Source organism: Coregonus lavaretus (genome assembly GCF_964263955.1).
Source record: "Coregonus lavaretus genome assembly, chromosome: 24".
In the NCBI taxonomy this organism is placed as follows: domain Eukaryota; kingdom Metazoa; phylum Chordata; class Actinopteri; order Salmoniformes; family Salmonidae; genus Coregonus; species Coregonus lavaretus.
The window spans coordinates 23,289,842-23,361,930 of record NC_140011.1 but is presented as its reverse complement, the minus strand read 5'-3'; the positions used below and the strand labels follow the sequence as shown (position 1 = coordinate 23,361,930).

The 72,089-nt window shown below is 44.8% G+C and overlaps 1 protein-coding gene across 1 annotated transcript; it reads right to left on the bottom strand.

Annotated features, from left to right (window-relative positions):
- Nucleotides 1-48,548: 48,548 nt before the first annotated feature.
- LOC311099485 (ATP-dependent RNA helicase DDX54-like) lies at nt 48,549-59,312 on the bottom strand. The gene is made up of 19 exons (XM_084140180.1): nt 59,038-59,312; nt 57,882-58,011; nt 55,476-55,546; nt 55,216-55,404; nt 55,036-55,085; nt 53,344-53,385; nt 53,004-53,221; nt 52,805-52,866; nt 52,530-52,661; nt 52,210-52,420; nt 51,896-52,027; nt 51,192-51,413; nt 50,919-50,992; nt 50,612-50,818; nt 50,338-50,489; nt 50,083-50,196; nt 49,889-49,999; nt 49,628-49,722; nt 48,549-49,344 (listed from the first exon to the last, which is right to left on the bottom strand). The coding sequence occupies exons 1-19, from the start codon at nt 59,152-59,154 to the stop codon at nt 49,049-49,051; spliced, it is 2,625 nt and encodes an 874-aa protein (XP_083996306.1). The 5' UTR covers nt 59,155-59,312; the 3' UTR covers nt 48,549-49,048.
- Between the last annotated feature and the right edge of the window lie 12,777 nt (nt 59,313-72,089).

Below are 72,089 nucleotides of genomic sequence, written 5' to 3'. Positions count from 1 at the left end.
GAGAGTTAGCTTTAGCAGTGCGGAGAGCCTCCGTGACACAGAGAAGAGCAGTCTCAGTTGAATGACCAGTCCTGAAACCTGACTGGTTTGGATCAAGAAGGTCATTCTGAGAGAGATAGCAAGAGAGTTGGCTAAAGACGGCACGCTCAATAGTTTTGGAAAGAAAAGAAAGAAGGGATACTGGTCTGTAGTTGTTGACATCAGTGGGATCGAGTGTTGGTTTTTTGAGAAGGGGTGCAACTCTCGCTCTCTTGAAGACGGAAGGGACATGGCCAGCGGTCAAGGATGAGTTGATCAGCGAGGTGAGGTAGGGGAGAAGGTCACCGGAGATGGTCTGGAGAAGAGAGGAGGAGATGGGGTCAAGCGGGCAGGTTGTTGGGCGGCCTGCAGTCACAAGTCGCAGGATATTATCTGGAGAGAGAGGGGAGAAAGAAGTCAGAGCATAGGGTAGGGCAGTGTGAGTAGGACCAGCAGTGTCATTAGACTTAACAAACGAGGATCGGATGTCGTCAACCTTCTTTTCAAAGTGGTTGACGAAGTCATCCACAGAGAGAGAGGGGGAGGATTCAGCAGGGAGGAAAATGTGGCAAAGAGCTTCCTAGGGTTAGAGGCAGATGCTTGGAATTTAGAGTGGTAGAAAGTGGCCTTAGCAGCAGAAACAGATGAAGAAAATGTAGAGAGGAGGGAGTGAAAAGATGCCAGGTCGGCAGGGAGTTTAGTTTTCTTCCATTTCCGCTCCGCTGCCCGGAGCTCTGTTCTGTGAGCTCGCAATGAGTCATCAAGCCACGGAGCTGGAGGGGAGGACCGAGCCGGCCGGGAGGATAGGGGACACAGAGAGTCAAAGGTTGCAGAAAGGGAGGAGAGGAGGGTTGAGGAGGCAGAATCAGGAGATTGGAGGGAGAAGGATTGAGCAGAGGGAAGAGATGATAGGATGGAAGAGGAGAGAGTAGTGGGAGAGAGAGAGCGAAGGTTGCGGCGGCGCATTACCATCTGTGTAGGGGCAGAGTGAGTAGTGTTGGAGGAGAGCGAGAGAGAAAAGGAAACCAAGTAGTGGTCGGAGACATGGAGGGGAGTTGCAGTGAGATTAGTAGAAGAGCAGCATCTAGTAAAGATGAGGTCAAGCGTATTGCCTGCCTTGTGAGTAGGGGGGGACGGTGAGAGGGTGAGGTCAAAAGAGGAGAGGAGTGGAAAGAAGGAGGCAGAGAGAAATGAGTCAAATGTGGACGTAGGGAGGTTGAAATCCCCCAAAACTGTGAGGGGTGAGCCATCCTCAGGAAAGGAACTTATCAAGGCGTCAAGCTCATTGATGAACTCTCCAAGGGAACCTGGAGGGCGATAGATGACAAGGATATTAAGCTTAAATGGGCTAGTGACTGTGACAGCATGGAATTCAAATGAGGAGATAGACAGATGGGTTAGGGGAAAAATTGAGAATGTCCACTTGGGAGAGATGAGGATTCCTGTGCCACCACCCCTCTGACCAGATGCTCTCGGGGTATGCGAGAACACATGGTCAGACGAGGAGAGAGCAGTAGGAGTAGCAGTGTTTTCAGTGGTAATCCATGTTTCCGTCAGCGCCAGGAAGTCGAGGGACTGGAGGTTAGCATAGGCTGGGATGAAGTCAGCTTTGTTGGCAGCAGAACGGCAGTTCCAGAGGCTGCCTGAGACCTGGAACTCCAGGTGTGGGGTGCGTGCAGGGACCACCAGGTTAGAGAGGCAGCAGCCACGCGGTGTGAGGCGTTTGTGTAGCCTGTGCAGAGAGGAGAGAACAGGGATAGGCAGAGGCATAGTTGACAGGCTGTAGCAAATGGCTACAATAATGCAGAGGAGATCGGAATTAAATGAACTAAACATCTGGGAGAGGAGAGAGCAGGGCCTCCCTCACCAAAACTTCCACCTCAGAAACTATAATTGTTTCACTGAACCACCCGAACAAAAACTCTCCCAACTTCCACCTTTAGAAATCAGAATTGTTGTGAACCACAGCGGTTCAATGTTTCAAGGAATAGACTCAACCCACTTTATTCAGCTAGCTAACTATGACACCATAGCTAACTAGCATGCTAGCATCCAATAACACACAGTTTAGCACCAACACTTGGTCACAACAAACCACCAATAGTGTGTTAACACACTAAACAGATAATTCGTGTCCGTGTCTAGTTCCTTTCATAACGCAGCAATAATTAAACGTTGGCTAGCTAGCACAAATATATTGTTTTTAGCTGCCACAGTACAGCACACAATGGCTACTGTGTTGACTCTGTTCGAAAAACGGCTAGCTAGCTAGCTTCGTGCTACACCCGGCACCGCCGAAAACAATGCTAACCTACAATAACTACCCACAGCAGCCCACGATGCCTAACTATGACACCATAGCTAACTAGCATGCTAGCATCCAATAACACACAGTTTAGCACCAATACTTGGTTACAACAAACTACCAATAGTGTGTTAACACACTAAACAGATAATTCGTGTCCGTGTCTAGTTCCTTTCATAACGCAGCAATAATTAAACGTTGGCTAGCTAGCACAAGTATATTGTATTTAGCTACTACAGTACAGTTAGCTGGTCGTGTTGGCTAGCTAGCAATGGCTACTGTGTTGACTTTGTTTGAAAAACGGCTAGCTAGCTAGCTTCGTGCTACACCCGGCCCCGCCGAAAACAATGCTAACCTACAATAACTACCCACAACAGCCCACGATGCCTAACTATGACGCCATAGCTAACTAGCATGCTAGCATCCAATAAAACACAGTTTAGCACCAATACTTGGTTACAACAAACTACCAATAGTGTGTTAACACACTAAACAGATAATTCGTGTCCGTGTCTAGTTCCTTTCATAACGCAGCAAAAATTAAACGTTGGCTAGCTAGCACAAATATATTGTATTTAGCTACTGCAGTACAGTTAGCTGGTCGTGTTGGCTAGCTAGCAATGGCTACTGTGTTGACTTTGTTTGAAAAACGGCTAGCTAGCTAGCTTCGTGCTGCGGGCCTATCTACAATACCTAACTACAATCTAAATACATAATTAATAATAACATAATAATAACATGCCATTTAGCAGACGCTTTTATCCAAAGCGACTTACAGTCATGCGTGCATACATTTTTTTGTGTATGGGTGGTCCCGGGGATCGAACCCACTACCTTGGCGTTACAAGCGCCGTGCTCTACCAGCTGAGCTACAGAGGACCACAATTAAGCCTTACTCGACAAAGCCCAAGCTATGTATAAAGCCAAACTTACCCGACGCCAGCTAACATTTGTCTTCTGCAATCAGTAGGTGTAATTAAGTACAGTAGCTACTAACTACCTAACGTTGATGGCTCAGATAATGAGGTTAGAAAAACGGCTGAATGGTCGGTAGCTAGCTGGCTTAATTACAGGTACTCTTAAGCGTGAAATAACATTGGAAACAACTCTCCACCGTTGCTAAACGTTACCAGTAGCTACCCGCTAGCTAGCTAGCCTCGTGCTTCGCCGGGCTCCGCCGTAAACAATACTTACCTACAATAATTACCTACGGAAACCTACAATAACTACCTAAATAACTACCTAAATAAACCACCTACAATACCTAACTACAACTACCTACCTACGATCTAAATACATGGTTTAAGCTTTACTCAACACCATATAAGAAGCCAAGCTTACCTCCTGCTAGAGAAAACACAACCTCTCCCGACCACAGCCAATACTCTCGCACTACCCAATCCATCTCTGGGAAATACTGGTGGCCCACCTTAGCGCAGGATGTCACTCGCTATGTCAACTCCTGTTCCACATGTGCTCAAACAAAGTCCCCCCTGGTCACATCTATCCATTGACTTTGTAACCGATCTCCCCTCCTCTGATGGATTCACCACCATTTTGGTGGTAGTGTATCGATTTTCTAAGTCCTGTCATTTAATCCCTCTTCCTGGTCTCCCCACTGCTCTCTATGTCGCTGAGGCACTCTTCCAGCAGGTCTTCCGGCATTATGGCCTTCCGGAGGACATCATCTCCGACCATGGCCCCCAATTCACATCACGAGTATGGAGGGCCTTCATGGTCACGGTCAGCCTCACTTCCGGGTACCAGCCTCAGTCCAACGGGCAGGTGGAGAGGATGAACCAGGAGCTGGGGAGGTTCCTGAGGAGTCACTGTCAGGACCGGCAGGGTGAGTGGGCATGATTCCTTCCATGGGCAGAGTACGCCCAGAACTCGCTACGCCACTCCTCCACTGGGTTGACCCCCTTTCAGTGTGTTCTGGGTGGACCCCGGGCCAGACCAACGCTTCTGCGGTTGAGTGGTTCCGGCGCGCAGAAGAAGTGTGGAGCAAAGCTCACGTGATACTCCAGCGCGCCGTCCATCGTCAAAAGGAATAGGCAGACCGCCACCACAGTGAGACCCCTGTGTTCCACCCTAGGGATCGCGTCTGGCTTTCTACCAGGAACCTACCATTCCACCTGCCCTGCAAGAAACTGAGCCCCCAGTTTGTGGGGTCGTTCAAGGTTCTCAGGAGGGTCAACGAGGTGATGTATAATGTTACAGCTGCCTGTCACTATAGTATCTCACCCTCTTTTCATGTCTCTCTTCTTAGGCCGGTGGTTCCTGGTTCCCTAGCTGACGCTGTCCCCCACCCCTGCTGGACATCGAGGGGTCTGGTGTATGCTGTCAGATCCCTACTGGACTCCCGGCGGACTGGGAGGGGTATGGCCCAGAGGAGCGGTGTTGGGTTCTGGTGAAGGACATTCTGGATCCCCAACATCATCCGTGATTTCCACCTTTGCCGCCCGGACCGACCCGCTCCTCGTCCTCGGGGTCGTCCCTCTGGTCAGCATCGTCCTGCGGCAGCAGCCGCGCGTCAGGGGGGGATACTGTCACGTCTACTCCTGCTCCTCCCCTCCGGTGTGCGACGTCGCCAGAATACTAACCACCGGTCCTGGGATTTATCATTACCCACACCTGGCATCCATCATTACGCGCACCTGCAGATCATTATGATTCACACCTGGACTCCATTACCTTCCTCATTACCTCCCCTTTATCTGTCCCTCCCTTACATTCATTCCTCAGTCAGTATTGTTCATGCTATATCGGCACTGTTACGCTGTCTCATTTCATGTTTGTTGTTCTATTAAACTTTTCACCTGCACCTGCTTCTCGACTCACAGCGTCATTGTTATATTGGTAAATATGGCTCTATACTCCAGCATTTCAGATTTGAGATCAAATGTTTCATATGAGGCGACAGTACAAGATGTCACTGTTATTTGAGGGTATATTGATATGGGGGGACTAGATACATAAAGTGCTTTCATTTCTAAACGGTAAAACAGATATGTATGAAAATACCCTCAAATAAAAGGTGACATTCTGTACTGTCGCCTCATATGAAACATTTTATCTCAAATCCAAAATGCTGGAGTATAGAACCAAATTAAAAGTTTTAGCTTCACTTGCCAAATGTAATTACGTAGGGGAGTGTTTATTTCAAGATATTAGCTCTACACTCCACAGATAAAGGTGTTTGCTACGGTGTGCTTCATAATATCACAAAGATCATTAGTGGGATTCTCCAAAGCAGGGCAGTGAATCAGCTGCTCCTTTTATCTCATCTGTGACAGGTTGTTTGACTTTTCTAACGGCTTAGCTATCGCCTCGAACAGAATAGTCCTTTTCTTCTCAGCCTCTGTGTATAGACTACGTGTGCATTTGGACGTGTGTGTGTGTGTGTGTGTGTGTGTGTGTGTGTGTGTGTGTGTGTGTGTGTGTGTGTGTGTGTGTGTTTGTGTGCGAGCGCATGTGTGTATATAACATTCTCTGGAGAGGGGTTGAAGGGTCTATTTTATCTTGTTAGTGGTCTGAATATTCCACTCACTTCGAAAACAAATGGGCTGTGAGTCAAGATAAATGATTGTTCTGTGTAAAACAAATGATCATCGTAACAATAGCTTTTGTAACCTATTCATTTGACTTTTTCTTTCTAATAAAATATAGCGGTTTAAGAGGCCCCATTTGTCTCACTGACAGTTAACTCACATCTTGTTCTCTCACTTTACTGTAGTATGTCTAGATTGATCCTACTTCTATAATCCTATTAGTTAGCAGCATTGACTGATAGTTAGCATTATTAAACTAACACTTGACAGGTGACAATAACAATGTGGAACAGAGCCCACAGCCCCATATCTTAACTGAGAGCCCTAGATAGGCTTGGCTGGACAGTGGATAGCTAGAATGTGATTGATAGGAAAACAGACAGACAACAGCAATGATAGGCAGGACTCTGGATGCCACCCATACACACATCACTGTTATGCCAATCATATTGTCTCAATGTGTACATCTTCAAGATCCTACCAAGAGTAGGTCCTATTCCTCATTATGGCAAAGGTGCCTTTTAAGGGAAACAGTACGTTCATCTTCTTCCCTCCAATCTCACTATCATTGAAGGGTCAACAGAGTAAATTCCTACACCTTATCATTTAATTTATTTTACGTACAGCTGTTAGAGTTATATTGTAACAAAATGTCAGCTATAACATGATCACAAAGAAAAAAGTGTCTGTTCAAACATCTCCACTTGCATGTAGACAACACATCCACTTGCTAGAGTTTATACAGGCCTTCTAGCTCAGCTCCCAGCTCTTCCAGCCTCTAGACTCCAGGTAACCTACTTCTGCAGTGTTTGAGTTTGGGAGAAGGCCGCTCCGCTCTGCTCTGCTCGGCCCGGTGCTGCTGGCCCAGAATGCAGATGGATGAGTGTGTGACAGCCCTCTCCCCTCGCTTTCCCAGGGAGGCTCCATCTGCGGCTGGCCCGGCCGGCAGTGTGTTCGTTATGTAAACTCACCCAGAGGGACCCCAGGCCCAGGGGAGATAAAGACTTCTCCCAGAATGTAAACACTGTGTAAAGTGGTGAGGGGGGCAGCTGTAGTCACACACAGACACGTTGGAGAAGCCCTCCCCCCAGCTGGGTCAAGGTTAAGCAGTGCTCTCTTTCAGGGCCCCCTTTCCCTCTTTACCCTTCTATCCGCGGTGCATGCATCTGCTGGGGAGTTATGGTGATGACGTGAGGGGTGCCCATCTGCTGGGGAGTTATGGTGATGACGTGAGGGGTGCCCATCTGCTGGGGAGTTATTGTGATGACGTGAGGGGTGCCGAGATCATGGAAAGAAAAGTGGAATGTTCAAAGTGTGGTTTGTCTTTTGTGTCTATGGAAGAGCAGTTATGGGGGGGAAGACTTCTTAAGGAACTTGTTATCAGATCAAAGTGTGGGGGCGATGATCTTCGTCATAGTCATCATCATCAGCAGCAGCTTTATTGTCTCTACATCATCATCTTTGGTGGCAAATGTTTGCTGTCTTCTGGATAGGTAGATATCTGAGGAGATACATTCCCATCTGACCCCATTCTTGTGTACAGAAGAAGGTTCTCAGCACAGCTTGTACAAAGATCTTCCACCATCAGTCTGGTTCAAGCAGCCTTTGAAGATTGACTTCAGTGACATGTTTACAATGAAAGAAGTAAACAAGCTACATATGTTATTAGAACTGAAAGAGTTCCCATCCAGTTGTGTGGAGTCATTACAAAAGATGAATCCTGAGTGAAAACATTGCAGTAGACATGTTCAAATGGGTTTATAGTCATATCCCAAGACAAGCGAATTTGTTTCATTCATCATGTATTCATATGCACACATCCGTTCCAGCTAGAGTACATGACTAAACTGAGACCATCATCTTAACTACACATCACACTGAGAAGTGTCTCTGGCTGTTCGCACTTGTCCTAAGTGAAGTGTTGGCACGTCGAGGGTTAAATTAGTCATAATCATATAGATATGTTCATAATGAGAACACCAGCTCTCGTTGTAATATACACAAGGCCTCTTGAGGGAAGGTTAATGTTCCCTTGTGATCAAAGTGCCTAAGTGGTGAATTATGTTGTCTGGTCTGGTCTGGTCTGGTCTCCTCCCACACGTTCTCCTTCAGTCCTCCTCCACCGGACATGACAGGCACGCTTAGAATGGACCATCACCAGGGCGATGTTTGTGTGTACATAACACACTTAACAAGTACTTAACCAAGTAGCTTCTGCCCGAATAAAGTGCTGTGAAAAATGAGGGGGGCTGGCATGGATGGGTGGTAATCTTTGCTCTGGGACCATCTTTATTATCTGAGCCCGTGGACAGAAGTGGATCCTTGTGTAAAAATACACAGGCCTGCTTCTCGTCTCCGTGAAGGGCTTATCTCAGCATTTGAAAATCAGTTAGAGAGCGAGACATCAGAGACAATAATGGATGGCTCCCATGCTGCCATTGTGTTTCAGCATCTCTCTGTTTGATAGTGTGTTTAGTATTGTGAACTCACTTCCAAAATTCTTGCCACCATTGATAAAGATGAGCAAAAGAGCCTATATGTGGGCGGCAGGTAGCTTAGTGGTTAAGAGCATTGTGCCAGTAACCGAAAGGTCGCTGGTTCTAATCCCCGAGCCAACTAGGTGAAAAATCTGTCAATGTGCCCTTGAGCAAGGCACTTAACCCTAATTGCTCCTGTAAGTCGCTCTGGATAAGCGCGTCTGCTAAATGACGTAAAATAAATAATGCAAATACTGAGCTACAGTATATTGTAGGCTTAAAAAATTGGGAAATTGTATAGTTTTATACTAATACAATTGCTCACAGAAAAATATTTAGTTTAACAAGTAATACAAACAAATGTAAAAAAGATTGGTGTCAAAATTATTGGTACCCCTGTTTTCAATACTTTGTGCACCCTCCCCTTGCAAGGATAACGTCACTTAGCCTTTTTCTATAATGTTTTAAGAAATTGGAGAACACATTGGGAGAGATCTTAGACTATTCCTCCATACAGAATCTATCTAGATCCTTGATATTCTTTGGTCTACTCCGCGCTTATGGACTCCCCTCTTCAATTCAAACCACGTTTTCAATGTTGTTCTAGTCCGGAGACTGAGATGGCCATTGCAACATTTTGATTTTGTGGTCAATTAACCATTTCTTTGTGGATTTTGATGTGTGCTTGGGGTCATTGTCTTGCTGGAATAGCCACTTGCAGCCAAGTTTCAGCCTCCTAGCAGAGGCAACCAGGTTTTTGTCAAAAATGTCCTGGTACTTGGTCAAGTTCATGATGCCGTTGACCTTAACAAGGGCCCCATTTTACATTTTAGCAGATACTCTTATCCAGAGCGACTTACAGTAGTGAGTGCCTACATTTTCTTACTTGTCCCCTGTGGGAATCAAACACACAACCCTGGCATTGCAAGCACCATGCTCTACCAACTGAGCCACACGGGACTGTATAACATCAAAGATCCACCACCATATTTTACAGTTGGTATGAGGTTATTTTCTGCATATGCATCCTTCTTTCAAGGCTAAACCCACCACTGGTGTGTGTAGCCAAAGAGCTTTATTTTCATGTCATCTGACCATAGCACTGGTTCCAATCCAAGTGCCAATGTTGTTTAGCAAACTCCAGGCATTTACATTTGTTGGTTGCTCTCAATAAAGGCTTTTTTCTGGAAACCCTTCCAAATAGTCTATTGGCATGGAGGTGGTGTCTAATTGAAGATTTGGAGATCAAGTTCTGTAATTCTCCAACTGTGACCATTGGATTTTTCTTTGCCTCCTGAACCATCTTCTTCACTGTGAGTGGGGACAAGATACACATACAGTGAGGGAAAAAAGTATTTGATCCCCTGCTGATTTTGTACATTTTCCCACTGACAAAGACATGATCAGTCTATAATTTTAATGGTAGGTTTATTTGAACAGTGAGAGACAGAATAACAACCAAAAATGGTTATAAATTGATTTGCATTTTAATGAGGGAAATAAGTATTTGACCCCTCTGCAAAACATGACTTAGTACTTGGTGGCAAAACCCTTGTTGGCAATCACAGAGGTCAGACGTTTCTTGTGGTTGGCCACCAGGTTTGCACACATCTCAGGAGGGATTTTGTCCCACTCCTCTTTGCAGATCTTCTCCAAGTCATTAAGGTTTCAAGGCTGACGTTTGGCAACTCGAACCTTCAGCTCCCTCCACAGATGTTCTATGGGATTAAGGTCTGGAGACTGGCTAGGCCACTCCAGGACCTTAATGTGCTTCTTCTTGAGCCACTCCTTTGTTGCCTTGGCCGTGTGTTTTGGGTCATTGTCATGCTGGAATACCCATCCACAACCCATTTTCAATGCCCTGGCTGAGGGAAGGAGGTTCTCACCCAAGATTTGACGGCACATGGCCCCGTCCATCGTCCCTTTGATGCGGTGAAGTTGTCCTGTCCCCTTAGCAGAAAAACACCCCCAAAGCATAATGTTTCCACCTCCATGTTTGACGGTGGGGATGGTGTTCTTGGGGTCATAGGCAGCATTCCTCCTCCTCCAAACACGGCGAGTTGAGTTGATGGCAAAGAGCTCGATTTTGGTCTCATCTGACCACAACACCTTCACCCAGTTCTCCTCTGAATCATTCAGATGTTCATTGGCAAACTTCAGACGGGCCTGTATATGTGCTTTCTTGAGCAGGGGGACCTTGCGGGCCCTGCAGGATTTCAGTCCTTCACCAATTGTTTTCTTGGTGACTATGGTCCCAGCTGCCTTGAGATCATTGACAAGATGCTCCCGTATAGTTCTGGGCTGATTCCTCACCGTTCTCATGATCATTGCAACTCCACGAGGTGAGATCTTGCATGGAGCCCCCAGGCTGTTTCTGTTGTCACCTTCTCACCAAGCTGCTTGGCGTTGTTCTTGTAGCCCATTCCAGCCTTGTGTAGGTCTACAATCTTGTCCCTGACAACCTTGGAGAGCTCTTTGGTCTTGGCCATGGTGGAGAGTTTGGAATCTGATTGATTGATTTCTTCTGTGGACAAGAGTGTGCTCCTAATCTCAGCTCGTTACCTGTATAAAAGACACCTGGGAGCCAGAAATCTTTCTGATTGAGAGGGGGTCAAATACTTATTTCCCTCATTAAAATGCAAATCAATTTATAATATTTTTGACATGCGTTTTTCTGGATTTTTTGCTGTTATTCTGTCTCTCACTGTTCAAATAAACCTACCATTAAAATTATAGACTGATCATGGCTTTGTCAGTGGGCAAACGTACAAAATCAGCAGGGGATCAAATACTTTTTTCCCTCACTGTAGGTCCTCTACCAGGCAAGTTTACCACTGTTCCAGTGGTTTTAAACTTCTTAATTGTTTCCCTAATAGTGGCCAGTGGTATACTGTATTAGATTTTTCAGTTGTTTTTTTGTACCCATTGCCTGATTTATGAAAGTCAACATACATCTAACTCTTTTCATTTGTGAGTTCTTTGCCTTTCCCCATGGTGATGGATGACAAAGGGATTTTACATGCATGTTACCTCATTTTTATACCCCATTGAAACAGGTAGCCATGGAAGGCCACAATACAGTGCCTTAACTGAGACTAACTTTTAAAAATATAATGTTGATGCAGATTTAATCTTGTTTGATTTCATTTATAAGAATCTTATTATAATTTTCACATATTTTTTTAATAATTGTTTTACTTGTGAAACAAAATCTATTTCTCTAAGCAATTGTATTAGTTTAAAATAATATTGTAAAAAAATACAAAATTGAACATACAGTGAGGGAAAAAAGTATTTGATCCCCTGCTGATTTTGTACGTTTGTGTCAGAATGCTGAATGTGGATGTGGTGCAGGAATCAAGCGCAGGACACAGAAGCTTCGTCCAACAGACTTTAGTAGACGACAACGAAATACAAACGGGCCTCAAAAGAGCCCGGAGGCGAGCGATTACGCACACTGTGCGTAAACACCAAAATACAATAAGCGCGCGCACAAGTGCGAAAACTCTCCAAACAATGGAGCAAAACAATCACAGCACCTGCTAACAGGCGGAACAATTACACACAACACACGACTAACAAAACGAGAACTTATAGGACACATAATTAACACTACACGGAAACAGGTGTACAAATAAGACAAAACCAAACAAACATCGAAAACATACAACGGTGGCAGCTAGTACTCCGGGGACGACGACCGCCGAAGCCTGCCCGAGCAAGGAGGAGGAGCAGCCTCGGCCGAAACCGTGACAGTACCCCCCCCCTTGACGCGCGGCTCCAGCCGTGCGCCGACCCCGGCCTCGGGGACGACCAGGAGGACGCGGAGCAGGGCGCGTGGAATGACCACGGTGGAACTCAGTCAGGAGAGACGGGTCTAAGATGTCCCTCCTCGGCACCCAGCACCATTCCTCCGGGCCGTACCCCTCCCACTCCACGAGATATTGGAGACCCCCCATCCGACGTCTCGAATCCAAGATGGACCGAACTGTGTACACCGGAGCCCCCTCGATGTCCAGTGGGGGCGGAGGAGTCTCTCCTATCTCACAGTCCTGGAGTGGACCAGCTACCACCGGCCTGAGAAGAGACACATGGAACGAGGGGTTAACGTGATAATCAATAGGCAGTTGTAACCTGTAACACACCTCGTTCAACCTCCTCAGGACTTTAAAAGGCCCCACAAACCGCCGACCCAGCTTCCGGCAGGGCAGGCGGAGGGGTAGGTTTCTGGTCGAGAGCCAGACTCGATCTCCAGGTGCGTACACTGGCCCCTCACTGCGGTGGAGATCGGCGCTCGCCTTTTGTCGACGGATGGCCCGCTGCAGATGGACGTGTGCAGCATTCCACGTCTCCTCCGAGCGCCGCACCCACTCATCCACCGCAGGGGCCTCGATCTGGCTCTAATGCCATGGTGCCAGAACCGGCTGGTACCCTAACACACATTGGAAAGGGGTTAGGTTGGTGGAGGAGTGGCGGAGAGAGTTCTGTGCCATCTCTGCCCAGGGAATATACCTCGCCCACTCCTCCGGCCGGCCCTGGCAATACGATCTCAGAAACCAACCCACATCCTGGTTCACTCGTTCTACCTGCCCATTGCTCTCCGGGTGGTACCCCGAGGTAAGGCTCACCGAGACCCCCAAGCGCTCCATGAACACTCTCCAGACTCGGGAGGTGAACTGGGGACCTCGATCAGACACTATATCCTCGGGTACCCCGTAATGCCGGAAGACGTGGGTGAATAGTGCCTCAGCGGTCTGTAGGGCAGTAGGAAGACCCGGCATTGGGAGGAGACGACAGGCCTTAGAGAACCGATCCACAACGACCAGGATGGTGGTATTCCCCTGAGAGGGGGGAAGGTCTGTAACAAAATCCACGAGAGGTGAGACCAGGGTCATTGTGGAATGGGCAAGGGTTGTAACTTCCCCCTGGGCAGGTGTCTGGGCACCTTACACTGGGCGCACACCGAGCAGGAGGAGACATAAACCCTCACATCCCTGGCTAACGTTGGCCACCAGTACTTAGCGCTAAGGCAGTGCACTGTCCGGCCAATACCTGGATGTCCAGAGGAGGGTGACGTGTGAGCCCAATAAATAAGTCGATCCCGAACCTCGAGCGGAACGTACGTCCGACCCACAGGACACTGTGGAGGGCTAAGGTCGGTATGCAACGCCCACTCGATTTCAGCATCGACCTCCCACACTACCGGTGCCACCAGACAAGACTCCGGTAGTATGGGAGTGGGCTCAACGGACCTCTCCTCTGTGTCATACCGCCGGGACAGGGCGTCTGCCTTACTGTTCTGGGACCCAGGGATGTACGTGATTTTAAATACGAACCGGGCTAGAAACATGTTCCACCGAGCCTGGCGAGGGTTCAGTCTCCTAGCTGCCCGGATGTACTCCAGGTTACGGTGGTCAGTCAAAATGAGGAAAGGGTGTTGAGCCCCCTCAAGCCAATGCCTCCACACCTTTAGGGCCTGTACCACGGCTAACAGCTCCCTGTCCCCTACGTCATAATTTCGCTCCGCCGGGCTGAGCTTTTTGGAGTAAAAAGCACAGGGGCGGAGTTTAGGTGGCGTGCCGGACCGTTGCGATAGCACGGCCCCTATACCGGCCTCAGACGCGTCCACCTCTACCTGAAATGGTCATGCGGGATCCGGATGCGCCAGCACCGGAGCCGAAGTAAACAGGCCCTTCAGTCTCCCAAAAGCCCTGTCCGCCTCAGCTGACCACTGCAAGCGCACCGGACCCCCCTTCAGAAGAGACGTTATGGGAGCTGCCACCTGTCCAAAACCCCGGATAAACCTCCGGTAGTAATTCGCAAAACCCAAGAACTGCTGCACCTCTTTAACCGTGGTTGGGGTTTGCCAATTACGCATGGCTGACACACGGTCAACCTCCATCTTCACCCCTGACGCGGACAACTGATAACCCAAAAAGGAGATAGACTCCTGGAAAAACAGACATTTCTCTGCCTTGACATACAGGTCGTGCTCCAACAGCCTCCTCAACACTTGGCGCACCAGCGCTACATGCTCGGCTCGGGTAGACGAGTACACTAGAATGTCGTCAATGTACACGACCACACCTTGCCCCTGCATGTCCCGGAAGATCTCATCCACAAAGGATTGGAAGACTGAAGGATCATTCATCAACCCGTATGGCATGACGAGATACTCGTAATGACCAGAGGTGGTACTAAATGCTGTCTTCCATTCATCGCCCTCCCTAATGCGCACCAAGTTGTAGGCGCTCCTGAGATCCAGTTTTGTGAAGAAACGTGCTCCGTGTAATGATTCCGTCATAGTCGCAATCAGAGGGAGTGGATAACTGTATTTCACAGTGATCTGATTGAGACTACGGTAATCAATACACGGGCGCAATCCTCCATCCTTTTTCTTCACAAAAAAGAAGCTCGAGGACGCAGGGGAAGTGGAGGGCCGTATGTATCCTTGTCTCAGAGACTCGGCTATGTATGTCTCCATAGCCCCCTTCTCCTCTTGAGACAGAGGATACACATGGCTCCGCGGAAGCGCTGCTCCTGCCTGGAGGTCTATCGCACAATCCCCCTGTCTATGAGGTGGCAATCGCGTCGCCCTCGCCTTGCTAAACACGAGTGCTACCTCCTCATACTCAGGGGGAATGTGCATTGCGGGCACTTGGTTCGGACTCTCCACCGAGGTCGCCCCCACGGAAACACCCAGACATCGCCCCACACACTGGGCAGACCACTCCTTAAGAGCCCTCTGTTGCCACGAAATAGAGGGATTATGGGTAATCAACCAGGGAAACCCCAGCACCACTGGATACGCAGGAGAGTCGATCAGATATAACTGAATAGTTTCCTCATGACCCCCCTGCGTACTCATCCTAAGTGGCGCTGTGACCTCCCTAATCAACCCCGATCCCAACGGGCGGCTATCTAGTGCATGTACAGGGAAGGGAGCATTGACAGGAAGGAGGGGAATCCCTAACTTTACACAAAAATTCCGATCAACAAAATTCCTAGCTGCGCCTGAATCTACTAGCGCCTTATGCTGGAAATGAGGTGCAACCTGTGGAAAACTGACAGGTATACATAGGTGCACAACAGAGAGCTCTGGGTAAGTGGGGCGCCTACTCACCTGGAAGGACTCCCCAGTGCGTGGCCTGTTGTCTCGTCCCCCTGGAGACCCTCCCCAGCACCTAGCCGCAGTGTGCCCTCCACGGCCACAGTTGGTGCAGGGGACGCCCCCCCTCGGGCTCCTTCTCCTCCTCTCTCTAGCGCCAGCACCCCCGAGCTCAATAGGGCTCGGCTCGGAGGTGCTGGAGGGTGGAATGGACGGCCCCCACTCGGGACGTCCGCGGGTGACCAGCAGGGTGTCGAGACGGATGGACATGTCCACCAACTGGTCGAACGAGAGGTTGGTGTCCCTGCAGGCCAGCTCTCGGCGGACGTCCTCCCGCAGACTGCATCGATAGTGGTCGATGAGGGCCCGCTCATTCCACCCTGCATCCGCCGCTAGAGTCCGGAATTCCAAGGCGAACTCCTGGGCGCTCCTCTTCCCCTGTCGGAGGTAGAATAGACGCTCCCCCGCCGCTTTCCCCTCAGGTGGATGGTCGAACACGGCCCTGAAGCGGCAGGAGAACTCCGCGTAGGTGATAGTGGCGGCGTCTATCCCCCTCCATTCGGCGTTGGCCCACTCCAACGCTTTGCCGGTGAGACAGGAGATGAGGGCGGAAACGCTCTCGTGTCCCGAGGGTTCCGGGTGTACGGTGGCCAGGTAGAATTCCACCTGCAGGAGGAACCCCTGACACCCGGCAGCGGTGCCATCATACGCCCTCGGGAGCGAGAGCCGAATCCCACTGGGTTCCGGAGCTTGGATGGGCGGACTGGCCGATGGTGGTGGTGAGGTAGGTGGAGGTGTGGGTACCCCTCTGTTCTCCCATCGGTGCAGAGTATTTATCACGTCCTGCAGGGCGGTCCCGATTTGATGGATCCTGTCGTCCTGCCCGCGGACGCGCTCCTCCAACGACTCGGGCGCTGCTGCTGCTCCTGCTGATTCCATAGTTGGTGTGTAATTCTGTCAGAATGCTGAATGTGGATTATAATTTTCACATATTTTTTAAATAATTGTTTTACTTGTGAAACAAAATCTATTTCTCTAAGCAATTGTATTAGTATAAAATAATATAATAAAAAAATACAAAATTGAACATACAGTGAGGGAAAAAAGTATTTGATCCCCTGCTGATTTTGTACGTTTGTGTCAGAATGCTGAATGTGGATGTGGTGCAGGAATCAAGCGCAGGACACAGAAGCTTCGTCCAACAGACTTTAGTAGACGACAACGAAATACAAACGGGCCTCAAAAGAGCCCGGAGGCGAGCGATTACGCACACTGTGCGTAAACACCAAAATACAATAAGCGCGCGCACAAGTGCGAAAACTCTCCAAACAATGGAGCAAAACAATCACAGCACCTGCTGACAGGCGGAACAATTGCACACAACACACGACTAACAAAACGAGAACTTATAGGACACATAATTAACACTACACGGAAACAGGTGTACAAATAAGACAAAACCAAACAAACATCGAAAACATACAACGGTGGCAGCTAGTACTCCGGGGACGACGACCGCCGAAGCCTGCCCGAGCAAGGAGGAGGAGCAGCCTCGGCCGAAACCGTGACAGTTTGCCCACTGACAAAGAAATGATCAGTCTATATTTTTAATGGTAGGTTTATTTGAACAGTGAGAGACAGAATAACAACAACAAAATCCAGAAAAACGCATGTCAAAAATGTTATAAATTGATTTGCATTTTAATGAGGGAAATAAGTATTTGACCCCCTCTCAATCAGAAAGATTTCTGGCTCCCAGGTGTCTTTTATACAGGTAACGAGCTGAGATTAGGAGCACACTCTTAAAGGGAGTGCTCCTAATCTCAGATTGTTAACCTGTATAAAAGACACCTGTCCACAGAAGCAATCAATCAATCAGATTCCAAACTCTCCACCATGGCCAAGACCAAAGAGCTCTCCAAGGATGTCAGGGACAAGATTGTAGACCTACACAAGGCTGGAATGGGCTACAAGACCATCGCCAAGCAGCTTGGTGAGAAGGTGACAACAGTTGGTGCGATTATTTGCAAATGGAAGAAACACAAAATAACTGTCAATCTCCCTCGGCCTGGGACTCCCTCGGCCTGAGGAATCAGCCCAGAACTACACGGGAGGATCTTGTCAATGATCTCAAGGCAGCTGGGACCATAGTCACCAAGAAAACAATTGGTAACACACTACGCCGTGAAGGACTGCAGTCCTGCAGCGCCCGCAAGGTCACCCTGCTCAAGAAAGCACATATACAGGCCCGTCTGAAGTTTGCCAATTAACATCTGAATGATTCAGAGGAGAACTGGGTGAAAGTGTTGTGGTCAGATGAGACCAAAATGGAGCTCTTTGGCATCAACTCAACTCACCATGTTTGGAGGAGGAGGAATGCTGCCTATGACCCCAAGAATACCATCCCCACCGTCAAACATGGAGGTGGAAACATTATGCTTTGGGGGTGTTTTTCTGCTAAGGGGACAGGACAACTTCACCGCATCAAAGGGACGATGAACGGGGCGATTTACTGTCAAATCTTGGGTGAGAACCTCCTTCTCTCAGCCAGGGCATTGAAAATGGGTCGTGGATGGGTATTCCAGCATGACAATGACCCAAAACACACGGCCAAGGCAACAAAGGAGTGGCTCAAGAAGAAGCACATTAAGGTCCTGGAGTGGCCTAGCCAGTCTCCAGACCTTAATCCCACTGAAAATCTGTGGAGGGAGCTGAAGGTTCGAGTTGCCAAACGTCAGGCTTGAAACCTTAATGACTTGGAGAAGATCTGCAAAGAGGAGTGGGACAAAATCCCTCCTGAGATGTGTGCAAACCTGGTGGCCAACTACAAGAAACGTCTGACCTCTGTGATTTCCAACAAGGGTTTTACCACCAAGTACTAAGTCATGTTTTGCAGAGGGGTCAAATACTTATTTCCCTCATTAAAATGCAAATCAATGAATAGCATTTTTGACATGCGTTTTTCTGTATTTTTTTTTGTTGATATTCTGTCTCTCACTGTTCAAATAAACCTACCATTAAAATTATAGACTGATCATGTCTTTGTCAGTGGGCAAACGTACAAATTCAGCAGGGGATCAAATACTTTTTTCCCTCACTGTACAATATAGCTCGGTATTTGTATTGTTTATTTTTTGCTCATATTTATCAACGGTGCCAATAATCAAAAATATATTCAATGGGTGACGTACACAAGCATCTTAGAAAAAATGTTGTTCAGGAAACTAGAAGCTTCAAACAATAGCCATAATAGCTACAAGTTGATCTACACAATAGTTAGGTATAAACTGTAAGGTGACTAGGGCTGCCAGTATATTCTCTCTATCGACAAACCTGAGAGGTTAACTATGACAACTACGTCGAGCCTTGAAGCGCAACAGATATCAATCCAGCACACAGAAACATGGGGAAACATTAGCTGGGTTTCACCATGACAAGGTGACAAATGGAAGCTCAAAGCCCACTATGGTTCCACTCTAGTAAGCTATTGATTGTGTTCCCAGCTTCAAGAAGGCACAGGACACTCTACGGCCTTGGTGGCACTCTCTGGACTCCTCCGGGATGCCAGGGGAAAAGGATGTTGTCTTTGGACAAGGACCTCAAATGTGTGGCGAGCCAGTCAAAAAACACCTCTAGAGATGCTGTCGCTGTTATTAAACTGAGACAATCGTCTAGTCCGGCTGTGGCCATGTCCCTGGACGACCAACACTACTGAGAGTCAGTCAAGGGTGTAAAGAAAAAGAGAGAGAAAGAGGAAAAGAGGGATTAAGAGTATGAGAGAGAAAGGAGATAGTCCTTCATACACATACAGACACTAGGCCAGGCTGAGTTAGCGACATGCAGTGAGAGGTGGAGGGGGAAAGGGGCACTCAAGCAGTAAGACCACAGCAGCCACCAACATATCAGAAATCAATAGCCAGACAGTTTTGCTTAACAATGCAGGGTGCGATTCTCCACCCATCACCAGTCAACTGAACCATAGGCTGACGTGTTATCCTCATGTTGTCTGTTTTTTGTTGACCTGCTCAAATGCAAAACACTCAGAGATATTGCTATAAGGTCAAGAAAGTGATAGATTAACAGCGCCGGAGAAGATGGCTGCCGTTTTACAGCCCTCTGACCAATTGTACTATTATGTGTGTTTTTCCGCGTTATTTGTAATTTATTTTGTACATAATGTTTCTGCCATCGTCTCTTACAACCAAAAAGAGCTTCTGGATATCAGGACAGCGATTACTCACCTCGTATTGGACGAAGATTTTTTCTTCAACGAGGCGGCCGCGAAGGATATCATACAGACACCCGACAAGGCCCAAATCCCCGTCATTCGCGTGAAGAAGAGACGGAGATATCGTGGACGCAGATCGGGGTGCCTTGTAAGGATCCGACGGCGAGCGAGTAAACTGCCTCTTCCATCAATCCTATTAGCCAACGTTCAATCTTTTGAAAATAAAGTGGACGATTTAAGATTAAGGTTATCCTACCAACGGGACATTAAAAACTGTAATATATTATGTTTCACCGAGTCGTGGCTGAACGACGACAATGATAACATTCAGCTAGCAGGCTATACGCTACATCGGCAGGACAGAACGGCTGACTCCGGTAAGACAAGGGGTGGCGGTCTGTGTATATTTGTAAACAACAGCTGGTGCACAAAACCAAATACTAAGGAAGTCTCGAGGTTTTGCTCGCCTGAGGTAGAGTATCTTATGATAAGCTGTAGACCACACTATTTACCAAGAGAGTTTTCATCTATATTTTTCATAGCTGTCTATTTACCACCACAAACCAATGCTGGCATTAAGATTGCACTGAATGAGTTGTACAAGGCCATTAATCAACAGGAAAACGCTCATCCAGATGCAGCGCTCCTAGTGGCCGGGGACTTTAATGCAGGGAAACTTAAATCCGTTCTACCTAATTTCTACCAGCATGTTAAATGTGCAACCAGAGGGAAAAAAACTCTAGACCACCTTTACTCCACACACAGAGACGCATACAAAGCTCTCCCTCGCCCTCCATTTGGCAAATCTGACCATAACTCTATCCTCATGATTCCTGCTTATAAGCAAAAACTAAAGCAGGAAGCACCAGTGACTCGGTTAATAAAAAAGTGGTCAGATGACGCAGATGCTAAGCTACAGGACTGTTTTGCTAGCACAGACTGGAACATGTTCCGGGATTCTTCAGACAGCATTGAGGAGTACACCACATCAGTCACTGGCTTCATCAATAAGTGCATCGATGATGTCGTCCCCACAGTGACCGTACGTACATACCCCAACCAGAAGCCATGGATTACAGGAAACATTCGCACTGAGCTAAAGGGTAGAGCTGCCGCTTTCAAGGAACGGGACTCTAACCCGGACGCTTATAAGAAATCCCGCTATGACCTCCGACGAACCATCAAACAGGCAAAGAGTCAATACAGGTCTAAGATTGAATCGTACTACACTGGCTCTGACGCTCGTCGGATGTGGCAGGGCTTGAAAACTATTACAGACTACAAAGGGAAGCACAGCCGCGAGCTGCCCAGTGACACAAGCCTACCAGACGAGCTAAACCACTTCTATGCTCGCTTCGAGGCAAGCAACACTGAAGCATGCATGAGAGCACCAGCTGTTCCGGATGACTATGTGATCACGCTCTCCGTAGCCGATGTGAGTAAGACTTTTAAGCAGGTCAACATTCACAAGGCCGCAGGGCCAGACGGATTACCAGGACGTGTACTCCGAGCATGTGCTGACCAACTGGCAAGTGTCTTCACTGACATTTTCAACATGTCCCTGACTGAGTCTGTAATACCAACATGTTTCAAGCAGACCACCATAGTCCCCGTGCCCAAGGACTCTAAGATAACCTGCCTAAATGACTACCGACCCGTGGCACTGACGTCTGTAGCCATGAAGTGCTTTGAAAGGCTGGTCATGGCTCACATCAACAGCATTATCCCAGAAACCCTAGACCCACTCCAATTTGCATACCGCCCCAACAGATCCACAGATGATGCAATCTCTATTGCACTCCACACTGCCCTTTCCCACCTGGACAAGAGGAACACCTACGTGAGAATGCTATTCATTGACTACAGCTCAGCATTCAACACCATAGTGCCCTCTAAGCTCATCACTAAGCTAAGGATCCTGGGACTAAACACCTCCCTCTGCAACTGAATCCTAGACTTCCTGACGGGCCGCCCCCAGGTGGTAAGGGTAGGTAACAACACATCTGCCACACTGATCCTCAACACGGGGGCCCCTCAGGGGTGCGTGCTCAGTCCCCTCCTGTACTCTCTGTTCACCCATGACTGCATGGCCAGGCACGACTCCAACACCATCATTAAGTTTGCCGACGACACAACAGTGGTAGGCCTGATCACCTACAACGATGAGACAGCCTATAGGGAGGAGGTCAGAGATCTGGCTGTGTGGTGCCAGGACAACAACCTCTCCCTCAACGTGACCAAGACAAAGGAGATGATTGTGGACTACAGGAAAAAAAAGAGGACTGAGCACGCCCCCATTCTCATCGACGGGGCTGTAGTGGAACAGGTTGAGAGCTTCAAGTTCCTTGGTGTCCACATCACCAACAAACTATCATGGTCCAAACACACCAAGACAGTCGTGAAGAGGGCACGACAAAGCCTATTCCCCCTCAGGAGACTAAAAAGATTTGGCATGGGTCCTCAGATCCTCAAAAAATTATACAGCTGCACCATCGAGAGCATCCTGACTGGTTGCATCACCGCCTGGTATGGCAACTGCTTGGCCTCCGACCGCAAGGCACTACAGAGGGTAGTGCGTACGGCCCAGTACATCACTGGGGCAAAGCTTCCTGCCATCCAGGACCTCTATACCAGGCGGTGTCAGAGGAAGGCCCTCAAAATTGTCAAAGACTCCAGCCACCCTAGTCATAGACTGTTCTCTCTGCTACCGCACGGCAAGCGGTACCGGAGTGCCAAGTCTAGGTCCAAAAGACTTCTCAACAGCTTCTACCCCCAAGCCATAAGACTCCTGAACAGCTAATCATGGCTACCCGGACTATTTGCACTGCCCCCCCACCCCATCCTTTTTATGCTGCTGCTACTCTGTTAAGTATTTATGCATAGTCACTTTAACTCTACCCACATGTACATATTACCTCAACTACCTCAACTAGCCGGTGCCCCCGCACATTGACTCTGCAACGGTACCCCCCTGTATATATAGCCTCCCTACTGTCACTTTATTTTACTTCTGCTCTTTTTTTTCTCAACACTTTTTTTTTGTTGTTGTTTTATTTTTACTTTTTTTGTTTAAAATAAATGCACTGTTGGTTAAGGGCTGTAAGTAAGCATTTCACTGTAATGTCTGCACCTGTTGTATTCGGCGCATGTGACCAATAAAATTTGATTTGATTTTATTTGATTTGAAAGTGATCTTGATTTTGTTGAAGAAGTTTAGCGGCTGGTTAGGAGAACATCAGTGGGTTTGATTCCCTAGTACTGGACCATACATTGAACTTATGTAATCACTTTAAGTTGCTTATAAAGCATCTGCTGAATGACCATATACAATCACAATCCTCTCATAGATTACAGATATAAATTAAATGAGTCTGCCACTAATAATGATCAGTCTTCAGTCCTGACAGTCCTGTGTGTGTGTGTGTGTGTGTGTGTGTGTGTGTGTGTGTGTGTGTGTGTGTGTGTGTGTGTGTGTGCATACAACCAGACCATCTGCAGCGTGGCTGTGACTGTGGCGGTAGTAGGCAGTAGTAGGCTAGGTTAAAGCAGACAGGCAGCAGGCAGATAAAGACTCTTCATTAGTCTCGGCTCATTGTGCCACTCTGATCTCCGTCTGGGCCCTAATTGGCTGGCTATTGCCGGCTCGGCGGCCATATTTTAAGTTAAAGAGGAAGGCTCAACAGGTCAGCGGAATAAAAGAGTCCATTGAACAGGTCAGCAGGCTGCTGTCTACAGCAAAGCACAGGGTCAAAGATCAAACTAACATCAAGATAGGCGATGGCAGCGCAGGTCAGCCTCCCCGGACCAGCAGGGTGACTGAATAGACCAACAGACTGGCTGTTATGTTATAACACCACATCATTATATTATATTAAATGATATCATATTACGGTATGTAATACAGTTTTATGTAATACAGCAATTATAGGTATGTTATAGTTGTAGTAGCATTAGCAGGTAGCAAGTTTACACTATGTTGTGTTGGTGAATGTCAAAGCAATCATTACTTGACTTTTTAGAAGAGTCAAGGTATTTAAATTATACTATTGTTGAAGTCTTATCCATTTTGAAATCTTATCCATTTTGTTCATACTGATATTTTGCCTTCAAGTGAGGAATAGCAGTTTGCTAATTCAATAATGCTATTGACTCTATCTGTACACAGTACAATTCAAATCAACAACAGATACAGTAAATGAAATGAATACTTGAAACACAATGGCTGCACAAATCAAAACCTGGGATTAATGAATTAGCGAGCAGCTTTCTAGCCCTCGTCTCATCTTCTCAGTTCTTAGTCAATGCAATTAATCCCTGCCCGATTCCCACTCCTCTACAAATGTGTGCGCGCACACACACACACAAACACACACATACACACACATACCCACAGAACAGTCTGCCTGGCACCAGACAGCAGCACACAGCCAAGTGAGATGTGTGAGAGCCCCCTGCTGCCAAGAGGCGGACAGGAAGAAGAAACAAACCCTTTCTAATGGAGACATGACATGTTCACCAGGGCGGAAACTCAAACAAACGATTAATGGGTCATGGACCCTCCCCCCCGTTTCACTCCCCTCTCTCTTTCCCCCCTCAATCCTCTACCCTCTCCCTCCAGTCCACATAATCCCATGCTGGTCAGGGCACAGAGGCTGGCATTTCAAGACCCAGGCCACTGCACAGAAACAACATATTTCTGCCAACTCCCCCCCCCCCCGTCCCCCCCGTCCCCCCCGTCCCCCTCCGCTTTGTGTTTTGTGGAGCCCCCTGAACCAGCAGGGTAAGTACAGAGGAGGAGTGGGCGACGCTACCATGCCACAGCAGCCATTTCCCAAGGACATTATGTACTATGGGATGAATTTCGGGACAGCGCTGTCGCAGATAGATACCATACGATACCATAGAGTGGTTCGATTCAGCGCCATTTCGCTCTGGCTTTGTGAAGCTGTTTTCAGTAGCCAATATTTTGCATAGTGGACTTGATTATATGTAAAAACACAGTGTCAAACCAGATTAAAATGGTTCCATACAAAGACATACCATGAGCATGCTGAAAGTCATTGTATTGAGCTACAGCCTGTGTGAAGCCCATATCAACCAAATGCGTTGTCATGTAATACATGTAACATTCAGTGGGATTAGTATCTGTTCAGTCATATGGTCGAACGCATTAGATGTTCTTTTATTGTTTTCTTGAAGGTGGATTTACTTTTTGCCTGAGAAATGTAATTTGTTAAAGAATTCCATTCAGTGATGGCTCTGTACATTACTGTAGATGTGAGGAGATTTGTCCTTGGTCTGGGGGCATCAGATGACCTGTGAGAATGTGATTTGAAGGAGTCATGCCCAGGAGAGTAAATCACAGAATACAGAGTTTATTCCGTAGGACACAGTTACGCTGGATAGTGTCAACAAAATATAGGCACACGGGGAACAATATCCCCGGAAATACAAGGTATGGGTAGCTCAACCGAGCTACACTCAACTCACAAATAACAATCACCCACAAGGACAAGGGGGGCAGAGGGAACACTTATACATGTACTAATGAGGGGATATGAACCAGGTGTGTGTAATTGACAAGACAAGACAAATGGAATGATGAGATATGGAGCGGCAATGGCTAGTAGGCCGGTGACGACGAACGCCGAAGCCTGCCCGAACAAGGAAGGGAGGCAGCTTCGGAGGAAGTCGTGACATGACCAGAACTTGCCTGTCTGGTTTGGTGGTTATGTTCGTTGCTAGTATACATTAATTGGTCTGAAAAATTACTATATTCCTAAAGAAAATCTAAAGACTGGATATTAATTTGCTTTCAACAGGAAGCCATGAGAGATTATGATGCATTCGGTTGACAGTCATACGATTAGAGCACTGAAGCCCTAATCTGGCAGCCCAGTTTTGAGTGAGTTTTAGATTTTTTTGATTTTTTTTGCTGCAGATGACCATATGACTGGACAGTACTCTAGATGTGGTAGAACTAACGTTTTAATCACCTGATTCAGAGAGAGTGCTGGATGTTACATTCTTAGAACATTGTCTTGTTACAGCAATGCACTTACCCATTTTAATTTAATTACAATGTTATGTTCAGACCAGGAAAGAGCTGTGTCCAACATGACACCAAGTAGTTTGGTCTTATTAACTTGCTCCACAGGCAACCCATCCATCAACAAGTTTAATTAAGGGTCACCAGCAAGCAAATATCTTGGACCAAATACAATACATTTTGTTTTAGAAATATCCAACACCAATTTGTTCATGTTAACCCACTCAGACACTGTTCTTAGTTATTTGTTCAGTACATCTGTTCACTTATTATATAATGATGCAGTACTATACATTGTAGAGTCATCAACACACATAACCACTATTGCTTTATTCATTTCTGCGGGTAAATCATTAGTAAAGAAGATAGAGTAGAGGAGTGGGCCTAGGCAGCTGCCTTGAGGAACACCACAGTGTGAATATTTACTGTTAGAAAAGCTACCATTAAAGAAAACGTTTTGCCTTCACCTGGATAGATAGCTTTCCATCCAGGATAGTGCAGCAGACATAAAACCATAACATTTGAGTTTACCTAGCAACAGTTCATGATCAATTACATCAAAAGCAGCACTAAAGTCTAACAACACAGCACCCACTAACTTCCCGTCATCCATAGTCTTTAGCCAATCATCTGTAATTTGCACTTAGGCCATACTCGTAGAATGTCCTTCTCTGTATGCATGCTGGAATCCCGTTATCAGACCATTACATGAGAAATAATCATGGATTTGCACAGACACATTTTTTTCCAATAATTTGGGGAACACTTTCAACCTCATTGTTATTATCTCCAGCACAATACCAGTGTCAACATTTTTCTACAAAATATATAAAGTTTAAACATTTTAAAAACAAATATTTTCAAACACTATGGGATTCGCGGTGATGTGGAGAGCAAGAAAATACCCTCCCTTGGGCTAGAAAACTCATTGCAGGTTTTGAAAATCACTGTTTTTTACTATTAAATCCTACCCTGTGATGTCACAGAGAAGCATTGTTTAGGAACTTTCTTCTTATCTTTCTAACCACAGATCATAGATATGCGCTGTTGTCACATATGTAGACATTGGTTTGGTGCTGAAGATGATGAATATGAGGTTGAAAGTGGCATAATTGCACTTTAACACAGGCAGCAAGCTTATAGGATGACTATTAGGACCAGTGAAGGCAGATTTTTTTCCTTAGTGGAACGACATTTGACTCTTTCCAGATTTCTGGGCACACCCCACACATCAAGCATCTATTAAAAATATGACAAATTGGGGTCGATATGTAACTCTAAGCAATTCACCGTCAATATTATCTGTACCTGGTGAGTTATCATCAGAAAGAGACAGCAGCATTCTTTCAATCTCTCTTTCTACTTGGTGAAATTCAAACTTGCAATACCTCTCATTAATGATACATATTTTATAAGTGTATATGACAGGGAGCCATCAGTTGAACTCATGGTATTTCTTAACTTGTCCACTTTGGCTGTGAAATAGTCATTAATAATGTATATTAATAAATATACCCTCTGATTAAACAAGAGACAGACATGTTTGAATTCCTACACATTATAACATTCAACGTTTTTCATAGTTTTTTTACATCAGTCTTGACTTCATCAATTATGTGCTGATAATATCCTTTCTTTTTACCTTTGTTTAGCTTGGTCACTAGATTTCTTAATTTACATTTACATTTTTGTCATTTAGCAGACGCTCTTATCCAGAGCGACTTACCATTAGTGAGTGCATACATTTTTTCCCCATACATTTTTTCATACATTTCTTACAATAACAATTCACTCAGTCATTGTTTGTAAGCCATTAATGTAGTTCATTCAACTTAAACAATGTCCTATGAGACAACACAACTATTCAAGGAAGTAACAACCTTTTTACTCCATCCACATAGCATTTAGTCATTGTGTATTCATTGCCCCAGTGCTGCATACTTTAGGAATGACAAAAGCAGCAATATGATCATAGGTTGCAGGATCAACATCCAGTTCTTTAAAGAACATACAAACATGAAGTATGATTACAAAAATACATATAGGCAAGCACAAACAATGTGCAAATGGAACTTCATCCCTTGCGATGACATTTTCCGTCTTGCTTTAGTTGGTTGTTGTATTGTTCAAATCACATTACAATCACACCCATGAAGAGAAGTCGTAGGACCATCAGCAAACTTAGTCAGACAATGCCGCCCTGATGTCAGGACACCCATCAGTACCATCATTTGTGGATGAGGTTAATAATGTGCAATGGCTGGAAGTATGTAGTGATGATGATCCTGAAATGGTACTGTGTTTATGAAATTAGTTATGAGTATTTTTGATAAGCATGCCCCATTAAGAAAATGTACTGTAAGGTCATGTGTGCGCCATGGATCGATGATGAACTAAGATATTTACAATAACTTAGTTTATCAGACTGAGTGCCAGATCTGTCTGCTGCTTTTTGGCATCATTCATTTGAACCATTAGATATCTAAGTTCATTACATTTACATTTACGTCATTTAGCAGACGCTCTTATCCAGAGCGACTTACAAATTGGTGCATTCACCTTATAGCCAGTGGGATAACCACTTTACTAATTTTGCTTTTTTTTGGGGGGGGGGGGGGGGTAAGGGGGGGGTTTGAAGGAGTACTTTATCCTATCCCAGGTGTTCCTTAAAGAGGTGAGGTTTCAAATGTCTCCGGAAGGTGGTGAGTGACTCCGCTGTTCTGGCGTCGTGAGGGAGCTTGTTCCACCATTGGGGTGCCAGAGCAGCGAACAGTTTTGACTGGGCTGAGCGGGAACTGTGCTTCAGCAGAGGTAGGGGAGCCAGCAGGCCAGAGGTGGATGAACGCAATGCCCTCGTTTGGGTGTAGGGACTGATCAGAGCCTGAAGGTACGGAGGTGCCGTTCCCCTCACAGCTCCGTAGGCAAGCACCATGGTCTTGTAGCAGATGCGAGCTTCAACTGGAAGCCAGTGTAGTGTGCGGAGGAGCGGGGTGACGTGAGAGAACTTGGGAAGGTTGAACACCAGACGGGCTGCGGCATTCTGGAGGAGTTGTAGGGGTTTAATGGCACAGGCAGGGAGCCCAGCCAACAGCGAGTTGGGAGATGACAAGTGCCTGGATTAGGACATGTGCCGCTTCCTGTGTAAGGCAGGGTCGTACTCTCCGAATGTTGTAGAGCATGAACCTACAGGATCGGGTCACCGCCTTGATGTTAGCGGAGAACGACAGGGTGTTGTCCAGGGTCACGCCAAGGCTCTTCGCACTCTGGGAGGAGAACACAACGGAGTTGTTAACCGTGATGGCAAGATCATGGAATGGGCAGTCCTTCCCCGGGAGGAAGAGCAGCTCCGTCTTGCCAAGGTTCAGCTTGAGGTGGTGATCCGTCATCCATACTGATATGTCTGCCAGACATGCAGAGATGCGATTCGCCACCTGGTTATCAGAAGGGGGAAAGGAGAAGATTAGTTGTGTGTCGTCTGCGTAGCAATGATAGGAGAGGCCATGTGAGGATATGACAGAGCCAAGTGACTTGGTGTATAGCGAGAATAGGAGAGGGCCTAGAACTGAGCCCTGGGCCACACCAGTGGTGAGAGCACGTGGTGCGGAGACAGCTTCTCGCCACGCCACTTGGTAGGAGCGACCGGTCAGGTAGGACGCAATCCAAGAGTGAGCCGCGCCGGAGATGCCCAGCTCGGAGAGGGTGGAGAGGAGGATCTGATGGTTCACAGTATCAAAGGCAGCAGACAGGTCTAGAAGGACAAGAGCAGAGGATCCAAGTTCATCATCGATCCATGGCGCACACATGACCTTACAGTACATTTTCTTAATGGGGCATGCTTATCAAAAATACTCATAACTAATTTCATAAACACAGTACCATTTCAGGATCATCATCACTACATACTTCCAGCCATTGCACATTATTAACCTCATCCACAAATGATGGTACTGATGGGTGTCCTGACATCAGGGCGGCATTGTCTGGTCACCGGTCGGAACAGAGGAGGATAAAAGGTCTCCCTCATCCAGCCAGTCTCCATCCAGCCTTAAGAGCGTCGTCTCGATCCCTCGTGGAGCGCAGGAGCTCAACCTTGTTTGACCACGCTCGGATGGAGGATGTGACCTAACGAGGCACCAGTGGTGCAGCACCAAATGGGATTAGAGAGGGGTTATTAGACCATGGCTCTGCTGGGCCTAGCTGGCCTGGCCCCTGGCTCTGGGCTCTGGGGAGAGACACTGCACAACAACATAGTAAAGACTTCGGCATATCCTCAAGGCTGCTCCCATGTCCATTACATAGACACACTGTAGCAGTATGCAACATAGTGGACCATATAGAAGACTGGGTAGCCTTGACACTATCTTTATAAAGACAGATGTAAAAAATAAAAAGAGCTATTAGTATTTGACTGATCAGACTGTAGATTCATCCCAGACCAGCTAAAGCAATAACAGCTCAAATACTATTCTCAAGCTAGCAGCAGTCTTCCATCGAGCTAGCAGTAGTCTCCCATCACAAGGGAGGGAGACAGGGCGGGTGGGGTGGGTGAGTGGGGGGCATCATCCAGTTCTCAGGGGGGCCATGGATGTTCGTCCATCCGATCCAGTAGCCGCCTCCTGTAAAGCCGGACTAAGTCCAGCATAGTGTAGCGAAGCCAAGGGAAGGGAACGGAAACCCTCGCGCTCATGTGTTGTGATTAACAGGTAATGATCTTTGATCTAATGCGCTGACTGGGAAAGTGCGGCTCCCATTGAAATCCGGTGGATGCTTGGCCGACCTGGAGCCAGTGTCACTTCTCGTTAAGGCCCCAGGCTCCGTGACCTCCCCATCGCCCGGCCAGGCCCCCGCCTCTCAGCATGAGCGCCCCGCGTAATGATATCAATAGCAACAGGGGTGCAATGAATACAAATCCGCGTGCAGAATGTTTGGACAAGAATTCGCTCCCAGCCTCCTCCTCCTCTACCCCCCAACCTCCTCCATCCCCCTGTCACCCCTCTCGCCCTACTCACCCGCTCACCCTCTCTCCCTCACACAAAGGGCTGAGTTGGACGTAATCCGGGAGGTTGATTCGACAACATGAATGATTGAGCCACAATGGCAAAACTCCCCCCAGTGGCTGTTTGGTTCAGAATATCTGGCTCCGATACATGAGCAGATTATTATTGACCATAATTTATTCAACAAGAAGCTACTGGAAGGTTTCTTACAATCCTGCTCCAACACTTTACCTGACGCAATTCAATTATATCAGATTCCATAACATGATGGTTTTCTCACTTAGAAAAGGACATTACTATGCTTGGGCTAAAACGTATCACCTGCTACCTACTATAGCATTCAAACCAAACATTGACTTTTAATCTAAATCTCTTGCATAACTATTAGCTAGCTGCTCTACAAACATAACAGCCACATAAAGTATGGAACTTCCATACATCCGCTTTAAAATATATAGCTCTATCACCAAGTGGCTGATGGGAAATTAAAAGACATAGTTCTGGTCCTGAGCAAACTGTCAGCCCCCAGCCATCCCCAATCAGACACACTGTCCAGTGTTAGGCCAAGCACGGCAGGAATTTGATTTCCGTCTCTGGTATTAACACAGCCGTGAGGGGGCCCAACCGACGGTGCCCATAACAAAAGCATGTTCATGGAGCAGCCAGCGAGCCCCGCAATTAAATCATGGTGGAAAGAGGCTATGGGTTTCTGTGTCCGAATTAACAAGGCTGGAAAAAGCTATAAAACACGCCACTATGAGACCTGTTTACTATCAATTACAGGGGTACAATGCAGCCACACTGTGAACATACGTGTGATGCAGCCATATGCGACTCCTTTAGGGATCACACGCCATGCACACATGCCAGCACACACTGACTGGACCCCTAGCTCTAACTGCAACACTTGTTGTTTCACTGCTGCCCAGAACATGGCTCCAGTCCTTTTGAATTATACAAAGCTGTCAATTATTGGTCCAATATGTACCGTGTTAAAATGTTTTAATGTCAGCCATAACCAAGACGAAACTGATAATGAAATGTATTCCATTATCTTATTCATCATGGAGGGATATTATTTGCATAATTATGAATCATGTACAGTGGGGAGCACAAGTATTTGATACACTGCCGATTTTGCAGGTTTTCCTACTTACAAAGCATGTAGAGGTCTGTAATTTTTATCATAGGTACACTTCAACTGTGAGAGACGGAATCTAAAACAAAAATCCAGAAAATCACATTGTATGATTTTTAAGTAATTAATTTGCATTTTATTGCATGACATAAGTACTTGATACATCAGAAAAGCAGAACTTAATATTTGGTACAGAAACCTTTGTTTGCAATTACAGAGATCATACGTTTCCTGTAAGTCTTGACCAGGTTTGCACACACTGCAGCATGGATTTTGGCCCACTCCTCCATACAGACCTTCTCCAGATCCTTCAGGTTTCGGGGCTGTCGCTGGGCATCTTCAATGCTCTTACTGAGGGAAGGAGGTTGTTGGCCAAGATCTCGCGATACATGGCCCCATCCATCCTCCCCTCAATACGGTGCAGTCGTCCTGTCCCCTTTGCAGAAAAGCATCCCCAAAGAATTATGTTTCCATCTCCATGCTTCACGGTTGGGATGGTGTTCTTGGGGTTGTTCTCATCCTTCTTCTTCCTCCAAACACGGCAAGTGGAGTTTAGACCAAAAAGCTCTATTTTTGTCTCATCAGACCACAAGACCTTCTCCCATTCCTCCTCTGGATCATCCAGATGGTCATTGGCAAACTTCAGACGGGCCTGGACATGCGCTGGCTTGAGCAGGGGGACCTTGCGTGCGCTGCAGGATTTTAATCCATGACGGCGTAGTGTGTTACTAATGGTTTTCTTTGAGACTGTGGTCCCAGCTCTCTTCAGGTCATTGACCAGGTCCTGCCGTGTAGTTCTGGGCTGATCCCTCACCTTCCTCATGATCATTGATGCCCCACGAGGTGAGATCTTGCATGGAGCCCCAGACCGAGGGTGATTGACCGTCATCTTGAACTTCTTCCATTTTCTAATAATTGCGCCAACAGTTGTTGCCTTCTCACCAAGCTGCTTGCCTATTGTCCTGTAGCCCATCCCAGCCTTGTGCAGGTCTACAATTTTATCCCTGATGTCCTTACACAGCTCTCTGGTCTTGGCCATTGTGGAGAGGTTGGAGTCTGTTTGATTGAGTGTGTGGACAGGTGTCTTTTATACAGGTAATGAGTTCAAACAGGTGCAGTTAATACAGGTAATGAGTGGAGAACAGGAGGGCTTCTTAAAGAAAAACTAACAGGTCTGTGAGAGCCGGAATTCTTACTGGTTGGTAGGTGATCAAATACTTATGTCATGCAATAAAATGAAATCATACAATGTGATTTTCTGGATTTTTGTTTTAGATTCCGTCTCTCACAGTTGAAGTATACCTATGATAAAAATTACAGACCTCTACATGCTTTGTAAGTAGGAAAACCTGCAAAATCGGCAGTGTATCAAATACTTGTTCTCCCCACTGTATTTAGTTATGTCAGACACACACTACAACAGTTTATATTTATATTTTAAAGACAATAAATCAAAGAAGGGGCAAATAGTGTGTGTTTGTGTGTGTGTGTGTGTGTGTGTGTGTGTGTGTGTGTGTGTGTGTGTGTGTGTGTGTGTGCGTGTGTGTGTGCGTGCGTGCGTGCACATCTGTGTGTGTGTGTGTGTGTGTGTGTGTGTGTGTGTGTGTGTGTGTGTGTGTGTGTGTGTGTGTGTGTGTGTGTGTGTGTGTGTGTGTGTGTGTGTGTGTGTGTGTGTGTGTGTGTGTGTGTGTGTGTGTGTGTGTGTGTGTGTGTGTGTGTGTGTGTGTGTGTGTGTGTGTGTGTGTGTGTGTGTGTGTGTGTGTGTGTGTGTGTGTGATAGAAAGAGAGAGCATGCATATGAGTAGGAGAGGGAGAGAGGCTATGAAAAAGTAGGCATGTATAATGATTGAAAAATATTATGATTTTAGAATGCATTCCCCAAAGTCAGCTTTCAACAGTTCTGCAACCAGCTACATGATTATGTGGTATGCTATTTACCAAAGCAAACAACATCTAAAGTCAATATAAAGATGGAAAGGCGAAAAAGCATATGGCACATCACAGCTCACGCAAGCGGTTTGGGCACTCCTCGCGCTCTCTCCAATTAAGTCTGCCGCCTGTTCGTCTTGTCACACGGAGACGGTTGACAGACATGGTTTGCTTACCCAAACCGGGGACATTTTCTTGCCACACTTCTATGGAGATTTCTGGCCAGTGGCTTGTCATCGGTGAAGGAAGATACATCTCAAACGGTGCTAATTGTAAACAAACAAATAGGCCGCTCCCGTGCACGCTCTCTCTCTCTCTCTCTTGCCATTCAAGGACTGTGGGCTTATTGTTTCACATGCTATGCTTGTAGGCCTCCTAGAAGATGAAACTCATATCCTTGAGACAAAGAACAGTTACTGGATATTTCAGAGAATCAATCATGTGTAACAACTTCAATTCGATCCCTAATTCTTCTCTCCCTCCATGACATGGTTTTTGTGTATCAAATATGTTGTTCATGGGAAATAAACAAAATAAAAAACAAAACCAACAGCAGACCTTTAGAGACCTTTCAACACATTTCTTTTTAACAACATGATTAAAAGACCCTGTTTTTAACTCAAGTAATTTATTCATATGAAGAATGTGAAATTGTTTTGTCATTTTCATTTTTAATTTTTTTTTTACAGAATACCCCAAAAGCAAGAGAAACGCCTTAAAATCTAGGAATCCATCTAAGCAGATGGGTAATAAAATCTGGATGCTTTTAAAAATGAATTAGCCACTGTGTAGCCGTTTTAAAGGGCCTGTTTGACACTTACAGCGGTGCAAGGACTCCCATCTCCATTGAGTTCACACTCAGACCCTCCTCCAGTCCATTTTTTTCCAACTACATATTCAAGTACATCTCAAGTGCATTAGCATTAGTAGGCTACAGCTCATATAAATTAACCCCTTATCCTCCCATGGAGAAAGCAGCCAGGCGAATCTGATGAACGTTTTTTCAGTGCAGTGATGCTATATGACTTGTATTTGTATTGTGTATTATTTGTGTATGTAATGAGGGGATGCGCTTGTACAATCTCCATTGTTGAGCATACCTAGCCTATAATTAAAAAAAAAAACTGCATAACACATCACAAGCCTTTCGTTTGTCCGTGTTTTCCACAAAAGTAAAATCCCTTTCAAATGTTTCATCTGTGTTGAAAAGTGATCTGGCGTCCAACTCAATCTAAACTCAAAGAGAGGACAGATGAAGATGGATAGATGCATCTGTGTCTCAGTGAAACTCAAAGGGAAGTCTAGATAACCAGAGAGGGCCTGGTTATTCATCAGCCGCTAGACAGACTGCCCATACAGAGCTGTCACGCACCAGAAACAGAGAGGGAGCAGGGCAACTCACCAGCAGCACATAACAGCACCTGCCTACAATGAACAGGACATAGACTGCAACTTTGGCAAGTGTGTGTGTGTGTGTGTGTGTGTGTGTGTGTGTGTGTGTGTGTGTGTGTGTGTGTGTGACTGTTGTTCTGTCTGCCTGTCAGTTTCTGTGTGTGTGTGTATCTCTGTAGTGTTTGTGTGGCACATTGGGGTCATTGAAATAACTGCCGCTGATCCCCCTCCCCCTCAGAGAAAGACAAATTAATAGTATTGTTATCTGTGATGCATTTGTGTCTTTGATGTGGCCAGCACCGGGCCCTGATTCATTGAAGAGGGGGAAGAGGGGCGAGAGGTAGGAGAGGTAGGAGGGGAGAGAGGTAGGAGGGGTAGAGCGGAGAGGAGGAGGGTATGGATTGACATCTCGGCTAGGAACGTCTGGTCAATGTCTCCTATCATCCAGACCCACAGTACCCCACACATCCCTCCATCCCTGTCTCTTCTCCTCTCCACTGCTTTCCTCATGGGAGCAGCTTTTCCCTGGGCTCCCTGACATAAGACACAGAGCCTGTACTGTAGGTGACTCACAGCTGACCCCAAACCTTGTTTTCAGTCTATACGTTTATCTCTTTCTTTCTTCCACCAATTCTGTCTCCATTGCTCCCTTTGTTCTTGCTGCATGCGGCCGATGGTCCATAACTCAACTGTCTCCTGGTGTTTGATGTCTCTGCTTTGGATATCATTCCATCCTGTTATTACAACACAATACCTGCTGCCTCATACATACACACACACACACACACACAGTAGAAATCTACTACTGCTGATCAATCTATAGCTGGAATGGTGATAAATGCATAAAGGTACTGGATACAACCCATATTGAGCTTCTAGACTAGAGCAATGTACCACCAAATGTCTATGGATGGATACCTCATGCTTTTAGGGAAGTACAGGTTCAAACACCATCCCTGCAAGAGATTGGCCTTGGCCTATTACATTATGTCAAGAGGCAAGGCTGGGTCGGAGAGCAGAGAGCTCAGAGAGCTTAAAGAGAGCTCAGTGGTAGTGTGGTTGTCATGTTCCCTAACGTGTAGCAGGATCTATTGCCAGCAGAATCATGCAGGGGAGATAGTGAATCTTTACCGCACACTCATTGCCTCATGAATGAATGATGCAGGATTACCTGTAGGAGACGAGGCGGGCCCTCCTGAGTCATAGGATGACACTTTAACAATGCCACTAAAGACTGGGCTCCCCTAAGTGACAGTAGCCAAGGTGACAGAAACAGAGGGAAAGAGAAAATCCCTCTTGCTTCCTTTCTTTGTCTCTTGTTGTTTCAGCTGAACATTTTTTCAAACTGTTTGAACAGAGAGCAGATCTCACCACACTTCTATTTGCTATGCGGACACCTGCTGTGAATATTTGACCTGATTTGTGCATCATGCATTTATGTAGACTTCAATCTGAAATTACAATCAGGGTTTTATCTTGATGGGATTTTAACTAGATTTTAGGTCTAAGCTGGCATCATAGCAATTCATGCTAGGAACACTAACCAAGATACCCAGTCCCATTCGTACCCCACTGTACCACACCTACCCCAGCCCTATTTGTACCATATCCCTGTTCGTACATACCCCACCAGCCCTATTCATAACCCTAGCCCCATTCGCACCCTAGCCCCATTCGTACTGTACCCCAGTCCTCTTCATACCCCAACCCTATTCGTACCCCAGCCAGCCCTATTCATACCCCAGCCCTATTCGTGCCCCAGCCAGCCCTATAAATACACCCATTCCTATTCATACCCCAACCCTTTTCGTACCCCAGCCAACCCTATTCATATTCCAGCCAGCCCTATTCATACCCCAGCCCTATTCGTACCCCAGCCAGCCCTATTCATACCCCATCCCTATTCATAGCTCAACCCTATTTGTACCCAGCCAGCCCTATTCGTACCCCAGCACAATTTGTACCCCAGCCAGTCCTATTCGTACCCCAGCCCATTTCGTACCCCAGCCAGCCCTATTAGTACCCCAGCCCATTTCGTGCCCCAGCCACCCCTATTCATACCCCAGCCCTATTCGTACCCCATCCCTATTCATACCCCAGCCAGCCCTATTCATACCCCAGCACCACTTAAGGAGAAAAAGGTCCAGATGGCCTCTAGGTCCAACGGTCTCCCTCTCCCACCAGCCCGCTTATCTCCAGCTTCACTTCACTTCAAGGGACCACTGATAGTTCTGTTAGTTAGCACCTTCAGCCTTTTTCCCATGAAGGCCTGAGAAGCCTAGAGCGGCCCAACCAAATATCCCCAAACTCTGTCCGTCCTTCTGTCAAGTATATCCAATCAGTGAAATATCAATTTCTTTATAATAAATTCCCCTCCTTTTCAGTTCTCATATCCTTCATCATCATCACCACCATCATCATCATCATCATCATCATCAATAACAACAAGATTCCCTCACAGCTGCATGATAGCCCTACATTGGTGACTCTGGCCAGCCCAGGCCCTCTGCCCTCACCGGAACTGAGTTCCTGACCTTGTGGTCATTTGTCCAGGGCCCTTCCTCCTCGCCCTGAACCTCTACAGCCCAGAGAAATTAGTCTGCCCCTTTGATCTCCTCCGGCCATGTAGTCAGTCGGAGTCATGAAGTCGCCCTGCTAAATTACAATGTGCTTCAAAAGATAAATAAATAAGCAAGATGTCGGCCAATTACAGGTGGCTGCCCTGGACATAGGTCACATTCTCCAATTAAGCAGGAGGACAAAACAAATGGACGAATTACAATAGATTCAAAGTAGCAAGGAATGTATATACACCATACAAGCAACTCTGGAGATAGCAGCTTCAGAATCCCATGATATCCAAACTAGAAAAATGACGTGGTGGGAGATGCTCTCCTTTCTATTGTCTGGGAAAGATTAATGGAGGCTGAAGGGGATATCTGTCTTTTGTAGCTTTCTAATTGATTATCTGTAAATGGATGCGTGGAATGCTTGTATTGCTGGGCCCATAGGTCACCATTGAAAGATAATGATAATGATTAACAAGATCACCAGAAGTTGCCTCATGAAATAAAGGCCAAATAGAAAATGAATCTAATCCTGTGTGTTTGAAGTGGTGGTCCATGGGCAGGGCCAGGGGTGTTGATTGATGGCTCCTCCTCCTATAGGGCAGTAGGCTTCCTCCGGTGGGTCACGTCCTGTCTGGCCCCTGTCCACAACACACTTCCAGGACATTTCCGGGGTCTCTGCCCTCGCCCATGCGGTCTCGGCCCCCTCACCCCTCCGCCCACACCCCCTCCTTGCCTCCTCGGCGCCACGCTGCGCCGGTGGTCAGGACTTGCGTGCCACCCAGGTCTAGCGAAAGGGGAAGACGTGGAGAGGAGGAGTGGGGGAGGGGACAAGAGGGAGATGGGGCAATGGGGCCAGGGCATTTGCAGCCTGAAGTTTTCTGAAGGAACTAGGCTTTAGTTCCTTCAACTGCTGCAAGGTGTTGCTGGTGATATATACCAGCCCCCCCTCCCCCCTTTACACAAAATTAATTTTGCTTCCCATGCCAGATACTACCCACTCAGGCCTACTAGAATATTCTTGGAAATGCAGCACAGTGCACAATGGTTAAAGATGTTGTTGACATGGTCCAATCCCTGATGATTAGCACATTTCAGAAACATTTTCGACTACAGCTTGTCGCTCTGACATCACATCATCTTGAGACCCACTAACAAACATCCGGAATCTGAAAACAAGGACACGAGAAGAAAAGGTCACTAGCACTCAACTTTCTCAGAGAGCTGAGGCTGAGCCAATGACTGTAGTGCCACCCCATGGAGACAAAGAACACTGCAGTTCACCACCCAGTCCAAGGCCACAGTGAAAGAATGGCCAGATGCAGTTGGCTGCACATAACCTTGCAACAGGAAGCGTTTTTAGATACATTATTGCACCACAAGACCACAGAGTTCCCTGGACATCCTGATATATTACTTATTCACAACACTTACTGTTTCATGTTTTTGAATTTAATAATAATTACTGTATAACTGTACATGTAAAGAGTGATGAATTTGTGACAGCATAAGGGTTAGGACTAGATGTGAGATGTGGGTACACATCTCAGTAGTAGAATGGTGACTATTTAAAAGTAAAGACTTCATATTTGAACATGCTTTTATCATAAAATGTATATTAAGTAATGGTTCTGTTAGATTTTTCTGACTTTAATTGTCATTGTTTAATGATGAGAAATCTTTTGTGTGGAAAAATATACCCCACCTTACTATTTTAGTGTTCACAGTATAAAATGAACATCAACATCAGTGATTCCTAGCAACCACAATAAAAATACAAATACAATAAAACATATGAACTTGTTGTGCACAAAGTAAAGTTCATAAATTCCTCAAAATCTTTAATGTCTTGACTTTGATATTTCTAGTGGGCTCTATTGCAATGAGCCGGGACATATTGTTATCTTGGCTTGCTGTCTTTGTTGCACTACTTCTAAGTGAAGTCAGTGATTATTTTTGATTTCCAGTGCCTCTCTGATCCTAGGGAAGACAAATGAAGTGCCTAACCACGGAGAGGATGAATGCGCCAAGAGGGTGAAAAGAGAATCTGGGAAAACATTCCTCAGAGGAGAAGAAAGGAGGAAAGAGAAAACGGAAGAGAAAAAAAACAAATAGTAACAATATATATATTTTTTATGTGCAGATTCAAGTCACATCAAACAGAGATTCCTTATATTATATATAAATAGACAATAAATATTTGTACCTGCATGTGCTTTCGTTGAATGAATATTGAATGAATATTGTTTGAAAAATGATTTGTGGTGCAAAGGTGGAGAGGAGCAATCTGTAGTGAGCTGCTTGACATCAACTGTAAATATTTGTACACCTTTTTTTCATAGGAGATTAAATACACAATAATACGAAATTATAATAATATATGGTCTATACTTGGCATGTAGGTTTCTCACTTATGGGTGGCACAAATTGGGAATGGGAGAGGGGAATGGGCAGGGTATATGCACATTAAATACTGTAGTATTTACTATAGTTAACACAATTTTTTACTGCAGTATTTACTTTACACTCTTTGAAAAAAGGGTTATTTGGGGTTCTATATAGAACCTTTTGCTTATTTGGAAGAGATTAAAGAACACTTCACTAAAAAAGGTTATATAGCCTATATATACCCAGAGAGTGTAGGCTAATGTGGATTTTAGCAAACAGCTAACAAAAGCTAACACAGTCACATCAAACTCTGAAATGACAGCTAACTAGCAGCTACCTTTTAATTTGTTTTTAATATTTCGCATTAACATTTCAATCCATATTAATGACGATGCTGCTGCATGATTTTGCCTCTTCAGAAAAATGGCTAGTTGATGTCTGACACCATTAACTCTCCCAGGGGGGAGATCTAATTCGCATTTTGCAACATTGTTGCCAAGGTTGGAGTGGCAAACAGCAAGGTTCATACAAACCTCTGCTGTTGCTAACTAAATGCTTGCTAGAAGCAAGAGGAAATAATGAGTGTAATAAAAGCATACCCTCTTAGATAATAATAATAAAAAAGGGTTGTTCTATATAGAACCTTTTGGTAAATTCATATTTTAACTGCCATTCTGATTCAAAAACCAACTGCCATTCCAGCATGAGGACACAAGAGGACCTTGGTTGAACTTGCAAATAGCCTACCAATAAGCATGTTGTTTTTCAATTTATTAAGGTAAGCAAAGTTTATTATTTAATTAAAATATATGAAACCACATGATAAACTATAGATACGTTAGATAGATACTTTTGTATTAGAATTTGAGCACTGTTTGTAAGCTAGCTAAGTTAGCTAGACAGGAAAAGCTAGGCTTCTTTAATTAGCCGCTTTACAAGCTAGCTAGCTAACGCTTACAAATACACATTATTTTGTATTGTGGAATATGCCAAATAGCGCTATAGTCCCACCCTGACATTGGCAGTTAGCTAATTGTTACTTTTATTTCAGTATTTCAGTGTGGAGTCAGATGACTGTTGCTGACCTTCGTTGAATGCAGGTGATGGGCAGTGGGCTGACTGAGAGGAGGTATCTAAATTATTTACAATAAATTATGTATAATAAGTCCTGGTGATTCAATAGACTAGTTAATCATTACATTACTTTTTTAACACACTCAGTCTGGCAGTAACCCAACTATCAGAGGCAGATGATCTCTCTTTCGCTGCTGCTGACAACAACTGCACATAAATTGTTCTTCTAATCTACATCATAATAATTACATGTCTGCATAGCATTTTGTCTTCATTTTGGCAGATTAACTAATGGTTATTTCTGAAGATTAACTCATGTTTTTGCTCATTTTTTCTTCTCAGGAACCAGCCAGGCAACAACCCATACTGTACTGTTCCATAAAGAAGTCAGTCAGAGTTGGTCATTATTCAAACAAAGAGATGCCTCCCTGGCATATTTCCAAACTGTGTTTGCATACAATGACAATAAAATCAAAAAACTGTGCTGGTATTCTTTTTTGCATTATTTAATTGTTTATTATACTCAGTGGTCTTGTGGTTGGTGTCTGCCCTGAGATTGGAAGGTTGTGAGTTCAAGCCCTTGCTGAGTCATACCAAAGACTGTAGAAATGGGACCTGGTGCATCTTTGCTTGGCACTGAACATTAAGGAGATAGACTGGGGGTAAGGCCCTGCAATAGACTAGCGTCCTGTCCGGTGGGGTTTACTTGTACATCAAGCTACCTCACGCTACAGAAACAGGAGATAGGCTCCTGCCCTATAAGCCGTTCCGGCTCGCGCAAGCCAAGGCTACTTACTTATATTATATTCTTAGCTAAAAAATATTACAATTTATTAGTAGTAGCTATAATTCATAAATGGCACCATACAGGGTTCTATATGGAACCAATTTTGGTTCTGTGAAAAAGAACCCTTGGGGATCAAAGAACCCTATAAAAGGGTTCTATATAGAACTTTTAGGGGTTCCATATATGAAGCAAGCGATATAACCCTTTTTGGTTCTATAAGGAACCTTTTTTGTAAGTGTAATATTCTACAGTATACTGTACTACAACATGTTATAGCAAGTACTACACATAGAGGGATACTACAGTGTGTAGTATAGTATTCTACAGTATACTACAGAATTATTTAGTAAGTACTGTAGTATTCTATAGTAAACTGTATTATTTTTTCATGTGGGTAATAAGAGGAAGTCACTTCTATCCCAGTGACAGTGTCCTGAAGTAATGACAGAAAGAACTACATCTTCCATGCCACATAATCAGGAGAATCAGGCTGACATTCTAACTAATCACACTCACACAGAATGTGTCCGACCAGGGGAAGAGGTTTGCATATCTCAGTTGTAACAATGATTAGGACTCCCCAAACACTGGAATCACATTAACCTACCAGCTGCTCCATGATATGGCCAAGCCAAAACACACTTGGCCCTTTATTTTCTAATAAATAATGCAAAACACATGAGGAAGATGGTGGAGGGAGCAAGGGAGGAAAGGGGACCTCGTTCATTCCCAAAGCACTCAAGTAGAATCCGATGTGTTAGGAGTGCTTGGGAAGCCAAAGGGTCGCTTTAGGAAGCCGGGGTCGGCTCTGCCAGAGAGGGGAGGAAGGTGTTGAGTAGATGCAAACGAGTTGGCCTTGTGAAGAGCGACAGTGGGACTGATAACCCACTTTCCATCCATTGAGAGGGATGTCTTTATAAGGGCTTTCTCATCGGGCCCCAGGCACCTGAGCCTCCCCCAAAATAACCACCACCATGCTGCATGGCTCCCTGCCAGCATGCCTTCCCTTCCTCCAGCCCAGCCGCCACAGGCCCTATGTCCTACTGCACATCCTCTCCTCTAGCTTCTAACACTGAATACAAACAGCTCTACATCTCCACACATACTAGATACAGTGCCAATCAATGTCAATGTTAAATCAATGAGAGAATCAAAGAAGATTTTGATTCATTTTGGTTTCTTGTGCTTTTTGCATTTACATTTTCCTTTTCATTTCATTTTTGTCATTGTGGTGGTCAGCAATATAGAATGACTCATTTTCGTGGGTTTTGAGGTGGGTCAATTTATGTGTAGTGATTTCAAGTAGAAAACATTGTATTTATGTGAAACAGTGAATTACAAAAATGTACTGTATTTCACCACCCACACCACAAATACTGACATGCAAACTCAGGACAGGCCATAGACTTACTTTAGGACCTCCCAAACCTCCCAACCATCACTCAAGAGGGTTTAAAAACCTTGGCCCTCTCAGCAACTGAACGCATAATGGAGTGGACAAAGGGAAAGAAAGGAAGAGAAAAGAGGAGGTGCAAAATGTGCGTGCTGAGTCTACTTCCCAGAGGACGCAGCAGCACATTCTCCTGCAGTATGGTGTAACTAATCGGCTCTGCTGAAAATACTCCTTACTGTCTATAAGAGAGTGAATGGAGATTTACTACATGGGGACAGAGACTCAGGCAGTTCATAAAGCAGTCATTTCTACAGAATGGCCTCGGCCCACTGCTCATATGTCACTGACAGGTGGTGGTGCCTGGACAAAGGGTTTAATTCCATTCTGCTTTATAAGGATGGATGGGAATCATCATACCATCATCAAAGGAAAGGAAGGGGCGTGGGGAGATGAGACAGCAGAAAATGCATAATGTAATCAACATGTTAAGTAACAATGTTACCAACACTTTTGCTGAAGTTGTTGACATGATAGAATGATAAAATGATCATCTTGGCAAAGCCATCAGATGAATACTAAATCCCTCTCTCATGCCAGTGCATGCACTACAGGCATTCACTGAGCTTCCCAAATCACAGTCAGTGTCTGGAAGTCAGGACGTCATTGGCTCCGACAGTAGCCAATCAGCTTTGCAGTAGCATGTGGCGTTCCTGTGTAGTGGGGGGGGACTGGGTGTGTTTAGGTAGACAGACAAACTGTACTGTACCATTCTACCACATTTGAAATCCCCAGAGGTGTCCTGAGGTCCTATTTAATAGAGCCCAGTAAGGCACACCAGGGGTGGCAGTGAACCAAGGACTTCCAGGGGGAAATAACATATTAACTATGGGAGGAGAGGTGGGGAAAATAGTCACTGTTTCTGGATCAGTGAGGAACTCTAGACAGGTTTGAATGTTGTATGAACGTGGACACTAAAGGAAGAACAATAGTATTTATACCAATAATAATTCAATAATTAAGGGCGAATGTTGTGATAACATATTAACATAGTAATAATGTAATTTTCACAACATGCATTTGATTTCAACGTAATCATTGACTAAAGTAAATCAGATTTTCTGTGTAGCAGAACTTAGGACTTATCTTTGTGCATTCCTTGCTACATTAAAAGTGTCCTAGTGGATGGAGTTGTACCTTGTGGTTAGGATCTTATTTAAGACCATTTTAAAGGCCTGTGAAGAAGGTTGTGCCAAGTGTGTTCCTACACTCCTATTTCTAACACACAGCCACCCTAATTACAACACAACGTTAAACCAACCTAGCCCTGCAGCGACCAAAGAGAACACTGAAACGTTTCACTCCACAAAATCCTCCCTCACGTGAATACTATATAACCATATGGAAACATACACTGAGTGTACAAAACATTCCTAATATTGAGTTGCACCCCCTTTTGCCCTCAGAACAGCCTCAGTTCGTCGGTGCATGGACTCTACAAGGTGTTGAAAGCGTTCCACAGGGATGCTGGCCGATGTTGACTCCAATGCTTCCCACAGTTGTGCCAAGTTGGCTGGATGTCCTTTGGATGGTGGACCATTCTTGATACACACGGGAAACTGTTGAGCGTGAAAAACCAAGCAGCGTTGCAGTTCTTGACACTCTCAAACCGGTGAGCATGGCACCTACTACCATACCCCATTCAAAGGCACTTAAATATTTTGTCTTGCCCATTCACCCTCTGAATGGCACACACACAATTCATGTCTCAATTGTCTCAAGGCTTAGAAATCCTTCTTTAACCCCCCCATCAATAAGGGATCATAGCTTTCACTTGGATTCACCTGGTCAGTCTATGTCATGGAAAGAGGTGTTCATAATGTTTTGTACATTCAGTGTATAGGAATGTCCACCGATAATACCCCCGGGTAATATGTTGTTGTCAGCAGTTTTGTGCATTGGAGACTGAAACTGCTGAGGCAACTGCAGAGGCTAATGTCAGTCATGTCTGTCCTGTCATTCCAGGAGTGCCCTTTGCCTTGTGAGCGATAGCCTGAGAAAGGGCAGCCATCTTATCAATGTTTGGAGTAGAGGATAGAAGCCCCCATAGGACAGTATGCAGACTATGGAGCTGGGACATTTGCCAGGGTAAAATAGTATACATTCAAAAGTATGCATATCTACACACACATACATAAACAGCTGTTATGTTGATATTAGCATAGAATATCAAAAAAGGTTCCACATTATATACAAATACTATTTGTATGGTGTTTTATCAGAAACAGAGAGAGTTGTGTGTGTTACTGACAAAGCTCTTTGTCCTTCTCTGACCAGGTCTATAGAGAACTAAAAGCCAGGCCTGGCCGAGACAACAACCATAACCTCCTCCTCAGTCACAATAGCTGACTGTTTAGTGGAGAGTGGTTTGGTCAGCCATCCTCCGCTACAATCATCCCCGTACATACACTGCCCATAGTAGCCCGTCCTGTTGTGTTGTGTGAGCCTGCTGGGCCTTGAGGCTTCACTCTCTCTGGCCTATCTCAAGTGGATGCTGTGTCAGGGCCGGGAACACAGATAAGCCTGCTGTTCTTAGTCATCTCTAGAGCTGCTGCTGCGCTTCACTGGCCTAGAGGGGGACGGAGGGGCCATCTGATAGGGGGAAGGCTGAGATTAAGCCAGGCTGGCCTGTATGTCCACGGGATTAACTCCTATCACAGACACTGTTCTCTACCTGCTGTTCCCATCCAGTTCTGGAGCAGCCAGTATAGTGCTGTCTATGTACAGTATATCTATACTACACAGGAGGCTGTTGAAGGGAGGACGGCTCATATTAATGGCTGGAATGGAGTAAATGGTATGGTATCAAACACATGGAAACCATGTGTTTGATGAGTTCGATTACCATTCCATTTATTCCATTCCAGCCATTACTATGAGTCCGTCCTCCCCAATTAAGGTGCCACCAACCTCCTGTGCTACACTATTGGTGCTATTCATTCAAACAGGGAGGATCCTGGGTCTCTGGGACAGCTAAAACTATTTTTATTTTGGACCTGCAGGAATGCACATACAGTACACATATGAAATGTCTGGATTTGTGTAGCCTACTCAACAAAAATATTGTTGATTTGTCATGGAAAAATGGCTACCAGTTCTGATTTATTAGGGAGCAAAATTTGAAGCTACTATATATTACTCAAAGTGCCTGTGTGTGTTTTTGAGAGGTGCTGACATCAGATGTCTTGGCAATGATAAATGATGTTAACTGTAAATACCAATCAGCCGTCCTCATTCACCTCAAGTAAATTCACAAACAGAAATGGAAGCCACAAATCTTCATTCTACTAGCAGAGTGGGCCTACAGATAACTTTGACAATAGATAACCTATATGATAGCATGTACACATATCAAACAACCGCTTGCATCTAACCACATCCAGATGGAATGTATGCCTCTCCAGTCACGTCAGCTCACTTTCTCTGTTGTACAATGGCAGGACTTCAAAACACACTGTATCTCTGACCCTGTGTGTTCAGGCTTATGGTAGGCTACATATACACTGAGTGTACAAAACATTAGGAACGCCTGTTCTTTCCATGACATACACTGACCAGGTGAATCTAAGTGAAAGCTATGATCCCTTATTGATCCTCACTTGTTAAATCCACTTCAATCAGTGCCTTTGATCTGGGTATGGTAGTAGGTGCCAGGCGCACCAATTTGAGTGTGTCAAGAACTTCAACACTGCTGAGTTTTTCACGCTCAACAGTTTCCCGTGTGTATCAAGAACAGGCCACCAATCAAAGGACATCCAGCCAACTGGACACAACTGTGGGACGTATTGGAGTCAACATGGGCCAGCATCCCTACTGACAGACTTGCCGTCTCTCATTCTGTTTTCAAAGGGAGAGACCACAGCAAATAGAATAATTTGCTTGCAGTGTCCTGAGTGGCGCAGTGGTCTAAGGCACTGCATCGCAGTGCTAACTGTGCCACTAGAGATCCTGGTTCGAATCCAGGCTCTGTCGCGACCGGGAGACTCATGGGCGGCGCACAATTGGCCAAGCGTCGTCCAGGGTAGGGGAGGGAATGGCCGGCAGGGATGTAGCTCAGTTGATAGAGCATGGCGTTTGCAACGGCAGGGTTGTGGGTTCGATTCCCACGGGGGGCCAGTATAAAAAAAAATATATGTGTTCACTAACTGTAAGTCGCTCTGGATAAGAGCGTCTGCTAAATGACTAAAATGTGGTATTTGTTCAGCTTCACACATTCGGTACATGAATGCAAAGTTCAGTGTTGGCTATAACAAAAACACAGATTGATGAAAAATAAAGTATGTTTTTGGCAAATTTAAGTTATCTAATGTAGGTTTTAGTATGTTCAATTAATAAAATGAATACTTTTGCTGTATATTTAGAGTTCATAGAAAGTAGGGAAAAAACTGAAAATATATATAGTCATAAAGTATTATAATCACACATCTTTAGTTTAACATTACTTTATAAATACTGAAGATAACATTTCATTTAACATTTTAAAAAACATTACTAATCATATTGAAAATCAGAGCCAAAAACCAGTTTTGATCATGTACATTACTTTTCCTTGTTCTACAAAGACCTTTCCCAAATATGTCCTGTTTAGTATGTAGAATACAGCCATCTTATTGCTGAGCGATGGGAGGCAATTTAGGGAAGCGAGACTTTGGATTTGGGGCTCTTTGCTGACAGAAACATTCCCTTAATTCTCCTTATTCTAGTGAACGTCAATCTCCACCACACTCTTGGCCCGGAGTCAATCTCTCAACACCCTCTGGTTGCTCTGCTGTCAGCTGGGTCAGATCTCTTACAAACAGGTTGGTAGTGACAGAGTTTCCTCTGGCAGACTTCTCTCTAGGCTTTACTGCCACCTTGTGGTGAAGAATGGCAGAAGGTTATTCTTGCACAATGTGGTTGACCTCCTCAATGCTCCACTGCCCAGAGAAAACAGGAATGTATTTCACAGTGCTCATTAAGCAGCTTTGTATTATGCCCAGAGAAAACAGGAATGTATTTCACAGTGCTCATTAGGCAGCTTTGTATTATCTACTGTCATGGGTTTTTCAGTTCCTCCTAAGACTTTCTAATGAAAGAATGACACAGTCACAGATAACACAATCACATTTGTATTAGCTTTGAATTAATAATATACATAAACAAATACAAATATCATATTAAGAGTGCAATCCATCTGGATAGGTTATGATGCACATATATTTTATAAAAGACAGGTTTCAATCACTCTAGCCCTGTTATGCAAAATCTCTGCATCAAGGCTAGGGGCACATAAAATATGTGGACACGGATGGGGATCTTATCATGACACCGCACTGCTGTATCATACATGGAGCTCTGCAAGAACCCTTTGGGTTAGGGTGCATCTCAATAGTCTAAAATGTCTTCCTCTGCTTGTTTCTCTTCATACATCTGCACTGACTGACCAGTACAAATGGAGAGGAGTCATGAGAGGAAGGCAACTTTAGGCTATTGAGATCCACCCTTGGAGTTTCTCCATAACCCCCCCGATGGAGGTTTAAAAAAAGCCTCCATCCATTGTCACCTCTCTCTGCCAATCCTTCCATCTCTCACCTATTCATCACCCCCTCCCTCACAGTCTCTTCTTCATCTTGCCCTTCTTGTGGACACCACGGCCAAAGCCTGACTTCTTTTGATCGTTGAGGCGCTGCTTGCCCTTGCCCCGGAGCTTCTTCAAGCCTCCGCTCTGCAGGAACCTCTGTTTCTCTGTTTTTCTGCGCTGCTTCAGGATCTGATCTCTGCTCTTCAGCTCCGAGCGCGGGCCCCGGGAGCCACCACTACCATCCCTTTGCTGCCCTGGGGGCCCCAGGGGTTGGGAGTTGGGGCCCCTGGATGGGCCACCTCGGCCCCTTCCAGGCCTGCCTCGACCTGGAAGAGAGAGAGGGAGTGAGACAGGATTAGAGAAGAGAAGGGCCTAGGCAGCATTTCAATTGTTCATTATTTTGACATGCTGTTTTGCAAATACATCAAACTGGATATTGCTGTGAGTGTTTCGGAATAGATCTTAGGTAGTAGAGCCCGAAGACTGGAGCTTGGAGAATGTCCAAAAGGGATGTCAGCTTTACTTAAGAGACATTAGTCATTCATCAGACCCATCACAAACAACCGATCAAAACTCTAGCTACAGCCCTCTGATGATTTGCACTCCTACCTCCTCCACCCCTCCTTCCTCTGCCTCCGGTCTCTCCATCCGAATCTCCACCCCCTCCATCGTCCACCTTGTACTTCTTCTTCCACTCCTCATAGCTGCGACACACAGGGTCAAGGAGATAGAACATCCTAATAACATTGCAGTGGTACAATTAAGAGTGAGGACTTATGCACAATAAGCTGAGGGTGTTGGAATTTCCCTCCTATACCTTATTAAAAGCTTTCATCAGTAAAGATCAGTTTGACATGACAAAAAGGATACAAGTTCTTCTTATTCTTGTTGTTGATCATCTGTCCGCTCTCCGTTCTCTTCTTCTTCTTCTGGTCTGCCTCCTTTCCTGTTTCTTTGACAAAGCGCTTTCTCTTGCGATCCCTGCAGAGAGATGGAGGAGACGTCAAGTGAGGTCGCATGGGGAGTGTGTGTGTGTGTGTCTGTGCCGTGGTGTTCTCTCTTACCACTTCATCATGTGTTTGTGCTGGTTGAGTCTGTCTCCTTCGTCTCCCATCAGGTCCAGTACAGCAGTAGAAGCCTGCTGCTCAAACGTTGTGCCCTCCGCTCCCAGGCTCAGTCTGAAAACACACACACACACCCAGAGTCAATATCACTATGGCTCTGTTGTACCATTAGCCCACATTCACAGAATGACTATTTTGGTCTTGTTTTTAAAGCCGTTAAAGCGGAGTGGACTGTGTAGTCAGCCTTTCCCATACCCTCTTTCAGAGTTGAAGTCCTTGGGTCTATAGGGGATGTAGTTCTCCTCATCGCGGCCTGTCTGTTTGGTCTTCTTGCTGTCTGGCCTCTCCGTACGGCCGTCCTCCTGTGGCTTCCTCCGCTTCCCCCCCACCACCTCAGAAAACACACCCTGGTGGAGAAATGACATCCTGATTAGTCATATGATACTACTTTGTCTGTGGTGGTGCTACGCACCATTGTTGATTAGCAATGGAACACACACATGCTAGATGGATACTCAGTAGTGCTAACCTGAAGGTCCTCCTCTTCACTGTCCTCCTGGTCTGCTGTGTGGTGTGTGGAGGGTAGGGGAGTGACAGGAACGTGATACCTGCCCTCTGCAGCCAGAACCTCCTTCTTCTGTGTGAACCTATCCACCAGCCGCATGTCCCTGGTACGCTTCGCTCGCATCACCACGCTGGCGTTGGTCTTGCTGTTCGAATTGATCTCAAAGATCGTCTGGAGAAAAAGTGCCATGGTTGTTTAAAACAGTATTACTAACGGTTATTCATTCATTATAGAGAATAGTTTCCAATATGCATTTTCAATCCAAACTCACAGCTCTAGCCTTGTAGCCCTTAATGCAGTCCACCATTTGAAGGCGCTCCAGTTCCATTTTCTCCAAGCCTGACCCTGGCAATAGACAAATGAAACGTGGGTTAATATCTTAGCAAGCGTAAGGGAGTGTCTGTGAGGGATTTTTATGAGAGAACCTTAAATCTGATGAGGATCCATTGAGACAGAAACTTCATTGATTAACATCACAACTTTAAGGACCATCTGCAGCGCACTGGAAAGACCATTCTGTTAACAGGTCAGTCATCCTACTGACCTAACAGTGGGTGGACAGCCATGCTGGGGAGCTCTGTGTTCTTGACCCGTTTAAAGGACTCTGGTGAGGGCATGGGCCGGGATTTGATGTACTGCTTGTAGGCGTTGTCCGCTATTCGGCGCAGGTTCTGCAGGTCATGAGAGTTCTCATGGGCCGTGATCAGCTGGGATTCCTCATCATCCAGGATGCTCTGGGGAACACGACCAAACACACCGTCCGACTCTGGACGGAGGGAGAGAGGGAAGAAGGGAGAGAAAGATATTAAGCAGGAGATGGAGAAAGAGAGTGTTAGAAACAGACTCCTCACAGGTCCTCAACTGGCAACTTCATTAAATAGTACCCGCAAAACACCAGTCTCAACGTCAACAGTGAAGAGGCGACTCCAGGATGCTGACCTTCTAGGCAGAGTTGCAAAGAAAAAGCCATATCTCAGACTGGCCATCTTAATATTTTACTTTTATTGGCCAGTCTGAGATAGGGCTTTTTCTTTACAACTCTGCCTAGAAGGTGTTTTGCGGGTACTATTTAATGAAGCTGCCAGTTGAACGGTAGTGTATATATATAATTTTATTTTTTATGTCTGAGAGTAAGCAAGAGAATTGAGTACCTATGACAGAAAACAAGTTTGAACAGACAACTGGAGGGGTAAGCAATGGCTCCATTCCCTCATACTGTGTATGACATGTTTTGCCCAGTGCTGGTACCTTGTTGGTGGTCAGGTGTAGCCAGCTGAAGGGGTCTCCCCAGGAAGAGATGGAGGTCATAGACAAAAGGTATCTCATCTGTAGACACCAGGCTATAGGCTGCGCCACCGCGGCCTGCGCGCGCCACTCGACCTGATATTGAAAAGGCAGAGATGAGCCAACAGTCAATGGTGAGGAAGGCACTATATTTCATTGATTCAGATGGTTTTGTCATTGGCCTTTCTGTCCCAAGTACATAAATGACAAGTCAAGATAACCTAAAACATCACCACAATTAATGGTCAACATGCTGGTCAACTGTTTGAATTACCCACCGACTCTGTGCAGGAAAAGCTTGGCCTTGGAGGGGAAGTTGTAGTTGATGACATTGTCCAGCAGGGGGATGTCTATACCGCGAGCAGCCACGTCTGTCACGATCAACACCATGGCCTTGCGGTGAACAAATTTACCAATGTTGATCTTCCTGGCAGTCTGGTCCAGGGCACTGTAGATGTAGGCACACTCCACACCCTCAGAGGACAGCAGCTAAACATAGGGTAACACAAAGAGTTAGAGTCTAAATGTGTTTAAAAGTACAAGGCTGAGGACAACCAAACCTTCCATTAGTTTACCCTTTTATTCACGTGGGTCTCACCTCTTTGAGGTACTCGACATGGTGTTTGGTGGCAACAAAGACCACCGTCTGCTCCTGGGGCTTCGCCACGTTCCTCAGCAGGTGGAGAAGCAGAGCCGGCTTATCATCCATCCTCAGGTGGAAGAACGACAGCTGGGAGAGGAGAAAATGCAATGTTATGCTTCAACTTTTATATTAACTAATTGAATTAATCACAGGTTTCACATGTCGCATTCAACTGGGTCAAACAAACTTCACATTTTGTGGCTGTGTTTTAGCGAGTCCTTTAGCTTTACCTTCAGCAGCTCACTCAGCTTGGAATCCACGTCCAGACGAATCAGCACTGGCTCCGTCAACCCTACACAAAACACAACCCGTATAGAGCACTACACATCTTGCCTCGTACACAACTCATTATCAAAAGGTTGCACAAGAAGGCAGAGGTTGTGGGTGGGCTTTACATTGCCATTGAAGGGATGTTGTGGGTGGGCTTACCAGCTCTAGCAAACTCCACCAGCAGTTTGGGCAGGGTGGCAGAGAACAGCAGTGTCTGTCTGTTGTCTGGGAGCCTCCGGATGATCTCCTGGAGCTGGTCGGCAAAGCCCATCTCAAACAGCCTGTCAGCCTCGTCAAACACAACGTACTCCACGCTCTGTAGCTTCAGGTTCATCTCCATGACAACGTGCATCAGACGACCTGGGGTACCGATAATTCTGTAGGCAGAAGAGATAACTCAAATCTACAGCAGAGAACAACAAAACATAACCTTATCATTGTTTAAAATTGCATTATGGCAAATTACAGCAGTACATTGTGAAGGCCATTGTGTACATACATGTCCGGGTTCTCATGAAGTGCAGCAAACTGATCATCCATTCTGAAAATAAACAAGAGGTTCAAATCAAATTGTTTGTCACATGCGCCGAATTCAACTGGTGTAGACTTTACCGTGAAATGCTTGCTTACAGGCCCTTCCCAACAATGCAGAGTTTAAAAATAAAAAAAGTAATAGTAACACGAGGAATAAAATTAAAAACACAAGAATGGAGCTATATACAGGGAGTACCAGATCAATGTGCAGGGGTACGAGGTATTTGAGGTAGATATGTACATGAAGGCAGGGTAAAGTGACTAGGCATCAGGATAGATAATAATACAAATAAAATAAAGAACAGAGTAGCAGCAGCAAATTAGTAAAGTGTGTGTGTGCCATGTGTGTTGTGTCGGTCTGTGTGCATATGTAGTGTATGTGAATGTGTGTGGGAGTGTTTTGTGTGTGAGTGAGTGTGTATATGGTGTGTAAATATAGTCCAGTGAGTGTGCGTAGGGTCAGTGCAAGATAGAGTCAGTGCAGATAGTTTGGGCACCATTAATTGACTATTTAGCAGTCTGGCTATTTAACAGTCTTATGGCTTGGGGGTAGAAGCGGTCTCGGAGCCTGTTGGTCCGAGAGCCGATGCTTCGGTACCGTTTGCCGGACAGTAGCAGAGTGAACAGTTTATGGCTTGGGGAGGCTAAAGTCTTTGGCAATTTTTCAGGCCTTCCTCTGACACCGCCTGATATAGAGGTCCAGGATGGCAGGGAGCTCAGCAGTGTTGAGGGTCAGTGTCGTGGAGGTGTTGTTGCCTACCCTCATCACCTGGGGCCGGCCCGTCAGGAAGTCCAGAATCCAGTTGCTGAGGTTCAGTCCCAGGGTCCCTAGCTTGGTGATGAGCTTGGAGGGGACTATGGTGTTGAACACTGAGCTGTAGTCTATGAACAGAATTCTCACATAGTTATTTCTCCTCTTGTCCAGGTGGAAGAGGGCAGTGTGAAGTGCAATTGAGATTGCGTCATGTGTGGATCTGTTGGGGCGGTATGCAAATTGGAGTGGGTCTAGGGTGTCTGAGATGATGGTGTGATGTCCAGCCTTTCAAACCAGTTCCTAATTACAGATGTGAGTGCTACAGGGCGATAGTCATTTAGGCAGGTTACCTTGGAGCTATTGGGGAACAGGGACAATGGTGGTCAGCTTGAAACATGTTGGGATTAGACTGGGACAAGGATAGATTGAAAATGTCTGTGAATACACTTGCCAGCTGGTCTGCGCATGCTTTAAGAATGTGCCCTGTCCTCCCGAGTGGCGCAGTGGTCTAAGGCTAGCTGTGCCACTAGAGATCCTGGTTCGAATCCAGGCTCTGTCGTAGCCGGCCGCGACCGGGAGACCCATGGGGCGGCGCACAATTGGCCCAGCGGTGTCCAGGGTAGGGGAGGGAATGGCCGGCAGGGATGTAGCTCAGTTGGTAGAGCATGGCGTTTGCAACGCCAGGGTTGTGGGTTCGATTCCCATGGGGGGCCAGTATGAAAAAAATAAAAATAATGCATGCACTCACTAACTGTAAGTCGCTCTGGATAAGAGCGTCTGCTAAATTACTAAAATGTAAAAAAAGAAAAATGTATTCTGTCTGGCACAGTGGCCTTGTTCAGTTTATGCTTGTAAGGACAATAACAAATTTAAACACAACAAGACTGAAGATGTAATTAATACCTGTCTCCACCAAGGATCAAAGCTGTCTTAAGGCCGGTGAATTTTCCCAACTGAAATACAATAAAGGGAATATAGTTACTATTTGCTGTTATTGACCAAAACAACATACAATCCCTGAAAAATCAAAGATTAGCCCGTTTACATACAAATATGTATATTATATTGTAAAGTGATGTTGACCTCTTTGGTGAACTTCATGGTTTGCAGTGCCAACTCTCTGGTGGGGGTCAGAATTAGAGCCCTGGCCCCCGTCTGGGCCTGGGGGACCTTCAGCTTCTCAAACATGGGCACCAAAAACGCAGCAGTCTTTCCGCTGCCTGTCCTTGCCATGGCAACCATGTCCTTGCCATCTAGAATCACGGGGATAGTCTGAGAGGGAGAGAGGTCTCATAAACAATCAACCTGATATATTAGTGAAAGATCTAAGGGCACTGGCATACCTTTCTCTGGATTGGAGTAGGGACTTTGTAGCCCTTCTTCATGACTCCTTTAAAAACGGGGTAACTGAGACCTGCAATTAACAAAAGATGGCTGTTACGACATACTCAGGACACATTGCTATATAACACGTCAAACTCATTCCACGGAGGGCCGAGTGTCTGCTGGTTTTCGCTCCTTCCTTGTTGTTGATTGATGTATTCATTCTCTAGAATCTAAGACGTTGGTATGGATCCCCACCACACCACATGGATCATTTAGCCATTTGATTTTGAAATGTAGGACCCAGTGGCAAAATAATATATGATTGTTTTGTTGATAAAATATTGCAGTTTGGCCTTTAGTACCAAATCCCATAGAAACGCATTGAATAACACCACATTCATGAATGGCAAAAGAGATGTATTATACGGAATAAGGTTTTGATGCATGTCCTATATCTAGGAGATATAAGAAAGCTCAGGAAACACAGTACCAGTCAAAAGTTTGGACACATACTCATTCAAGGGTTTTTCTTTATTTTTACTATTTTCTACATTGTAGAATAATAGTGAAGACTTCAAAACGTTGAAATAACACATATGGAATCATGTAGTAACCAAAAAAGTGTTAAACAAATCAAAATATATTTTATATTTGAGATTCTTCAAATAGCCACCTTTTGCCTTTATGACAGCTTTGCACATTCTTGGCATTCTCTCAACCAGCTTCACCTGGAATGCTTTTCCAACAGTCTTGAAGGAGTTCGCACATATGCTGAGCACTTGTTGACTGCTTTTCCTTCAATCTGCTGTCCGACTCATTCCAAACCATCTCAATTGGGTTGAGATCAGGGAATTGTGGAGGCCAGGTCATCTGACGCAGCACTCCATCACTCTCCTTCTTGGTCAAATAGCCCCTACACAGCCTGGAGGTGTGTTGGGTCATTGTCCTGTTGAAAAACAAATGATAGTCCCACAAAGCCCAAATCAGATGGGATGGCGTATCGCTGCAGAATGCTGTGGTAGCCATGCTGGTTAAGTGTGCCTTGAATTCGAAATAAATCACAGACGGTGTCACCAGCAAAGCACCCCCACACCATAACACCACCTCCTCCATGCTTTACGGTGGGAACTACACATGCGGAGATCGTCCGTTCACCCACACGTCTCACAAAGACACAGCGGTTTGAACCAAAAATCTCCAATTTGGACTCCAGACTAAAGGACAAATTTCCACCGGTCTAATGTCCATTGCTCGTGATACTTGGCCCAAGCAGGTCTCTTCTTCTTATTGGTGTCCTTTAATAGTGGTTTCTTTGCAGCAATTCGACCATGAAGGCCTGATTCACACAGTCCCCTCTGAACAATTGATGTTGAGATGTGTCTGTTACTTGAACTCTGTGAAGCATTTATTTCAGCTGCAATTTTTGAGGCTGGTAACTCTAATGAATTTATCCTCTGCAACAGGGGTAACTCTGGTTCTTCCATTCCTGTGGCGGTCCTCATGACAGCCAGTTTTATCATAGCGCTTGATGGTTTTTGCGACTGCACTTGAAGAAACTTTAAATGTCCTTGAAATGTAGTAATGATGGACTGTCATTTCTCTTTCCTTATTTGAGCTGTTCTTGCCATAATATGGACTCTGTCTTTTACCAAATAGGGCTATCTTCTGTATACCTCCCCACCTTGTCACAACAGAACTGATTGGGTCAAACGCATTAAGGAAAGAAATTCCTTAAATTCACTTTTAAGAAGGCACACCTGTTAATTGAAATGCATTCAAGGTGACTACCTCATGAAGGTGGTTGAGAGAATGCCAAGAATGTGCAAAGCTGTCATCAAGGCAAAGGATGGCTATTTGAAGAATCTCAAATATAAAATATATCTTGATATGTTTAACACTTTTTTGGTTACTACATGATTCCATGTGTGTTATTTCATAGTTTTGATGTCTTCACTTTTATTCTACAATGTAAAAAATATTTAAAATAAAGAAAAACCCTTGAATGAGTAGGCGTGTCCAAACGTTTGACTGGTAGTGTATGTATATATTTTTTAATTACACATATTTAACAAAAAAAAATTTGGGGGGGTAGGCACAAAACTACCTCCACATTTCCATTAATTTATTTTACCTGTACCGGTTACCTTCTGATGAGTCACTGTAGCTTAAACTGGTGGATTTTGATGGGGATTTTTTTGTATTATATAACTTATAGACGCACCGGTGTGTCAATAGACTCTACGGGGTAAGGTCACTCATTAGTAAGGAACTCCCCCTCACCTGGTTGTCTAGGTCTTAATTGAAAGGGAAAAACAAAAACCTGTACTAGGCCCTCCATGGAATGAGTTTGACACCCCTGTTGTATAACATCTGTAAGTGTCTTACAAAGATGGCCTTCAGATAAGCCTACTCAAATTTCTCACCCATGGACTGGAAGCCCCCAGACTTCTTTTTCTTCTTGTTCTGAGCTCTGACCAGCTCCCTTGTGTCTGGTTCAACATCAGACAGACACTCTGATGAAGCACCAGGGAACCGGGGTAACTTTCTTCCAGGCTGAAAAACACATGCATTGCATGAAATACCATGACATTGTCATTATGGGGACTGAAACTCATAATCATCTCCCACTCAAATCCAAATCTAGCGCTACTTTAAAAGCTAGTATCCTTAGTTGCTACATCCATTTTGGACTTGTAAATTAATTACATTGTAGCGATCCTCGCTATATGCACCTAGTTACAATTCCGACCAAGTGGGTTAACCCTATTGGCGCGATGTGCAGGGTGTTTGCCTTTTACGCCAGAGACCCGGGATTGCGTTCCCGCTCGCTACACTAGTGTCAGAAGTGGGATGGCGCCGTGAGTCCATCGGAACGCACGGTCGGACACGTGAAGGGCCTTGAACGAATGTCGAAGCACGGGGACGTGGGTTCCCATTCGGATTACGCGCTAGCTATATTAGTCACATGACGGTTCCCACCAAGTGGGTTAGCGCGATGCGTATAGTATTTGCCTTTCATGCCAGAGACCCGGGTTCACTTCGCTACAATATAACGTTATACCCATTGATTATTGCAGAATATAACTTATAAATGCATGTCGTACCGCATCAGAACCGAAAATATAAGCTTGTTTTACTCCAATTTTAGTAAACGTAAACAAACACTGTATAGCCTCAACACATGGTTAAAACGATGTGATATTATGGATGATCTATCCTTGCATCCATAGCTATGTCTATGAATTTGAGTGATTACATTTCTCCAGCCTCATTCCTTAGCGAAACCGGGGTGGGGAGCACGCTCTCTTATTGTTTCAATTAGGATTCTAGCTTTAATAATGGTTCATGTAATTGACCATAAATCAATTCTAGGCCTAACGTTACGCAAAGCCCCACAACAGGCAAACCCTGCACACAAGTTGACATCCACCGCTAATTGCCTAGTTAGCATGTTAGCTAGCAGAGGGTTAGCAACTAGCTAAGTAAATTAATAGCAGGTAGATTTACATACGTTTGCTCAAATGACTACAGCAAATTGTTTACCTAGCTACAATAACAGAAAAATGAAATGGTTCTTACAGAATCATCGTCCCTAATTTTAGCAGCAACTTCGAAATCTCCACCATCCGACTCGTCAGGCTCCCGGTGGCCAGTCTGTCTCTTTTTCTTAGTTAGCTTCTTCTTTCTTTGAGCCATTGTGATTAGTATCAGCACTTTTTATACTTTTTCAACACTTTGAACTAGTTAGAATAATAAAAAAACGATAGGTGCTAAAAAAAAAAATGAACAGCTCAGCACACGACAACAACACAGACGGCAGACATTTTGAAACACGTGCGATTATGCACGCAAGACTCGTGCGTCGGCGCATGATATGACGTCTTGTGTTTTTCTTGTGAGTTGTATCACAGAGTTTCTGAACGCGGAGGCGTAACATCGCGAGACTTCCGGGAACGCTTGCGAAACAGAACAGGCCTGGGTTTGGGGTTTGAGAAGTCATGACCCCCCCCCCCCCTCCTCAGAGGGGCAGTTTTAAAGAGTGGATTTAGGACCGCGGGGACACCACAGAGCGTGCAGACAGGCTGTGTGAAGGCAAAGCTTCTGAAAGGCTGCCTTAAAGGCGCTGCATGGTCAATCCGATGTCAGCATTGGCCCTGCAGCATTTATGGTGATAAGGCCTCTGCAGAAGTCAGGGCATTCCAGTGGTTGGGGCATTCATACTACAGTCGTGGTCAAAAGTTTTGAGAATGACACAAGTATTGGTCTTCACAAAGTTCGCTGTTATGTGTCATGATATATTTTTGTCAGATGTTACTATGGTATACTGAAGTATAATTACAAGCATTCCATAAGCGTCAAAGGCGTTTATTGACAAGACCTCTGCAATCCGCCCTGGCATGCTGTCAATTAACTTCTGGGCCACATCCTGACTGATGGCAGCCCATTCTTGCATAATCAATGCTTGGAGTTAGTGGGTTTTTGTTTGTCCACCCGCCTCTTGAGGATCGACCACAAGTTCTCAATGGCATTAAGGTCTGGGGAGTTTCCTGGCCATGGACCCAAAATGTCGTCACCAAACTGTTCTTGGATGGTTGGGAGAAGTTGCTCTCGGAGGATGTGTTGGTACCATTCTTTATTCATGGCTGTGTTCTTAGGCAAAATTGTGAGTGAGCCCACTCCCTTGGCTGAGAAGCAACCCCACACATGAATGGTCTCAGGATGCTTTACTGTTGGCATGACACAGGACTGATGGTAGCGCTCACCTTGTCTTCTCCGGACAAGGTGTTTTCCGGATGCCCCAAACAATCGGAAAGGGGATTCATCAGAGAAAATGACTTTACCCCAGGCCTCAGCAGTCCAATCCCTGTACCTTTTGCAGAATATCAGTCTGTCCCTGATGTTTTTCCTGGAGAGAAATGGCTTCTTTGCTTCCCTTCTTGACACCAGGCCATCCTCCAAAAGTCTTCGCCTCACTGTGCGTGCAGATGCACTCACACCTGCCTGCTGCCATTCCTGAGCAAGCTCTGCACTGGTGGTGCCCCGATCCTGCAGCTGAATCAACTTTAGGAGACGGTCCTGGTGCTTGCTGGACTTTCTTGGGCGCCCTGACACCTTCTTCACAACAATTGAACCTCTCTCCTTGAAGTTCTTGATGATCCGATAAATGGTTGATTTAGGTGCAATCTTACTAGCAGCAATATCCTTGCCTGTGAAGCCCTTTTTCTGCAAAGCAATGATGACGGCACGTGTTTCCTTGCAGGTAACCATGAGGAAGAACAATGATTTCAAGCACCACCCTCCTTTTAAAGCCTCCAGTCTGTTATTCTAACTCAATCAGCATGACAGAGTGATCTCCAGCCTTGTCCTCGTCAACACTCTCACCTATGTTAACGAGAGAATCACTGACATGATGGCAGCTGGTTCTTTTGTGGCAGGGCTGAAATGCAGTGGAAATGTGTTTTTGGAATTAAGTTAATTGCCATGGCAAAGAGGGACTTTGCAATTAATTGCAATTCATCTGATCACTCTTCATGACATTCTGGAGTATATGCAAATTGCCATCATCAAAACTGAGGCAGCAGACTTTGTGAAAATTAGTATTTGTGTCATTCTCAAAACTTTTGACCATGACTGTACATGTAACGTTAGCTAATGTTTCATCCCCTCTTGACTGAAGTTCTGTCTGAAGAGAATGAACTAGCTAGCTAGCTAGTAACAACCACAGCCAATTCAGTTCTAGCCATCTGTCAGGTAGCGGTATCTAACAGCTGTTGTGTGTATGGAAATGTTTTGTAGCCTTTTTGTCCCATTTCAACATAAGTAAATTAACTTGGCTAGTTTTCACCATTTGATGTACCATTAGAGCTAGCCAAAAACGTTAGCTAGCTAGCTCACAAACTTTAGCTATTATTTTTGCTCAATCACACTAGACCTGAATCGAACAATGTAAACAGCGGCCAAAAGATTGAAGACCGATATTCTGAAGTTTTTTGACAACGCATTGTGAGTTTTTATTAGTCAGTATAGCAATGTAACATTATTGATCTGTCAGTTTCCCTAGCTAATTCCCTACTTTTCACACTGACACGGTATAAACAGCTCTACAGGCTGTCATGGTGCACAGTCAGTACACAACACTATGCTCATCATGTCTTCGCAGAATCAGATGGTGACAGGTGTCCCTGCAGGGTCAGACAACCAGGGAAGACTAGTCTACGGAGCTCAGGTGAATTCTGTAGTATATTATAACAATCAGTGAATGGATACAAAGTTCCATCTTCAATTGATGGGTAGGCTACAGTCTGGGATCTGGGAATAATGGTAATTTCAATTATTGAACCATTAGTTCTATTCTTGGATAATATCATGTATAATTGTACACCAAGGTAATTATTTGTGAGCAGGATCAGATGGTTGACAGAGGTCTCAGCAGGGTCAGGCAACCAGGGAAGACCAGTCTGTGACGGCACTGAGGTGAACTTTTGCAAATACAACACTTTATTCTCTCTGTGCCACGAACACTTGACAAGCCAGAATCTTCGAAGATTTAAACTGTATCAAGGGTTGATAGAGGCTTTTCCCGATGACACAAAACATGCCAAATAAAAATATGAGGAAGACCTAAGAGACACTATTGATGATGAATGGATACAGATGTTTGAATGCCCAGTCATGTTCATATAATCTCAGGCATAAATTACTGCAGTTTAAGACCATCCATAGAACATACTATATGCCAGTGAAACTGAATATCATGCACTCAAATATAATTCCTCTGCTGGAGGTGTAAAACACAAAAGGGGACATACTGTATTTGCATATGTTATGATCTTGTAAAGGCTGGCTGAATTCTGGCAAAGAGTATATTCTTTTATTTCAGCATGTCTACTGATTCGCCCTTCTCCCTGTATTTGTTTGCTTGGAAATGTTGATACCGGAGACTGTCATCAGAAGAAACTGTGTAACCTAGCATTTATAGCGGCTAAGAAATGAATTGCCATTAATTGGAAGGTTGGTTATCCTCCCACAATGTCACAATGGATGGCAGAAATGTCAGGTTATGTATCACTAGATTTGATGTATTACAATATTAAGGGTATACTGTGCAACTTTCATAAGGTCCGGGTGCCTTACATGGAATACTGTATGACAAAAGGGTTCTGTATTGAAAACATGAGATTTTTTTAGTCAAGCAGTCGCAAAGAAAATGAATGGCGCCTGTCTCAGTGGACTAATCCATTTAGGAGACTGCAGGGATGCCACAGTCCAAGAATATGGGGATTGTAGCTCAGATGCACAAGGCACGTCTCTCTCCAGAAGGCGCCATTTCGTGGGTATTCATTGTTTCATAACTTCTTTGTGTACATTGTTTGCTGTCTATCAATTCCCCATTACATATATCACCAGTAGTAGCCTAAAGTTACCGTAACATTTTTGTTTGGTTACGGTAATTTATCTTAATGCATTCAATATATTATTATTACAGTCATTTACACGTTTTTGTTTATTTCATTCCATTTACGAGTTTTGTCAATTTATTAATCGTCTTTTGTTTGAAACGCTCCTGTCAATGGTGAGTAAGGACTCGCACCTGATTATGCATATAGAAGTAGGACTAGTCTACCTGTCCTGCGCGCAAATGTAGGCCTATAAATGTGCCCATTTGGGGATGTCTGATAGTATTTCAGATTGTCTTAACTCACCACCACAAATGAGCTGTGGAGCTTCTCAAAGTAATCTTTCTTCACTTCCAACAGCAAGTAAACAAAGTCTGTTTTTACAATCAACTGAGAATGTCTGCTAAATGGCATATTATAATTATTATATTATAGAATGACAATAGTTCCTCAAAGTATTTGAGCAATATTTCCAGCTCTCTCCCTTTCGATAACCACTCGGCAAATAGACTACTCTGACCAAGATTTTTCTTAGTCGGGGACAGCCCTAGTAGAAATGTAGGAAATTAGCTTTAGAGTCCACAACAAATTGAGGGAGGACCCCCAGACCCCACACCAGGTTATGTCCCCCCCACTTCTAAAACCAAAGTTGTGCCCCTGAATTTAAAATCATGTGCCATTAGATACTTGGCTGATACAGTGAATTAATTAAAAAAAACATAGTCCTTAGATTACACTATTATATTATGTATGTACAGCAAATTGACCTCAATAGATCTAGAGGTGTTGTGTTGGTCAATGGCACAGTTCTCCTTTGAAATCAAAAGAGAAACAGCAAAAAAGAATAGGTGAGCTGAGTAGACTGGACAGCATCTCTCTGGAAAACATGGGATGTGCCAACAGAGTTATTTACTAAAAACTGCACTCTCGCCCATCTGGAGAGGCCATATGTTTCTTTAAGGCCCAGTGCAGTCAAAAACGTGATTTTCCTGTGTTTTATATATACTTCCACACTATGAGGTTGGAATAATACTGTGAAAATGATGCTGATAACCTTTTAGTGTAAGAGCTGTTTGAAAAGACTGCCTGAAATGTCAGCTTGTTTTGGTGGGATGGAGTTTTGGCCTGCCTGGTGACATCACCAGGCGGCAAATTGTGGTCCTCTGTAGCTCAGCTGGTAGAGCACGGCGCTTGTAACGCCAAGGTAGTGGGTTCGATCCCCGGGACCACCCATACGTAAAAATGTATGCACGCATGACTGTAAGTCGCTTTGGATAAAAGCGTCTGCTAAATGGCATATTATTATTATATATTATTATTATTACAATAGACCATTAAGAAATAGATTTCCAAACCTCTCTGCCAATAACAGCTATTTTCCCGTTCTCCCAACTCAGACCACTCCCAGACAGTCCTAACAAAACTCTTGCTTGACAAATGTCTCTTTGCCAAGAAGCTATTTCTTTCTCTTTGATAATTTCAATTGAAAACAATCACAGCAAGGTACTTAAAGGTGCTACACAGGATTTTTTTGAATTTTTGCATTGTGATTTCAGAAAATGTTAATAATATATCTGCCGCTAATGATAGTGTTTCACGGTATTACTTACCTGCCAGTGATGTGATTGTCTGTGATATTCGCCTATTGATTTCTCCCGCTGGAGCAGCATCTGCTGTCAAACTGGGAAAGCTGTTCTGACTTTGTGGCTGTGTTATCTAGTGGAAATGTCTCTGTCATTTCCTGGTTGCCAAAATTGTACACTGTTCACTCAATATCAGTTTATGTGAGAAAACAAGCACTGAATAGTGTATGGAGGGGTGTCAAACTCATTCCACGGAGGGCCGAGTGTCTGCAGGTTTTTCGTTTTTCGTTTCAATTAAGACCTAGACAACCAGGTGAAAGGAGTTCCTTACTAATTAGTGAACTTAATTAATCAATCAAGTAAAAGGGTGGAGCGAAAACCAGCAGACACTCAGCCCTCCGTGGAATGAGTTTGACATGTGGTGTAGACACCTCTGTTTTCAATAACTTTCAATACCTCACCTTGCGAGGATAACTACACTGAGCCTTTTTCCACTGGTGTGCATGGCCAAAAAGCTCTATTTTCATGTCATCCAATAAATGTAAACACCTGGAGTTTGCTGAACCGCATTGGCACTTGGATTGGAACTGGTGCTTTGGTCAGATGACATGAAAATAGAGCTCTTTGGCCACACACAAGTGGTGGGTTTGGCGTTGAAATGAGAATGCATGAGCAGAAAATAACCCCAAAATAACCAAAATATGGTGGTGGATCTTTGATGTTATGGGGCTATTTTGCTTCCACTGGTCCTGTGGCCCTTCTTAAGGTCAACCGCATCATGAACTTTACCCAGTACCAGGATATTTTTTGCCAAACACCTGGTTGCCTCTGCCTTGAGGCTGAAACTTGGACGCAAGTGGATCTTCCAGCAAGACAATAACCCCAAGCACACATCAAGATCCACAACGAAATGGTTAATTGGCCACAAAATAAACATTTTGCAATGGCCATCTCAGTCTCCGGACTTGAAACCCGTTGAAAACCTGTGGTTTGAATTGAAGAGTGCAGTCTATAAGTGCAGAAGAACGATATCAAGGATCTGGAAGGATTCTGCATGGAGGATTGGTCTAAGATCCCTCTCAATGTGTTCCCCAACTCATAAAATATTTTAGTGAAGTATTGAAAGGTATTGAAAACAGGGGTATCAATAATTTTTACTTTTGAGAAAAAAATGTATTAATTGTTACACAAAATAGTTTTCTTTGAACAATTATATTTGTATAAAATAATATAATTTCCCAATTTTTTGGAGCAGACAATATAGCTCAGTATTTGAATTATTTAGTCATTTTTGCTCATCTTTATCAAGGGTGCCAATAATTTCAGACACCACTGTAGATCTTTATTATTCCTATAATCAACTGAAGCTAGAGTTCAGTGTAACACTGCCTAGGGATCTCTCCAACCTGCTTGAGTCTTGCCTTTGACTTTGTTTCGTGTGATGTCATCGAGGTATTCTACATGTTCTAGTTAGGGGACCAGCTGGCTCCTCAGTGAAGTTTCCCCTAGTTGTAGATCTAGGATCAGCTTCCCCTCCCCCAATCCTAACCTTAACAATTAGTGGGGAAAATGCCAAACGTGCCCAAGATCAGCATTTAGGGGCAAATTCACCATACACCAGGCCAGCTGCTGCACACGAACAGCTGTGGCAGACATCGAAAGCCCTATTGAAGCCCCATGGTTCTTTGCTCATTAGGGCCAGCACAGGAGACATTGCAACTTGCAACCACCAGGTTTTCTGCCAGTTCTCCATCTGGCGGACATCTTTTTTTGTTTGTCTTCACTTGAGCTACTGTGTTGTTGCCCAGCAAAAACATGTCATTAAATTCCTGCCTGCATTCCCCACCCTGTTGTTCTTATATTTGTATTGTGAGGTGCATTCATTAGCTAGAGTTTTCATGCTCCTGTGTGTCATGTAGGCTATGTCTGGGAGGACGCAGCATGGTCTTATTGCTACAGCTCTGTTGTGTAAAGCTTCACCTCTGTTACTCCGATTGATTTAGCCTGATGGGATCCATATTTGACATACATGAACAGAATTATCATCCCATTATGCATACTAGGCTAAGCTTGAGCAGAAGCCCAAAGCTTGAGGGACTTACAGGAAGAGTATCTGTCATTCAAAAGCAGTGATAATGAATTTTGGGATTTAGGTTGCCTTATCAGTCACTTACTCAAACACTTTCATTAAAATCTGTATAACTGTACATTAGAAAACTACATATGCTGCTGACTGATACTGGAGATAGATTGCAGCATTAGTATAGCATGGACATGGCTTGTGGTCAGCAAATGTGCATTTAATGAAAGTAATTAGGAAGACCGATGTCAACATGTCTCTGGTTGTTTAAAAAAAAATGAATGTGTAATGCAGATGTCGACTGTACTGTAAGATTTGGAGAGTAGGGGAAAGTTTAAATTAAATATATATCTGATGCTAATGCTAAGCCTGTAAATGGGAGTACCGGTTCAACATTCTTCGGCCGTATCTGTGTCAAATTTAATTATTTAAAAGCCAGGCGCTCATCTAACCTTTTTAAAAATAGACTACCATCCAATTAGCATCGAGAGCCATGCTTGTTGGCGAATCAGACAGGAGTGTTTACTGGCAAGGCATCAGACACTGGTATGGATGTTTCATGCCAGAAACTCCACCAAGGGGACGGTTCGTCCCAAAATCTCACTCCAGTTCCTTGCAAGAAAATCAAGGGGTGTGAGTGTAATGACAAAGAATGCTCTCTGTTGGATTTGCATCCCAAGAAAAATGAAGACCAATGTGATGATAAGAAAGATCCCTTCAAGATAGTCAAGAGTGCCAAGATATCTTTGTCTGACTAACTGCCATTTTGGGAATGGCCCTCCCCCAACAGTGTATGCACCACAAGATACGCTCTCTCTGGTCCCTTGGGACCAGCCCCATGCATTGAGCCATGACATCCACTTACTATCACGAACACTACTACACCAATGTGAAGCATGCATTAGTGGGTGATGAAGAGGGTGGCTCGCGGGGGGGATGGTTTTGTCCCCAGCCATTTGGTCTGGCATGGCACTGTGAACGTGAAAGTACCACCCCAAGTGAGGACAGATGGTGAGAGGTCCCCAGGCTTCACCCCCAGGCCCCTGGGCAAAACGCGGCCAAGCACAAGATATCTGGGCTGTGATTGAGCCATGCCTCTCAGCCTCCCATAGCCCAATAAGATGCTGTGAGGCTCAGTGAAGATATGCTTGAGAACACATGTAATTATGTTGACCCTGTGGTTTCCCTGGTCTTCCCATCCCCCCAGATTTTAGACATCATGGTTTATCATGGTGTAGGGCTGTAATATGCTAGTGTAGCAGTAGCATTGACAACATTATAATCCTCACAATAGATCTGAAACTCTATGCATGTTTCATTGGCCAAAGTCTAGTCCATTCATATTTTCCATGCACTGAATAATTTAATGTGCATTAAAGCCAAATTCAGAACCTGCTTGCATTTCCACATCTGAAGGAAGCTAAGCTCTTTGCTAAAAATGTCCCCTTTGCTGTATAAGGATAATTTAGATTTGAGGCCCCTTTAGTGCAAAAACTGCAGAGGCACATACATCTGGTTAAAACTTTCAATTACTTGATATTCTGGCATTAAAAGGCAGTTTCCCTTCAAGCCACAAGCCGTTAATCTCACAGCTAGTGCCAGCATTAAGGCGATCATCATGACACATGTGACAATTAAGCGCAAAAACTGTCCCTAGAGGACATTAAAGAGACAGACCCGAGAGGATTTCTCCCACCAGCGAAACTAGCTGGGGATTCACTGTCACCCAAACTTACTACCACCCTCAATACTCTCTACTGTAGGCTACATGCAATGAATACACTGTTTTGATTCAGATGTATTAGTCTCATTGTACTTTTAATACATGAGATTTAAATGGACATTTTCAGCCCCATCCTGTCTCATCTTCTCTGGGATATGTGAGACTACAGATGCCCAGAAGTAAAGCCTGAGAGCAGAATTAACTTTTCATGCTTTATGTCCTTATTCTCACTCCTGTTGTTTCTTTTGACCGTCTGCCGCTACCAGGCACACTCCTCACCCTCTCTCTCTCTCGCTCTCTCTCTCTCTCTCTCTCTCTCTCTCGTGTCTTTTTTAATTGCAAATTCATGTCAGCCAGCAGTCTCTATTTCTGTCACTGTCGCTCGGCTTCCCTCAGGGACTTAAAGGGAATTTAAAGGGGCCATTGTGTGCCATAAGATAAGTCAGGAGTTGCTCGGGAGAATTGCTTTCATCACCGTGGGACTACTGGACCCCTTTTCCTGCTTGGCTCTCTATAGCTTTATCACTCAAAGGCTCAAGCAGCTCACCAGAATACAAATTCTCAGGGACTGACTGACGGGGCGAAAAGGGTGGATATAAGAAATGAGATGTGCAAATCTGAACTGCATTTTAGAATTTTTATATGAAGTGATTGATTGATGTTTACTACAGTATTATTTGTGAAAATTATATAAATGTTTATATGCATTGTTGTCACGAGAATTTTGTTATCTCAATGGTTGAAGCCAACTACTTCTTAAGTCTTAGAATAATTCCCAAAAGGTTGTAAATCTCTTAGTTTAAATAAATTAAACAAAGACTCAATCCTACAATGGTCAGCATATTTATTAATGAGAGCGCTCTGCAACAAAATGATCGTACAATATTTTTATACGCACACGTCAGAGGAAAAATCCCACACCGCTGTAGGCGGGCTGTATATTTCCACTGTACCTGGGTTTAGCTCATGTTTTCCTCTGCTCTCCTGACCATCAGGTCACACACACACACACACACACACACACACACACACACACACACACACACACACACACACACACACACACACACACACACACACACACACACACACACACACACACACAGACATGTTCTTTTCATATTCTACTCCTTGCTCGGGCAGGCTGCATTCCTTAGATATCGCCGTCCTCACAATATTCTGAAACCTTTTCATACTCTCCTTTCCCTGTGTGTTTTTTGAACCAGTCTCCTGTTATTGGTTTCAATCGTACTCTGTTGCTGTGATATAAACACATTTGATTAACTCTCTAAGCTCTAGTCTACTAATTAGTCATACATTATTAGTTTAACTGAGGGTGTGACATTTTAGTCATATCTTATTCACACATTTCTTTATCAATCCACCCTTTGACTAAATTTCACACACACATTTAAAATACATTCTTATAAAATGAAACACACAACAAGGCATACAACTTGTTTTGCATATTAAATGAGTCACTAGTACAAAACACACTATAAAAATAGAATTTGTCTTGCATTGCTACCAAATTTTACTTCCAACCATAACTCACTCTCCTTGTTAGGATTTTCACTATAACTTTCATTGAAAAGATAGTATACTAAACATTAAAAATTGTCTCATCCAATTTAGGTTCTCAGGGTTAAAATCTTCTGCATCGTCCAGGAGGATATAGGTCGTCGTTCCATCGGTCTGAGTAGGGAATGGGCCCATAGGTCACTGCTTTCTCCAACGCCTTGCTCACCAACCCTCTGACACAGGGAACAAGACAACATCCACAAAGAACAAGCACACCCATACAAGCTGCACCCAGAATAGTTGCAACAATAGTTTTCCATTTACCAAACATTTTATCAAACCATCCAGTCATTGATGCATTCACCCCCGAGCTCTCAGCCCATTCTTCACTTAATGCCGTGAGACCGGCCAGTGCGCTAGTTACTGTACCATCTGGGGCTGTATTGTTGGGGATAAACGTACAACAATGACCTCCCACCATCTTGCAAATTCCCGCCCTTCTCTGGTAAAAGCATATCGAGAGCCAACCTATTCTGTCAGATCATGAGTGAGGTGGTGGATAGTTGGTCTGAGATTCCCTTCACTGCATCCCTTGTCTAATTAACGAACCTTTGTAGATGTAATTAATCCAGTCAACATTTTTATTAATTGTAACCCACCAGAAAAACGTTGTTGTAAACCCTTCTCCAATTTGATCTGCGATTCGCATTACTTTGGTGTCTATAACATTGATAATCTCCGGGGGTCATGGTGAATTGGGGTGCCTTAGTATTATCCTTTTTAAGAGTGGTTGTTTTAATATCAGAACAATTAGGTGAGGTTTGGTTTGATCCCAAATCTATCACACACGAGAACATGGTCTGAGGCATAGGTGCAGTTAAAAGGGTTGGCCTACCTGTTGAACAGGCATAACAATTAGTTTGACCCAACGCCCTAGCTGTATAGTTCATCCACCTTACCCAGAAGTTCTCACTTGAAATTCCATCTACTTCTCCTTGGTTCATTTCCTGCATGAGGAAATATTCTACCCTTGGTGGTTTAGTGCTATTTAGGATTCCTTCTGAGGGCCTTCCAAGGGGTGTTAGACTAGTTTTTGATACCTCTGGTGATAACATTGGATCTACCTGCTGTTCTGTTTCGGAGGTGGAAGATTCATTTCTCTCCTGAAAAATTAGCCTCACACATGCATCTTCCCCGACATCATCAACACAGACTCAATAGTTCCTTGCTATGTCATCTTGCATAATTGACTTTACCGTTATCACCAGTTCCGTTTTACATTAATCATGGGTTTGTTTAATTCCCCATCGGTGTGCTGCGTCCATTCCATTCTCATAGTATGTTCCCCAGGTATGTTTAAACACCCTTGCCCAAGGACATAAGCGTTCCCCAGTGCAAATGTATTTACCATACCATCTAGGACCTAACTTTCTTGTACAGACCCCCAAAACCTCCTAACTCTTCATGGGAGAAGTCGAATGGTATCTTGAATCCCCCATCTTGTCCTAAACTGACTTTAACTATAAAATAATAATTCCCCAATAGTCTTTCTTGGTTTCAGTATTTCTACGAGATCGAATCAGTGCCTTGGTATTATTTTGTTCATCATTTCCCTGTTTAGGTTGACCTGGATTAATCCATAATATGGTTAACATGATGATGCAGCTCAGAGTCCCCCAAAATCCCCAAAACCGCCTTCCCAATCCTGTCCCTGACCCACCTGCCTGGTACTTCCCCATACCCACACCTCTAGGAACACCCCACAGTGATGAAAGGTCGGGGTAGGGTTTCTTCGTTAACAGAGTTTACCCCCGAACCCTAGTGGTTCAGTTTTTCTCTTTAACTCTGTGTGTGTTCAACGGTGTTGGTATGTGGGCCTACCTTTTTGCAGTGGGTAACGTGGACCCAAGTGGCTCTCTCAGCTATTCTTATAGCGAAGGCAGTTACCAATAGGACTTGGTATGGTCCCTCCCAGCGTGACTGCTTTCAATCCTTTTTCCTCAACGATTGGATCCACACCCAGTCTCCAGGTTGTATACTATGAGTCACCTTCTCCTTTAATTCTCCTGTAGGACACAAATTCTTAGACATACGGGTATGGTTAACGAACAATTTTCTCATGTGTTCTGCTAGTGTATTCTCTAGTTCTATGTCTGCCTGTTCTGGTCCTGCCAACTGTGGCATTCTGTAAGGTCTTCCAAACACTTTCTCAAAGGGGGACAACCCAATTGATCTGGTGTTACCCTAATCGTCATTAATACTATCTGTAGACATTGTACCCAATTTCTTCCTTTCACTCCATGATAACTCTATAAAATCAATTTCCA

Bases quoted from the DNA above. Each gene is read 5' to 3' on its own strand.
- LOC311099485 (XM_084140180.1), bottom strand. From the start codon at position 59,154: ATGGCTCAAAGAAAGAAGAAGCTAACTAAGAAAAAGAGACAGACTGGC. The intron at 52,028-52,209 runs GTGGGTAATTCA...TTTCAATATCAG, and splicing joins GCTTTTCCTGCACAGAGTCG to GTCGAGTGGCGCGCGCAGGC. The intron at 49,723-49,888 runs GTATCCTTTTTG...TGTGTGTCGCAG, and splicing joins AACAAGAATAAGAAGAACTT to CTATGAGGAGTGGAAGAAGA.